General features: G+C 38.9%; 1 pseudogene across 1 annotated transcript; it reads left to right on the top strand.

The window, feature by feature from the left end:
* The first annotated feature begins 25144 nt into the window (after positions 1–25144).
* On the top strand, positions 25145–29004 carry LOC149138766 (pentatricopeptide repeat-containing protein At3g12770 pseudogene; annotated as a pseudogene). The gene is made up of 2 exons (XR_016264759.1): positions 25145–28345; positions 28627–29004. The product of XR_016264759.1 is annotated as a pentatricopeptide repeat-containing protein At3g12770 pseudogene (transcript).
* Positions 29005–72089: the final 43085 nt, after the last annotated feature.

Genomic DNA, 72089 nt, shown 5'->3' on the forward strand with positions numbered 1-72089 from the left:
TCTTAGCTCCAATACCATGTTGAAGAATCTAGGGCAATGAGGAATAGTAGGATTCTTCTAGACTTAATAACAATTTGTGAAGCTCTTTTACAATTTATCTTGTTAGCTTAATCTTCTTCTCTTCTTATTAATTCATGTGTGTTTACTTCATCAAACTACTACCAAAAAACATAAGAACAAGAACACAAGATTTTGGCTCTCTACCAGGGTAAAACCTCTCTCTCTTAAAGAGGAAAACCCTTTCATAAATTTCTCTTATTGAAGCATCTTATTGATCAATGCCAAACCCTAGACCCTTGACAAGAATTTCCTCCAAACACAAGTCAAGACCTTCCTTCTTCCTGCAATTTGTTTCCCGTCACTTCGTCCTCCTTCTTCCTGCACTTTGTTTCCCGACACTTCGTCCTCCTTCTTTTGGCACTTTTTCCTCCTTCCTCCTTCTTCCACTGGAGATAGACCTTGTTTATGTGATCTCTAGAAGAGATACTTATCTTTTATGCTTATTGAGATCCTTCATTTATGGATACACCTTCCTTCTCATAACCAACCGAGTTTCTTCTTGATGTGTAGTTGTAGGCTTGATGTGACAACACATCAGCCCTAGTTTCTCGCATGTGTGGTTGGTTTCCTTGAATATTAGGCTCCTTTGACCTTTGATTTGGATAGCCTCTCCTTCTCTTGAGTAGGAGGCCTTATAGGCCTAAATTTATAGCCCAAATGATAAGATATATATGATTATGATCTTGTTGTTGATGTAACCATACTCTGTCCTCTATTTCTCGCATGTGTGAATGTTTTTCATCCTAAAAATAGTCCCTTCAACTTCAGTTTAGAATTCTCGCTGTACTAGAGGCTCCTTACACTTGACTTTTATTCACCTTTTCTTGGCTATCTTTCTTCGATAATTTCAGAGGTGTGTTGGATTGTCGTTGGAGGTGTGGAAAACCTCTATATATAGAGGTTTGTCCCTCCTTTAGGCCAACTTCATTTTTCTTCTTCGTTTTTTCTCCTTTGAAGATGTTGTTGCATGGAGAGGACTTGTCTTTACTTGGAGGGATATTCTTTGACTCTTATACAAATATATACATGGTGTAACATGCCCTTAAGGGTCTTCAATAATTTCTTTTGAGTCTTTGACTTACCTATAGCACTTTGACACATGCTAGACCTATTTCAATGTGCAAGAAACTCATTGATAAATATAGAAAAAATAATATTTATTTTCTTGTATAAATACAAATATCAAAAGTACATTTATGAAGACCTAACCTAGTTACGCTTTCTTCAACACATGTAATGTGTGACCTTTCACCTTCTTTTTCTCCTAATTTCCATTATTTTCATAAATAAAATGCCAATAAATGTCTCGTGCCTTTCCAAAGCCTTAACCATTGACTATGTCAATTTCCATAGCCATTAATTAATCACAATTGATCCCCATCACTATGTTTTTGCCCAACATTCAACTTGGAATATGTGTCCCATGACCAAGGTCTTATTTTTCCTTTATTAGCTTTATTACATGGATTTTTTACTAGGGTTGTTACAATTGCTTTCCAAGTAAAATTGGTAGGAAGGCATTCATCACGAAAGGTATATATCCAACTCCATGAAGACTTAACAAAAACATTGAATCAAAACAATTGTTTAAGATTTTGTGTTACCACAAAATATATTTCCTTTTAAGAATACCAACATGAGTAATTGCACTTCCAATAAATAAACCCCCAAGGAAGACTCCAAGACAAAAAATGTTTTGTTGGGCTACGCTAGATGCTGTCATCACAAACTAGTGGCCCCACCTTTACATAGGCACAAGGTAAATTGCAATGTTTGGTGATTAATAGGTGAGCACAAGAAATTGGTGTATAATGTCATGCTTGCCAAAAGCGTCCACCTCCTACATCGATCTCCTCCAACCAAGCTACCTTTGATGGGTAATTCCTTTTGCAAAGTTAAGGGGTAAAGTCATTGACAACTTCACCTTACCACTAACACAAGAGATTGATATGAAATGCTCTCATAGGGTTTATTGTAGTGACTTGAAACTTCAACAACGAGATAACACTACACACACTAAATTACAACATCCACATTCATTCTCATTATTACATGAAAACACTCAATATTTGTGTGCGCACTTAATGTTTTGGGCACCTGTGACTAAGAATGGGCGTTATTTCCCAAAACATTTGATCCAATAAGAATTCATGGTGTGTTAAAAAAAAACAATGCCCCATGAACAATTAGAAGATGCAACCACCTTCAACGATTTGATAGAAACTCTTATCACTAAACGTTCCTCTTATGTATAGTGTGGATGTATATCATTTTATTACAAATACATGAAACATACAATTTATGAGAAATTGTATAGAATATGGGGTACTCAAACCACTCCCTTTTTTGGGGAGCTTTCAATTCAAATCAAGCTACAAATTTTATGGATGTCATAATTCCACCATAGTCAAAGTTTTGATCACGATGGAAATATGCCCCTAGGGGTTTTGACCCAATGACTGGTCCATCCACTACTCAACTTCCTCCAACATTCTTCAACCCCTAACTCTCATGGTTGCAATCAAACCTCCTTTTCTTTTATTATCAATTGATGGGGAGTTATTCCCAACTTCAATACCGCTCAATGTTAAATTCCAACCCAACCATATAACCCACATTATATCATTAAGTTGTGTAAACATAGCACCAAGCGCTAAACTCACTATATTGCTTGTTTTATTTGCTCCCCACTTTATCACTACAACCCCTTGCTAGTCCCAAGTTTTGCGTAGGACCACCTACCAAAAGCAACGCCTATTAGGATACTAACATATCAACCTCCTAGATGTTTTTAACATATGGAATTTTTATATCCGACCAATATGACAATGGCAATTGGCGGCAAACCCTTCTTTCATTTAATGTTACTGGGGACTCAATGTAGTGCCATATCAGTGGTCAAACTATATTAGAGTATTGTATTTTTGAACAACTGCAACAAAACTCCAATATGGAGTCCTTTTGATAGATGATAACCAATTGATTACCATGTCTTTGTTTCGGTAGCAATGTCATCCTCTTGATCTTTTGGATTGTCTACACCCCTTGATCTCAATCTCTCATACACTCTCCCCTTATTACAAAACTTACACTAAGTTATATACAATATGATGATTTGTTGAGATAAACTAAAGATTAATCGAAATCTCCCTAATGGGGGTGCATTTACAGTTAGGAAGGGCACCAATTCACATGATTGACATGCAGAAGATTATAGTGGCTAAGATGGAGGTAAGCTTGGGGAAATGAGACAATGTCACCAACTGTCCGGAATGGGTTTACACGTGGCCTCCCTACCGCATATACAATCAACCTTTGATATTTTTATCAAATCACTTTAAAAATAGGCAAGTGGAGGGAGAGGAGTTCTTGTCCGACATTTCTTTGGTTCATAGCTTCCAGCAGATGAATTTGAAAATGGAGGCATTCCAGGGAAGTACACACATGTTTGAAGTGATTCGTGTAGGTGTTACTATGTGTGCTATAACACCCACTAGTCACTCCTTCGCGGTTATTCCTTCCAACAATTGTTTTGGTCTGTTAAATTTGCAAGTTATGGGGATTCTTTATAACTGTAGGGATATTAACTCAGGTTGGTGGATTTTCAAGACTGTATCCACGACCGCATACTAGCTTCTCGTCGCTCTCGACTATAGTCTATATCCACTGGAGCTTTGAGAATTTGAGACAAGTTCGTTAGTCTATTTATACCCGTCCTGGTTACCCTTCTCTTGTGACTACATTTGCTATCTTGGTTGGTTTGGGTTTGGCATTCTGGTTGGTTACTATAGGTACCCATGTTTTTCATTCTCTTTATCCATAATACAATGATGTGTCTTTCCTTTGAACTAGTCGTTGTGTTGCCTTCTGCATCCTCTCAAATCCATGACTCCACAAGCATATCATTTAGATTTCCCGTCCTTGTATGTTGTGTCTGGTACTTGGGAACGTTTTCACTTTGGTTTTGATAGCTGACTGGTAACACCACTCCAAAGGTTATTCTACCATATTCTTACATGTTGCCTCTTTGTAGTGTTATCTTCCGGAGTCATCGCATTCATGTTTGTTGGAATCGATGTTTTAAGCCAACCTCTGTGGTTCATCATCAAGATTAGATCCATGAGTGAATAATTCATAACTCAATAAGGTTAATAAATAAGGTTGGGGTTGGGATGGGAATGAATATTAGCCAACAGGTTAGATGATGATGTGATTTAGTTTAGTTATAATTTATTTATTTTAATTTTATTATTAATTTGTTAATAATTATTTTATTTTAGTTTTGGTTTTTAATTCCTAATTTAATATCTAGTTTTCTTTCTTTAATTTTTTTTTTGAGGAATGTAATTTTTTTTTTTGGTTTTTATTGAAGGATTAGAATTATTAATTCATAATTAATATTAATTAGTGATTATTAACTAATTAATAATCATATGTATAATTAATTAATTTTTATTAATTATATGATTGAAATAAATATTAATGATTTGAATTTTTAATTGAATAATCTTTATTTTATCTTTGGTAATAAGTGATATGAATTATCTTAATTTTAAGTTATAATTGAATTATTAAAAATAAAATAATAATTAACACTTACTGACTAATATTAAAAACCAATTTATTATTATGCACACTAAATTAATTTTTATTATTAATTCCAAAAATGAATTTAATATTTTGAATTAAATTAAATAAAAATTTTATCCTTTAATATTTTTGTAAATGATGTTGCAAAGATTAAATGTTTGTAAACTTTGATTATATTTCTATAGGCTATTGATAATTAATTTATAAAGATTTCTTTAATTTTAGAATTGAATATGATGATTGAGATTGCATTAAATTAAACTAAAGTTATTAGATTGATTTTTTTGAAATGAATTAAAATAGTAATTATAAAAAGTATTTATTCTTGATGATTTTAAGAAAATGGTTTAATGAATTTAGGGCTAGTGTAATAAAAAGGAAGACCACGGAGGCCAAGTGGAGGGATAAGAGGGCACGAGACATTTAGGAGAAGGAGGGATTAGAGGTAAGAATAGGTATCCAATTATCACTAATTTTCCAACCATCATCGTGGTTAAGGTTGTGTTGTGCTCTACAACAACCCCCCCATTTCATATCATTTTTATTTATAAATATTAACATATGAAATGGGTCCCTTTAAAGATTAATTGGTATCAATACTTTTATTGTTCAAAAAGGTCCGATAATCAAATGAACTCATTTTATAAAACCCTTTTGAAAAACCCATTTAAAGAAATAAGGCAAATCTTTGTCATTGCGATAAAGCGATCGCAAGATCGCATATCGCAATGACATAAGAAATATAAATAAACGACACATTGATTTCTGCCGATGCGATATCGCAATCGGCGATCGGCAATACTTCATGCACATTTTAAAGCGCCCCATGCCATTAGCCCCGATGCGATGCGAAATCGACGATCAGATATCGGTGGTAATCTTTACTTAAGTCTTAATGTGCTCAAAGCTTTTCCCCCCGATGCGATGCAATCGGCAGCCGGCAATCGGCAATATCCAATGCACATCATTAAGGCGCACAGGTCATACCCCCGATGCGATCCGATATCGCTATCGGCGATCGGCGATACACTATATGTGCACTTTATAATCCTCATCCTCCCGACACGATGCGATAAAGCGCAGTTTTCAATAAAAAGCCGTTAAGTGATGGGATATCACAATTCATTCATATTTAAAGCTTGATCGGTTAAGCAGTCATTTACCTGCACTCAACCGCCAAAACGCCCACTGCACGCTTAAGTGAATCATTCAGCCAAATAACGATATAATGGGCATTTAAGGGATGACAGGTTTTAAACGGCCAATTAATGAGATCATAAGTCTTAAAATCTTTCCATGGATTGTGTCCGCGCCCATTTTTAAAGGCTAATCCCTTATTACGCACCTATGCATATGTTTTCATCACTTGCAAGTTTTCATTGCTATCTCTGTATTACGCACATTTGCCTCTCTGTGCAGAATCCATCCGAAAGAGAAAACTCAAACAAAATGGGGAAGAAATCCAAGAAGACCGCGGGCGCTTCCGCTACACCAGTTGCAGGACAAGCTACCGTAGACAAGAAGAAGGGCTTAATTTCTGATACTACGTGTACGGGTCTCACCAGAGTCACTTGGCAAGGCACTTACAATTTGATTGAAGCCGAACAACCAGTAAAGACAGTAACAGAAGCTAGTGTGGATTTACTTCGGAAGTCTGAAAGCACCCTCAAAGATTTGGCCGACTCTTTCCTTCACAGGATAGCAGCCAGAGAGCAAATTCTCCCATACACAGACGTCGTGCGATGGGCGATTGAAGAAATTCCAATCTTGGACAGGACTTTTAACACCAGAGATGGGAGGATTTTCGGATCATTCAAGGCAGATGATCTAAGGAAAATGTATCATTTGCCCAAGCCAGAGAAGGTGTATAACAAGGCGTTCCTGGAGAAGTTTGCAAACGATAATGAAAAAGAATCCGAACCCATCTGGGATTGGAGACAGAATCCAGCCAAACACAAGCACGAATCTTCCGGTAAGTACTCGGTCGATTCTCTGGCTTCTCCTTATTGCTATGCGGGGATAATGATGTGTAGATTATGGGGATTGCATGACTCTGCTAATTTTACCATAGAAATGGTTCCTCTAATGGAGGCAGCAGTAAACAGTATAATCATGGATTGGGCCACTATCCTTTCCGACAAACTAGCACAAGCTGTGCTTGAGTTTAGAAGCAAGACCCGGGTTACTGAAAGGATAATTCCCCCATTTTACTACAGCGCTTATATTCTAGACACCCTCTGTTATAATTCTAAATACCCCGTACTCGGCTGGAGGTGGACTGCGCAAGACCCCTCACCCATTCATATATATCACCAGAAAATGTGGAAGTCTTCCTATAAAGATCATTTATACCAAGTTTGTAATGGCTTTATGTTGCCTATTCATTATTCCATTTTTGATAGACCTACTCCCAAGATCTCTTATCAAGCCGGATTTGATTTAGCCGGAATAGCCAGTTGGTTTGGAGAAGAAAGGTTTACCTACATAAGAGTTTTCGGCAGCCAAGCCAGACCCCATGTCCTCCCTCTGTACATACCAGATAAACTTCTAGCTAGGGAAATCTCTTACCAAATCATTTCCGAGAGTGTTACACAAACACTTAAGAAGAATAAAAAGCAAGGCTGGCCCTCTTTTCCTTTGAAGTGTGGTGTGTATACCTTGCATGACCTCAAACATGCAGAAAAGGAAGCCACAAAGATTCAATCTCTGACTCTGGCGACTATCCCCAATAGGCCATATGATCCAAGTAAAGTTGCCTATACTGCACTAGAACAGGCCAAATTGACAAAATTTGAGCATAAAGAGGATATATTTGACGACCTGTTCATTGCAACCGAATCAATAGGTCAGGCTAGAGAACTCGCTAGAATGAAGTATAATGATGAAGGGTTAACTGAGTTTAATAAACTTAGAGAACAGAGGTTGCAAACTCTGCCTCTAGATTTACTGGCAACGACCCCAGCTACATCATCAAGCGAGCCCGGTCGGAAACAGTCGAGCCAACCTCCTGTTATAACAAAAGATCAGAAAAAAGAACAGGCAGAAAAGCAGCAGAGAGCACAAGAGGAAAATGAGGAAAGACAGAAGAAAGAGCATGAGGTAAGGCAACAGAGGGAACAAGAGGAGCAACAGAAGAAAGAGCAGGAAAAAGAGCGGAAGGAGTCCCAAGCCCAAGCCAAAAAGGAAAAACAAACCACCACTGATGTCAATATAGATACTACTATTGACCCTAATTTGCTTCAAGAGTGGAGGCAATTTGACTCTATCATCAGTGGATTGGAATGTTCGAAAGATGGGGACACTTCCAAGACAAATGATACACAGGACATCACTTCTCCTCAGGTTCTAAGTGGAACCAGCAGCCCACCCGTTTCTAAAGATGTTGAGGTAATACCAAAAGACCCCTCCGACCAAATCATTCTACAGGTAGAAGATATTCCTCCCCTGGATGTTTTCTACAGCCCGAGGCATAGAGCAGTCGTAAAACGGCAAAGGAAAAGAAGGAAGATTGATCAACCTCCCCTTTTTCCAGAACAAACTGTTACGGGCAGCGTGGTTTGGAAGGAGGAATTCGACCCCTCCGATGACCTAACGAAACTGTCGCAGTATGCAGGAGCCTATTCGGCAGCGACAATTGACAAAGCATCGGAGGTGAGTCTTCTACTGAAGACTAAAGACAAAGAAATTTTTGCACTACAGGCAGAATTGGCCGAGACAAAGCAGAAGGCAGCGCAAGCAGAGGAGCAGTTGCTAGCACAACAACAAATGAACAATCAATTAACCCAGTAATTGCAAATAGAAAAGCAAAGGATCGACCAAAGCGCGATCCAGAAACAGAAGGAATTGTCGGAAGCATTGGCACAATTGAGAGCAGCAAATGAGCAAATGATGAAAATGAAAGATGAGAAAATCGCTCAATTGTCATCGCAGCTCGAAATAATAAAGGGCGCTCCACAGGTGGATGAGTTCAGATCAGAAGCATTGCAAATAAACAATGCATTAATATCACAAATTAGGCTCCTTTGTCAACAACTCACTGAGGCAGAGCCATTGTGTGAGTTAACTACATCCATTAATCAGTAGGTAGAGAAGGCCAGGAATGAGTTAGACCAAGCCGAAGAAATCATAACTGCATATCTTGACTGGCAAGATTCTGATATAGGAAAAGCAGCGAAATTTCCCAGGATCCAAGAAACATATAAGGATATACTCTTCACAGAATGGCAAACTCAAGTGATGAAAGCAGAGAGGGCGGCTTCAAGATGTAAATCAACCTCCAGCAACCTAGTTGATCTGGTTAACAACACTCTCTACTTAGCGAATATGATTTCCCAATGTACGCCAGGAAAGATGACAACAGCAAACATGTTAGAGCAAACGTGTTATCCTGACTTGGAGGAAAAGGGGAGATTAATCGCTGGAGTTAACAGTTTGACCTTCGATGCATATTGGCTTTTCCTGATTAAGTCGCACACACAGAGAGCCACCCTTAAGTGTTTAACAGATGCAATCGGGTGTATAATTCCCGACATTCAGGATGCCACCTATGTTGCCCAGCTCAGTTCGCGTCTCAACAAACCGCCTGAAGTAGAGCCAATGCTTGCGATAAGTTAGCTCAGGTTTAAAGGCAAGCAGCCTACTTGATGAATCATGCCGCCGATTGCCAAATCGCTCCGGGAAATAGGATCAATATTTATTGATGCCAATTATGTAGGATTTCTGTTTATTAGATATTTAGATTAGTTTAGTATTTATAGACCCTTTCGTTGTTTTGGAAAGGGTCGTAAAGTTTTTTAACAGACTTAAAAGACTGAAGTTTGCACTACTATGCTTCAGTCAATATTCTTTTATGAAACCAGACCAGTTGTTCTTAATTTGACAAGGAAGCTTCTTTATGCAATTGTGCACTATTGTCTTTGTTGAGGATGTTTTTGCGTTGAAGGAAGAACTACAAATAGCGATTGATATTTGGGAGTGTTAAAGCGGCTCATATGGTATTTCTATCTATGTCTGAATTCATTCCTGCTATGTGAATTGTTATTTGATTATTCTTGCTATTGTTGATTATATGCATGCGCGGTAACAACAGATCTTTATTCATTCCACTATTGGATGTTTTATGATGTGCCTTTTCTTTAAATCATATATATGTCAATGATATAAGTGATAAAGTGTGGTAATATCGCCTTAATCGCTTTGCTTAACTATTTAGGCATAGCAATCATGAACAGAATAACGTCCATGTATGTCAAATGGAGTCATCTATATGCCCGTTTATAGATAAGGATCATCAAGCGTTGCACTTTAAAAGCTCAATGAGTCCCCGGGATAGATCATAGTTATTATATTCTTGTCAATAGTTTTAGTTATTCGCTCATCGCTAGCGTAGTTTATAATCATCCATCCATCCCGTTTATCTATTTCTGGGAAACTGGTCCCATTATCCCCAGTCGGAGCCACTATTCCAAACGGAAAAGGAGTTGTACTAAGGTCCGGACTGGGTGGTTATCCCCGATGTTGTTGCAGCGATTTTCGAGGCATCAAAATTTTTGGCGCTAGAAGGAGGGCCATCAACTGTGAATGGCACATAAGTCAAAACCTATAAGCCATTCTAAGAGTAATTCTCCCTCCGAATCCCCTCGATCTTCCCATTTGCATACTGGTTCGCCGGTATCCAAACAAGAAGAAGGGGAATCAACTACCACTGCTCAAACCCATCATACTCCAGAACAATTATGTCTTGAATCACCTGAAGTCCAGTCTCTTATCCACAAACTTCAGAGCTTCTCGATTTCACCACAGAAATCTGAGGTATCACAAAGCAGTGCGACTTCGCAGTTCAATTTAACTCATCCTCTCACCAGACTTCAGAGCGAAAAACTCGGTATTGAACCCACTGAGTTCCCTTTACCCAAAAGGAAAAAGGCGAAGAAAATTACTGAAGGATCTGATAGTGAAGAGCTTTCATCCACATCCTCCATTGCATCTTCCCCTCTGCAAAGTCAACCATCCATTCCCCCATTACATATTGTTGTTCACCAAGGATTAGAAGCCTCAACATCCCAACCTACTCACTCAGCATTATTTTCTTCCCATACATCTGGAATTCCAACAGTAGTATCAACCACTGTTGCTATTATAATGGCAGACCCATGGACCAGGCCAGGTGCAGTCAACATGCCTGCACCATTGCATCCTTTACCAGATGCTCCTGAAAAATGGCTACCTAAATTTAACCTAGATGACGGGACCCAGGCTGAAGAACACATTAATAATTTTATGTTAGCAGTCAACTTGAAAGGAGTAACAGAACAAGATGTTGTTGTTAGACTCTTCCCTTACACCTTGCAAGGATCAGCAGGATCCTGGTATTTTTCTTTACCCTCTGGTTCCATTACCAGTTGGAACACTTGCCAAGAGCAGTTTCTTACCAAATATGGAGATGATAGGTCCTTAGCTACTTTAATAAATGACCTCTCCAATCTGAGAATAGAGCATAGGGAACCAATAAAGGAATTTAATGCTATATTTAATAAACTCCTGAATAAAATCCCTACAGCTTCCAAACCAAGTGAACAAATTCGAAGCAAATGGTATATTACCGCCCTACCTGCCAATATAGCCATTTTTGTAGACAGGGCTGGGAAACCTACCTTAGCTGAAAACATGAGAGAAGCACTTGCTGTGGAAAAGCGCATCAATGCTCTAGAGAAGAAAGCTGCTTTGGAAGACAGAAAAGCCAAAAAAGTCTCATTTAAAGAGGATTCCAAGAAGAAAACCCCAAAAGACCCATATGACATGGAGGGTTTGCAAAAGGTCCTGAAAACTTTGTCTCACGAAATGGTTGAAATAAAGAAGCAGGTGGCCGAAACCTCAAACAAAAGACCATTTAGGACTTATAAGAAAACTGAACCAAAGCCACCGAATGTCATATCTAACGCAGATTCAGAGCAAGAAGAAGAGGAAGAGGAAACAACCTCACAAACTGATGATGAAGAAGAAGTAGCTGAATGCCACGGAATGTGGGATTTTATACTCCCCAACTCTGATACCGATAATGAAGAAGAAGCCTTCCTGGTTACTACTAAAAGTAAAAGTACTTTTGAACCTGCCCAGGCAACTTCGAAGAAAAGGAGTGCAGGTGCTACCACAACAAAGGAAAAAGTTCCTCCAAAGAAATCACCTGTAGTAGTTCCCCAAAACCAGCCTTCAACTTCTAATTCTCCTTCAACATCTAAAACATTAGTGGTATCTGATTCAATGGAATAGAACATTGTTGATGACATGAAGAAAACTAAAGCAAACATAACTATGTTTGAACTTAGTAAATTAAAGCATCAACAAAAATTACTCCTTAAAGAATTGAATGTTGTTCCCTCTACACCCCTTCCCAGTGCAAAAGCTGCTAATGATTCAGGCCAACCTCCTCCAGGTATGGTTGAAGCTACCGATTCAGTTCTAATTGGAGATAGATCGAATTCTCATACTCCACCCTTCCTGCTGACCTATGAGATTTATAACAGAAACCTGCACAACTGTTTAATTGACTCAGGGGCATCATCTAACATAATGCCAGCTTCAGTTTGCTCTAAACTGAACATTGAACCCCAGAAGTATGCTATTCATATTGTACAGTTGGACAGGACCAAAGTGCAGGTTGTGGGAGAAATTAATTCCGTAACTATCAGGTTGTCTGCTGATCCCAGAGTTGTACAAAGGATTGACATCCTAATAGCCGATATACCTGAATTTTACGGTTTAATTCTGAGTAGGGATTGGTCCGAAAAATTGCATGGGTATATTTCCACATATTGGTCACATATGTGGCTTCCCTACAAGGGCAAGCCAAATCAAATAAGGATCGATCGAGAGAAACACATGACCCACACAGTTACTGAATTTGAGCAAGAAAACCAACCTGTAGCGTTCAACAACAACATTTTGGGGAATTATTCGTCAGAGTCATTCTTTGGCAACTTTGTTGCCCAACCATCTCCTTTTTCAGTCAATCATTTTACATCTCAGATTGAAAATTTTTCACAAACTGATAAGTCTAGATGTTTCAATGATGCTGAGAAAAATGTAAATACTTTTGTTAATACCTCTTTATGTTGGTCTTTATATTTTGATGGCTCTAAGTCCAGCGAGGGCTCAGGAGCAGGTTGCATTTTGGTTAGTCCACAAGGAGAAAAGACAATGCTGTCTTGTAGGTTAGAATTTGAATGCACTAACAACACAGCCGAATATGAAGCTTTAGTCCAGGGATTATATAAAGCAATCGGCCTTAAAGTGCAATATCTAAAAGTATTCGGCCATTCTGAAATTATTGTTAAACAGGTGAGGAATGCAATTCATTGTCTTTCAAATCACCTCAAGCATTATCAATCGCTAGTACAAGATCTTACCTCACACTTTTCAGCATTTAACATTTCCTTCATTCCTAGGTCGCAAAACTCGGCAGCCGACCTACTAGCCAATGTAGCTTCCAAGCTTCTACCTTCTGAAGACTACAACCTTGATAGATTTTCCGTAGAATTACTTTTTAGGCCTTCAATTCCCGACAATGTCACTAATTGGAGAGTATTTAACCATGATGAAGATATTTTACAATTTCTAACTTCTGAAAAGTCCTATGACAATCAAATTATTGAGGAAAATGACCATGATCTACAAATGAAAGAAACACCTCAGGAAAATTCAATTCCTAAACCAGTGGTAAAGCTCGAAGATCTTTATGATATCAAAGACAGGTTTAAACCTGTAATTAATGCAAAGCTCCAAAGTTCTACCCTTAGGTTTGAATTGATAAATCTAGGTACTGACCATGCTCCTCAAAACATTAATTTAGGATTAGGACTTTCCATGGAAGAGAAGGAGGCATTCATTAAACTGTTAAGAAAAAACAAACAGGTCTTTGCTTGGAAGTATGATGATTTGAAGACATATGATACATCCATTATCCAGCACACCATTCCTATGCTTCCTGATCAGAAACCGATTCAGCAGAAGTTAAGAAAAATACATCCAAATTTAGAGAGCCAGATAAAGTCGGAACTTAACAAACTCTTGAAAGCCAAGATTATTTTTCCTGTCCGACACTCAAACTAGGTCTCTAATATGGTGCCAGTCAGAAAGAAAAATGGCGACATTCGAATTTGTATTGATTTCAGAAATTTAAACAAAGCGAGCTTGAAAGACAATTTCCCATTACCTACTATGGAGCAAATACTCCAATCAGTAGCAGGCTCTGAATTGATGTCTTTTCTTGATGGATTCTCAGGATATAACCAAGTTCTGGTTCATCCTGATGACCAACTTAAAACCACATTCAGAACAAAATGGGGAACATATGCGTATCAGAAAATGCCTTTCGGACTTATAAATGCAGGAGCGACATTCCAAAGAGCTATGGATATAGCTTTTAGAGGGTTGATTAATAGAACAGTAGTCGTCTATCTAGACGATATTACTGTATTCTCTAAGAAGAGGTATAATCATTTGCATGATCTAAATCAAATCTTTCAGCGCTGCAAAAGATATGGTATTTCTCTTAATCCTAAAAAGTCTTTCTTTGCTCTTGATCAAGGAAAACTCTTGGGTTTTATTGTGTCCGAAGATGGCATTTATATCGACCCTGATCGGGTCAAAGAAATCTCTGAAATCCCTTTCCCACACAATAAAAAGTCGATGTAGTCATTTTTAGGCCAGATCAATTTTGTTAAAAGATTTGTTCCAGATTTTTCTCAAATTATTTTGCCACTTCAAACAATGATCAAGAAGAATTCAGTCTTTAAGTGGGGATCAGCAGAAAAACAAGCTTTCGATATAATCAAGCAATCAATAATCAATGCCCCAGCCTTGAATACTCCAAATTTTTCTAATCATTTTACACTATACACCATCGCATCCGACTTGTCTTATGCTGCAGTTCTCACGCAGCTAAATGCTCACAATTTGGAAGCACCCATTTCATTCTTTAGCTCAAATCTTCAGGGTGCCGAATTGAATTACTCCGATGTAGAAAAACAAGCCTTTGTTGTTTTTAAAGAAGTCAAACATTATAGACCCTTCCTTTTGAAAACCCACACAAAAGTTATAGTTCCTTTCCCAGCAGTTAGGCAACTATTAATCCAAAAAGAACTGGGTGAAAAAAGGGCAAATTGGGTCACAGCGCTTCAAGAATATGACTTAGAAATTAAACCAGCAAAGATTGTTAGGGGTCAAGGTTTTTGCAGGATATTGGCGGGAGCATCAAACATTCCAGAATCAAGTGATACAGGTCAAACTGAAGAAATCAATCAGATAAGTGTTACTGATTCTGAATCCCAATATGCAGATTTAATCTTTTATTTGAAGAATGGTTATGCACCTCCAAAACTATCTTACAAGAACAAAAGGGCCATTAGGTTGAAAGCAAAGAATTTTACAATTATTGATGATTTGCTTTTTAAGCAGAATTATGATTCCATCTTATTAAGATGCCTTGAGAAACCTGAAGCACAAAAGGTTTTGCAGGAGTTACATGATGGACCAGCGGGGGGACATTTCGGAGCTGATACAACAGCTCACAAAATTATTCATGCTGGTTACTATTGGCCCACTTTGTTTAAAGATGCTCACGAGTATGTAAGGAAATGCCTCAATTGTCAAACATCTAGTGGAAGACAATGAAAACCAGCTTTCCCTCTACAACCAGTCAACATTGAACAACCATTTGAGCAATGGGGATTGGATATCATTGGGGAAATCACTCCATCGTCTTCAAAACAGCATAAGTATATCCTTACTGCTACCGATTATTTTACTAAGTGGGTTGAGGCAATCCCTTTAAAGACAGCAAATTCTAAAGCAATCATTGAATTCATAGATCAATTCATTATTACCAGGTTTGGTGTCCCAAATGCTCTTGTTTTTTATAATGCATCTTACTTTTCAGGCAATGCTATGTTTGATTTCGCTATTAAAAGAGGATTTAAGTTAAAATATTCTGCTAATTACTATCCCCAAGGTAATGGTTTAGTGGAGTCTACTAATAAGAAACTGATTAAAATCATTAAGCGAACTATCGAACAAAATCAGAGAAATTGGCACAAATCCTTAGTGTTTGCATTATGGGCTGATAGGATAACACAGAAAGCTTCTATTGGAACTTCTCTGTTTAATCTTGTATATGGAAAAGAAGCAATACTACCCACGAATCTTGTTATTCCTTCTTTAGCCCTAGTGTAGTTTATTGAGGAAAGACCTTCCTCTTCTATTCAGTTTAGACATGACCAAATTCTAAAATTAGAAGAGGAAAGAGAAAAAGCCAAGGTTATCCATGCCAATCATCAGCAAGTCATCAAAGCAGCTTTTGATTCAGTCTCATCCGGTTCAAAACAATTCCAAGTCGGTGATTTAGTTCTAAAATGGGACAAAGCCCATGAGGACAAGGGTAAACACTCCAAGTTCCAGAAGTTGTGGCTTGGACCATTTCAGATCTGTGAAAAGATAGGCCATTCAACCTTTATATTGCAAGATTTATCAGGTTTGAGAGATTCTCTCCCTGTTAATGGCCTTATCTTAAAGAAATTCTTTAACTGAGGAGGTAACCCCTTCTCCTTTCATTTCAGTAGGATTTTATAGTTTGTAGGATTTTTTAGAAAATAAGGTTGTGAGATATCTTCCATTGACCTTTTGCTGTGTTTGAAAAGTTGTCCCACAGAACTAGTATGAACATTTGCTTTTAAATAATAGAACTTTTAACCAAAAAGGATAATTTCTAGGAAATTAGATATCATTGTATTCTGAAACCACAGTTCAAGTTTGTCAACTCCCCTCAAAATATAGAAGTATTGTAAATCATTCTCCGTTTTCAAATTGGTCTTACAAAGGTTATCAATATCAAGATAGAAGCTAATCCAACTTCAGCATCTTCAACTCTTACCCTGTCATCCATTTACTCTTAAGGAGAAGATTGTTCATCCCATTCACTAAAGTTTATGATTATTTAGAGTGTAATTCTAAAATATAAGATATTAAAGATAAGAGGTCTTATTACAAGCCTGCTTACCATGTTCATAGGGAAATAGTTTAACTGACATTACCAATACTACATACCAAAACAGGGTAATGGCTTGAAATTGCAAGACAAGGGGTCTCATCACGAGCCAGCTTGTTCAGTTAGATTATTACCAGTGAATGGATTTGTCAAACAGCTGGCCACCAAACCAGGACAATGGCTTTTTATCTTATCAATAACAGAAAAAGGAAATGAAATACAAAATATGAAAACATGTTTTGAATGCATTCTGTTAATCACACGCTTAATTGAATGGGACAATGGACAATTACATGGTTAAAAGGTATCCCTGTCGAAACTATAAACGTTTGCTGGCAGCAGAGGCTCTACCTATGACAGAGGAGTTCATTTTAAAAGCTGATTTGGAAAGGTTTTCTGTTTTAGCATTATAAACTAATAAAGGCCTATTTTAAAGCTTAGAATGTATTTGTTCTCTTAGAAAGGGGAGGAAGTCAACAAAATAGTATCATTTTATTCAGAATGCATATATATCTGGTTATATTAGAATTTTCCCTTTTTGATTGAAACTCTATTTTTGAAAAAGCTTAAGTATTTCTATCATTTCCAGAGATAACTGGTTCTTCCAGCGAATCGCCAATTGTTGTGCTCTACAACAACCCCCCCATTTCATATCATTTTTATTTATAAATATTAACATATGAAATGGGTCCCTTTAAAGATTAATTGGTATCAATACTTTTATTGTTCAAAGAGGTCCGATAATCAAATGAACTCATTTTATAAAACCCTTTTGAAAAACTCATTTAAAGAAATAAGGCAAATCTTTGTCATTGCGATAAAGCGATCGCAAGATCGCATATCGCAATGACATAAGAAATATAAATAAACGACACATTGATTTCCGCCGATGCGATATCGCAATCGGCGATCGGCAATACTTCATGCACATTTTAAAGTGCCCCATGCCATTAGCCCCGATGCGATGCAAAATCGGCGATCAGATATCGGTGGTAATCTTTACTTAAGTCTTAATGTGCTCAAAGCTTTTCCCCCCATGCGATGCAATCGGCAGTCGGCAATCGGCAATATCCAATGCACATCATTAAGGCGCACAGGTCATACCCCCGATGCGATCCGATATCACTATCGGCGATCGGCGATACACTATATGTGCACTTTATAATCCTCATCCTCCCGACGCGATGCGATAAAGCGCAGTTTTCAATAAAAAGCCGTTAAGTGATGGGATATCACAATTCATTCATATTTAAAGCTTGATCGGTTAAGCAGTCATTTACCTGCACTCAACCGCCAAAACGCCCACTGCACGCTTAAGTGAATCATTCAGCCGAATAACAATATAATGGGCATTTAAGGGATGACAGGTTTTAAACGGCCAATTAATGAGATCATAAGTCTTAAAATCTTTCCATGGATTGTGTCCGCGCCCATTTTTAAAGGCTAATCCCTTATTACGCACCTATGCATATGTTTTCATCACTTGCAAGTTTTCATTGCTATCTCTGTATTACACACATTTGCCTCTCTGTGCAGAATCCATCCGAAAGAGAAAACTCAAACAAAATGGGGAAGAAATCCAAGAAGACCGCGGGCGCTTCCGCTACACCAGTTGCAGGACAAGCTGCCGTAGACAAGAAGAAGGGCTTAATTTCTGATACTACGTGTACGGGTCTCACCAGAGTCACTTGGCAAGGCACTTACAATTTGATTGAAGCCGAACAACCAGTAAAGACAGTAACAGAAGCTAGTGTGGATTTACTTCGGAAGTCTGAAAGCACCCTCAAAGATTTGGCCGACTCTTTCCTTCACAGGATAGCGGCCAGAGAGCAAATTCTCCCATACACAGACGTCGTGCGATGGGCGATTGAAGAAATTCCAATCTTGGACAGGACTTTTAACACCAGAGATGGGAGGATTTTCGGATCATTCAAGGCAGATGATCTAAGGCAAATGTATCATTTGCCCGAGCCAAAGAAGGTGTATAACAAGGCGTTCCTGGAGAAGTTTGCAAACGATAATGAAAAAGAATCCGAACCCATCCGGGATTGGAGACAGAATCCAGCCAAACACAAGCACGAATCTTCTGGTAAGTACTCGGTCGATTCTCTGGCTTCTCCTTATTGCTATGCGGGGATAATGATGTGTAGATTATGGGGATTGCATGACTCTACTAATTTTACCATAGAAATGGTTCCTCTAATGGAGGCAGCAGTAAACAGTATAATCATGGATTGGGCCACTATCCTTTCCGACAAACTAGCACAAGTTGTGCTTGAGTTTAGAAGCAAGACCCGGGTTACTGAAAGGATAATTCCCCCATTTTACTACAGCGCTTATATTCTAGACACCCTCTGTTATAATTCTGAATTCCCCGTACTCGGCTGGAGGTGGACTGTGCAAGACCCCTCACCCATTCATATATATCACCAGAAAATGTGGAAGTCTTCCTATAAAGATCATTTATACCAAGTTTGTAATGGCTTTATGTTGCCTATTCATTATTCCATTTTTGATAGACCTGCTCCCAAGATCTCTTATCAAGCCAGATTTGATTTAGCCGGAATAGCCAGTTGGTTTGGAGAAGAAAGGTTTACCTACATAAGAGTTTTCGGCAGCCAAGCCAGACCCCATGTCCTCCCTCTGTACATACCAGATAAACTTCTAGCAAGGGAAATCTCTTACCAAATCATTTCCGAGAGTGTTACACAAACACTTAAGAAGAATAAAAAGCAAGGCTGACCCTCTTTTCCTTTGAAGTGTGGTGTGTATACCTTGCATGACCTCAAACATGCAGAAAAGGAAGCCACAAAGATTCAATCTCTGACTCTGGCGACTATCCCCAATAGGCCATATGATCCAAGTAAAGTTGCCTATACTGCACTAGAACAGGCCAAATTGACAAAATTTGAGCATAAAGAGGATATATTTGACGACCTGTTCATTGCAACCGAATCAATAGGTCAGGCTAGAGAACTTGCTAGAATGAAGTATAATGATGAAGGGTTAACTGAGTTTAATAAACTTAGAGAACAGAGGTTGCAAACTCTGCCTCTAGATTTACTGGCAACGACCCCAGCTACATCATCAAGCGAGCCCGGTCGGCAACAGTCGAGCCAACCTCCTGTTATAACAAAAGATCAGAAAAAAGAACAGGCAGAAAGGCAGAAAAAAGAACAGGTAGAAAAGCAGCAGAGAGCACAAGAGGAAAATGAGGAAAGACAGAAGAAAGAGCATGAGGTAAGGCAACAGAGGGAACAAGAGGAGCAACAGAAGAAAGAGCAGGAAAAAGAGCGGAAGGAGTCCCAAGCCCAAGCCGAAAAGGAAAAACAAACCACCACTGATGTCAATACAGATACTACTATTGACCCTAATTTGCTTCAAGAGTGGAGGCAATTTGACTCTATCATCAGTGGATTGGAATGTTCGAAAGATGGGGACACTTCCAAGACAAATGATACACAGGACATCACTTCTCCTCAGGTTCTAAGTGGAACCAGCGGCCCACCCATTTCTAAAGATGTTGAGGTAATACCAAAAGACCCCTCCGACCAAATCATTCTACAGGTAGAAGATATTCCTCCCCTGGATGTTTTCTACAGCCCGAGGCATAGAGCAGTCGTAAAACGACAAAGGAAAAGAAGGAAGATTGGTCAACCTCCCCTTTTTCCAGAACAAACTGTTACGGGCAGCGTGGTTTGGAAGGAGGAATTCGACCCCTCCGATGACCTAACGAAACTGTCGCAGTATGCAGGAGCCTATTCGGCAGCGACAATTGACAAAGCATCGGAGGTGAGTCTTCTACTGAAGACTAAAGACCAAGAAATTTTTGCACTACAGGCAGAATTGGCCGAGACAAAGCAGAAGGCAGCGCAAGCAGAGGAGCAGTTGCTGGCACAACAGCAAATGAACAATCAATTAACCCAGCAATTGCAAATAGAAAAGCAAAGGATCGACCAAAGCGCGATCCAGAAACAGAAGGAATTGTCGGAAGCATTGGCACAATTGAGAGCAGCAAATGAGCAAATGATGAAAACGAAAGATGAGCAAATCGCTCAATTGTCATCGCAGCTCGAAATAATAAAGGGCGCTCCACAGGTGGATGAGTTCAGATCAGAAGCATTGCAAATAAACAATGCATTAATATCACAAATTAGGCTCCTTTGTCAACAACTCACTGAGGCAGAGCCATTGTGTGAGTTAACTACATCCATTAATCAGCAGGTAGAGAAGGCCAGGAATGAGTTAGACCAAGCCGAAGAAATCATAACTGCATATCTTGACTGGCAAGATTCTGATCTAGGAAAAGCAGCAAAATTGCCCAGGATCCAAGAAACATATAAGGATATACTCTTCACAGAATGGCAAACTCAAGTGATGAAAGCAGAGAGGGCGGCTTCAAGATGTAAATCAACCTCCAGCAACCTAGTTGATCTGGTTAACAACACTCTCTACTTAGCGAATATGATTTCCCAATGTACGCCAGGAAAGATGACAACAGCAAACATGTTAGAGCAAACGTGTTATCCTGACTTGGAGGAAAAGGGGAGATTAATCGCTGGAGTTAACAATTTGACCTTCGATGCATATTGGCTTTTCCTGATTAAGCCGCACACACAGAGAGCCGCCCTTAAGTGTTTAACAGATGCAATCGGGTGTATAATTCCCGACATTCAGGATGCCACCTATGCTGCCCAGCTCAGTTCGCGTCTCAACAAACCGCCTGAAGTAGAGCCAATGCTTGCGATAAGTCAGCTCAGGTTTAAAGGCAAGCAGCCTACCTGATGAATCATGCCGCCGATTGCCAGATCGCTCCGGGAAATAGGATCAATATTTATTGATGCCAATTATGTAGGATTTCTGTTTATTAGATATTTAGATTAGTTTAGTATTTATAGACCCTTTCGTTGTTTTGGAAAGGGTCGTAAAGTTTTGTAACAGACTTAAAAGACTGAAGTTTGCACTACTGTGCTTCAGTCAATATTCTTTTATGAAACCAGACCAGTTGTTCTTAATTTGACAAGGAAGCTTCTTTATGCAATTGTGCACTATTGTCTTTGTTTAGGATGTTTTTGTGTTGAAGGAAGCACTACAAATAGCGATTGATATTTGGGAGTGTTAAAGCGGCTCATATGGTATTTCTATCTATGTCTGAATTCATTCCTGCTATGTGAATTGTTATTTGATTATTCTTGCTATTGTTGATTATATGCATGCGCTGTAACAGCAGATCTTTATTCATTCCACTATTGGATGTTTTATGATGTGCCTTTTCTTTAAATCATGTATATGTCAATGATATAAGTGATAAAGTGTGGTAATATCGCCTTAATCGCTTTGCTTAACTATTTAGGCATAGCAATCATGAACAGAATAACGTCCATGTCTGTCAAATGGAGTCATCTATATGCCCGTTTATAGATAAGGATCATCAAGCGCTGCACTTTAAAAGCTCAATAAGTCCCCGGGATAGATCATAGTTATTATATTCTTGTCAATAGTTTTAGTTATTCGCTCATCGCTAGCGTAGTTTATAATCATCCATCCATCCCGTTTATCTATTTCTGGGAAACTGGTCCCATTATCCCCAGTCGGAGCCACTATTCCAAACGGAAAAGGAGCTGTACTAAGGTCCGGACCGGGTGGTTATCCCCGATGTTGTTGCAGCGATTTTCGAGGCATCAACAGGTTGTTAGGGTGTTTACCTATTTTGATATCTTCTTTGAATTTCCTATGGTGATAATGATCAATTTTGGCCACAACACAAGAGTTTTCAATACAAATATGATGATTGGTTTTACTGGAGTGCTCGGCCAAAGCTGAGGTTTTGGAACAGTTATGCTTAATGTCAGTTGCATGCTCTTGAATCCTAGTTGAGATTGATCGACCAGTCTCACCAATGTAGGTTTTGCCACAAGAACAAGGAACCAAATAAACCCCTTTGTGGCATTTAGGATCAATGGGATCTTTAACCGATTTTAGGCATCTGCTAATGGTGCTCATAGGTTTGAAGGTGGTTTTTATGTTGTTCTTCTTTAAAATATATGAAATTTTATCAGTGTTTCCCAATATGTTGCCTCTTGTCTAGAAACTGTCAAATAAATGTTGGTTACCTAGGGTATGTTCATTTGTCTGTCCATTCATCCTTGATGATGTCTTTATACAATATTTCTTTCATTACCCCACCAATTACTACACTCCTGAGTTGATATCCTTCCAACATTGTAGCACTCGGGGTCGACTACTGCTCACATTCCATGTGTTTGTCCATCCTCCCAGTTTCACTATGCTTTACCCAACCCAGCCAAGTCTCCAAAAAAATTTCCTTATAGCACCTCGGCTTCACCAACCTGGACCTCGGGGTGGCAATACAGGAGCTTCTATTTCTCGACGTCCACATCTTTTTGGTTGGCATTCTGGGGCTTACCACTTTGATTTTGTCCCTCCCGAAGTGAGGAATGAGATCCTTCACCTAGAAGCCAAGGAATTTGGCAACTGGGAATATTACTCTGACTCTGAAATTAGTGGCACCACCTTTAGATGGAATCCGAACCCAGTAAATTCCGCAAAAGGAGACTACACTTTCTTCACTTAATGACTCTACACCGACAACTAGAGACCTTGCTTCACATGGTCATCCGTGACAAGCAAGTTGATCATTATAAGTTATTTGCATGACAAGAGGAGATCAAAAGGATCATCCGGGACATAAGATACAACCTGGACGACATAGTCTTCAGACTAACTCAGGTTGAATGCTTCGTGGTGTCTGATTCCAACTCTGGTTCTGATTCACACCCTCATACTCCAACTGTCATCAACACACCAACAAATGAATCACCTCAAGGAAACTCTAATGCTATTTCTCCATTCATTATCTTAGACTAGCAATCTTGCATGATGCCTTGTTTTGTTTTGGTCAATGTTATGTTTACTTCTACTATGTTTTCATGGATATCAATATGGCTTACTAGGCTATATGTGCACACAATTTTCTTTTAACAACCTAACAACTCTAATGCATGGAACTCTTAATGGGTGAATTAGTTAGTATGTTATTGAGTGTATCTTAACTTCTTTTTTGGCTAAATCTGGGATCATGGGAACAAGTTATGGTCAATGTATCAATTTATGAGATCCCATAGAGTTTTTTGGGACATAAATGTTATCAATATAAAAACAATGTTCTCGTAATATAAATATTTTCATATAACTTACAAAGAAAAAGATAGATCGAAATCATCTATTTATGGAAAATATCAAATCTAAAGCTAGAATCTCTAACTCCTTTACCAAATCACTTGAAATATCAAATTACATGTCGATGGGAAATAAACTCCTCATTTCTCTGGCAATCACTATTACATTTTTATTTGGAAAAGAAATCCCTTCATTGTAGAACTAATCCTATCTTCATAAATTTAATTAATGGAACCCAATTCCTTTGGTAAATTTGGTAAGACCTTTAAGAGGTTTCATTGACTTTGAAGAGATGTTCCTGCATCATGACCTCAAAAATCTCAAAGAATGAGTGGATCCCTTAGTGTTACGCCAACAATGTTTTAATAGGTTTTGACATAGCTTGCTGAAAATGTAGTGTTTTAAGTGCCCCTTATTAAAGAATAATTTCCCTGTGTCCTTAAGAGTTTAGAGGATCTTTGAATTAACCAAAAACCTCAATATATCCTTAAACATGTGGGAATTATGTTGTCTCTAGAACTTTTGTCTCATCTAATTTAGCAAAGTAGAAGTTGTTTTAAATTGTTTTCGATGATGTTTACACTATGCGCTCATTAAACAATGTAGGATGAAGATTATCCAAAAGGACCCTCTTTTTTTTTGTGAAGTTTTAGAGAGTGGATCTTGACAAAAATTTGCATGCTCAACATAGTTAAATTTATGTCCCTAGGAGTTATAAGGGATCTAAATAAACCTAGAGCCTCCAAATATCATCAAACAATATGTAATTATGCTATCTTTGGATTGTTTGCTTCATCAAATTCCAAGGCCATTTTTTTTGTATCTATAGAAATTGGCAACTAGGCTGGTTTCGTACTTGCCTGACATGTGGTCAGTTCCGATCGCTATACGCCCCTTTCATAGGCACAAGTTAATTGGGGAGAATTGAACTTTAGATCTCAATATTTACGTAATACTTTCATAACATGACAATCACCATTTAAACTGCTCTTTAGAGACAAATTCCAAAACCATTTTAAATAATACTTATACGATACATTTACCTTTATGAAGTAATGTGGGATGACATAGTTTTTCCATGTAAAGGCCATGGTGTCCTCCCATGAGATTTAAAATCAAATAAAAAGAATAACATCTTAATAAGACAACCACCTCGTCATACGAGGAGATATACTTTGTTGGATTTTATTAGAATGGAGGTTTCTAAGTAGTTGATCTGACTTTATCAAACAGTGTAGGGTAAGGATTGTCCAAAACAATTTCTTTTAAGAGCAAATCTACCTTTAAAAAAAATTGGGTACCTAGCATGTTTGCATGGGTTAAATTTCCCATGTCATAGTTTTTCCCAAACCCAAGGTGTTTTTAAGTTTTGTGAACGGATCTCGAACCTCAAAAAATGATTAGCTTAACCTGGAACTGTGCTTTCTCTCGATTTTTTGTTGTTCAGATTTCTGCCAGAATGGAATTTTCCAGGTCCTTTCAGATAATGCTTATACTGTGCCATTATCATCTGGTGGAGCATAACGATTATCCACAACGAGCTTCTTTTCGACCAAGTTTTAGAGAGCCGATCCAACAAAAAATTGAAGTGTCTGTCATAGTTGCATGGGTTAAACTTCCAAGGGCAAACTCTCTCCATATCGCTGTAAAAGACTTTGAATCAACCAAAAACCTCGAAAAATCCTTATCTAGTTAAAAAAAATGTCTTATATCTTATATGACTTTTTAGCTTTGCCCAACCCAATTAAACGCTCTGCGCATCTTCTTCATCATCTGCTATTTCTGCAGGCTGTGTTTAAATTCTCATCCAATTTGCATCATGGAATATGATCACTTAGTTTTTATTGGACGTCTCACGCGAATCCAATGATGCGGTGGATAATTTACTGAAGAAACGCCATACGAGCACACCAACATAACGATGCGTCTGTTCATAAAACTGTTTCACAATGTTACCAATGCAAACCAGTATGCCCACAATAAGACATCCTTCATTCCGCAACTGTGCAGGGAGGGACGATTGCAGGAGGCTCTGCGCATGTTCAACGCCATGGAAAACCCAGACATGTTCGTTCCTCTCTTGCAGGCGTGCGCCAATTCAAAAGCCCAGTCAGAAGGCAGACAGCTCCACTCCAGAGCGCTCATCAGCGGACGAGCAGAAAACTTAAGTGTAGCTTCCAAACTCATCAACATGTATTCTAAATCGGGTGATCTCGTGGCTTCACGCAAAGTGTTTGATAAAATGTTTAAAAGAAATGTGTTGTCATGGAATGCCATTATTGGTGGGTACGCTACATTTGGGCACAGCGAAGAGGCTCTCAGACTTTATTACCAAATGCAAAGGGAAGGGATCCGTCCAGATAATTATACGTTTCCCTGCCTTCTGAGGGCATGTGCTGGTATAGGGGACTTGGACCAGGGCAAAGATATCCATGATTATATTATCAAAGGCGGATTTGTTTTGGATGAATACGTGGGTAATGCGCTTATAGATATGTATGCTAAATGTGGCAGTATGGAGGATGCACGTGATGTGTTTGACAAAATGTCCCAGAGAGTTTTGGTTTCGTGGAATGCAATGATTTCCGGTTACGTACAGATTGGCAATGTGGATCAAGCCTTGAAACTTTTTCGGCAGATGCAAGTGGTGAGTATGGTGCCCGATGCTTTCACAATAGCCAGCGTTCTTCCTGCTTGTGCACACCTAGTAGCTCTGCAACCGGGTAGGGAAATCCATGGTTATGTTATTAAAAGCGGGTTTGGATTTGATGCGCATGTTGCGAGCTCTCTGTTAAATATGTATACAAAATGTGGGATTGTAGAGGATTCTCGTCAAGTGTTTGACGAAATGCCTTCGAGAGATTCAATTATGTGGAATGCGATAATTGCAGGTTATGCACAGAATGGGAGGTCGGAGAAAACATTGGAGCTTTTTGAGCAGATGCAACAGTCAGGCATGAAGCCAAATTCTGTTGCTGTCGCTAGCGCTATATCGGCATGTGCCCAATTGGCATGTTTAGAAAAGGGAAAAGAGATCTATGATAAATTGGTTGAGAGTGGATTTGAGTTGGATGTCACAGTGAAGAGTGCCCTTGTAGCGATGTATGCTAAATATGGGAATATAGAGGATGCACGTAATTTTTTTGATGAAATGTCTGAAAAGGATGTGGTCTCTTGGACATCAATGATTGCAGGGTATGCACAAAATTCTGATGGCAAGGAAGCCCTGCAACTTTGTTGTGAAATGCAGTTGTCAGGGGTGGATCTGGATTCAGTCACCATAGCAACTCTTCTCCCTGCATGTGCTAATTTAGCTGCCCTGCAACAGGGTAAGCAAATCCATGATTATGCAGTCAGGCGGGGATTAGTGTCGGAAGTTGCCGTCGCGAGTGCTCTGGTGGCTATGTATGCAAAATGTGGCTGTATTGAGGATGCACGCTTGATATTTGACAGAATACCCCACAGAGATGTTGTTTCCTGGAATGCGATCATTGCAGGGTATGCGATGCATGGCCGTGGACAAGATGCTTTGATAATGTTTTATCAAATGCAACAGGCAGGAGTGAAGCTAGACCACATCACCTTCACTGCTGTTCTACATGCATGCAGTCATGCAGGCCTGGTAGAGGAAGGATTGCAATATTTTAATAGAATGACACTTGACCATCATATCAAAGCCAAAGTTGAGCACTATGCATGCATAATTGACCTTCTTGGCCGTGCTGGGCATCTAAGTGAAGCAGAGGACATTGTTAACAAAATGCCTCTGGAACCTAATGCTTCAGTGTGGGGGGCTCTGCTTGGTGCCTGCAAAATCCACTGCAATGTACAGCTTGGAGAACGTGCAGCACGACACCTTTTTGTGTTAGAGCCTGAAAATCCTGGAAATTATGTGCTACTGTCAAACATTTATGCTTCAGCTGGCAAGTGGGATGATGTCAAATCAGTGAGAAAGATGATGGAAGATATTGGATTGGAAAAAAGACCGGGATGCAGCTGGATTGAGGTGAAGAACAAGGTTCATGCATTCACAGTAGGAGATCAGTCTCACCCACAAATGGACAAAATTATTGCGATGCTGGAGAGCTTGGTTGGACAAATCAAAGGGGCAGGGTATGTGCCTGAAACTAACTTTGCAATGTATGATGTAGAGGAGGAGGACAAAGAGAACACATTATGCTACCACAGTGAGAAGCTAGCTATTGCTTTTGGGCTTCTAAATACATGCCCTCATACACGACTTCGGATCATAAAAAATCTCCGTGTTTGTGGTGACTGCCACACAGCATTCAAGTTCATTTCCAAGATTGTTGAACGAGAAATTGTTGTGAGGGATGCTAGCCGTTTCCATTGTTTCAAGGATGGTGTGTGTTCCTGTGGAAATTATTGGTGAACAATTGAAGCTGGCAACAAAATCCACTTTCACTGGAAATCCATGCAAATTGTCGCATTTTGGTAGGAGTTGGCTTCTTTGCAGCTCATGTAGTAATACATAGGTCTTGGTTGTAGAATTTGGTAAATGCAAGATTCATAAAGCTTTGATTTATATTGATGGACACTCTGAATCATTGTATATAATTAATTGTAAACCAAATTCTTCAGGTGCTGTTATATGAAAATCTAAATGGTATAAGGAATGTGATACTTTTGGATAAGTTGTTTCCATCAAAGATAATTTCTGATTTGAGGTGATTTTGTTTTATTCTGATGTATTTTATTGCTTGAATGGATTGCAGGGGCTTGATGGATACCAGTGAACATGGACTATGGATTTACAGTTCAATGCTCTATGGTTTAACGATTATGGGCAAATGACAGTTCATGACAGTTGATGGAAGCTCATCCTTAATCTTTTGATCAGAGATATCTTGAACTTTTCTTAGTTCAAGATAGATATGATAGATATGGCTTCAGTTTTCACTCTAAATGACAGGAACACAGAATATGGGAAAAACATTGATGCACATAAAAGTAGAACAAACCTATACTGTATAGGAATAATTTGTTGAAATTTTATGGCAACTGTAGTAGAATACAACTTTTGTAGGAATTTACAAGGTAAGTTCCTCAGATAGAACACCAAAGGACACCACTCACAAACAGATCACAGAGCAATACACCAATATTCTTGACGTGGTTAAAACCTTCAAAGAGGGAAACAGTGCATGGCCTGAGCCAACACGCCCACTTCAAGTAATTTATTAATGTAAAATAAATAAAATTTACATAAGCTTCTCTCATGAACGGTCCCCTTACAAATAACCCTCCATGCTTTTTAAATAGAGATCATGGACCAATTGGGTGTTAAGCCACGATCAAGTATCGTAATACCAAGTAGAAAATAAACCGTCGGATCACTTCATGTCTAGAACATATCGTGACCGTCGGATTGTAAGTTACAAAAGTACATATTAAAGAAACACACTTTACCTAGCTCTACACTAGACCAAGTTATACTTAACTATTTCCTATGTATCGGAATATCCTAACATCCCCCCTTAAGAACAACTTGGGATAAGATTGAAAGATGTACAAATATGATACAATAGGAGAAAGAAGGATGCATTAGAGGCCTATCCCCCCTTAGTGGCAACTTCTTGAACTCCAACCATAAATCGAAGTTTAGTAAACTTCGCCCCTGTGAGAGCCTTTGTAAAGATGTTTGCAACTCGATCATCGGTTGAACAATATTGCACTTCAAGAACATGGTCATGAATGAGCTTTCTGATGAAGTAAATGTGTAGTTTAATGTGTTTGTTATGCTGATGTTGGATTGAATCTTTGCATAGCTTAATGGCACTTTGATTATCACACCAAAGTGTAGTCGGATGCTGCTGCTGAAAACCAAACTCTGACTGGATTTGACGAAGCCACAGGGCTTTCTTACTAGCTTCTACGACGCCATGATATTCTGCTTCTACTGAAGAAAGAGAAATGGCACTTTGTTTCTTGTAAGCCCATGTAATAGGTCTAAAACCAAGAGTGAAGACATAACCTACAATAGACATCATCAGGGTCACCAGCCCAGTCGAAATTAGTGAAACCAACCAATAGAGGAAATGCTTTTGCATTGTAATGAATCCCAAATTGAACTGTACCTCGAACATAACGAAGTATTCTTTTAGCTGCGTTTCAATGACTTTCATGTGGGTTTTGCATAAACCGAGCAATAAGGCAACAACAAAGGAAAAGTCAGGATGGGTATGGGTCAGATACAAAAGTTTTCCTACAAGCTAATGGTATAAGGTAGCATCAACTTCAAGGGAAGTACAAGTGACTGAAAGGGAGAAGGGGTTGGCTTATTGATCCAAAATGGATTCAATTTTGCCTCCATATCAAAGTCTTCAAATTCAGTTGAAAGTTGAATCAAATCAAAGTGCTTGTGGATACGATTCCAACGGTGCGAACGACATGTAAATCCGAGTCCGGATGAAGAAGTTAAAACCAGTCAAAGTTTCAAGGCAAACTAGGGCAAAATGAGGAAAAGTCAAAGTCAACATTCAAAGTCAAAGGTCAACAGTCAACACAGGGTGATGTCAGTAGGACACATGTCGTCCCGGGAATGCGCCATATGTCCAGGGTGATGTCATCAAGGTTGGTGATGTGTCGTGATTTGATTGGTTGATATGGGCCAATCTGGTGCTGACATGTGGTAGCCTGGATTTGCCCAATGTTGGCATGAAATCCCAAAATTTTGGGGTCAAGGAGGATCGAACCTCTGACCTCCCGGAAAGGATAAGATTTCGCCGAATTATGCTCACTAGTTGAGCTATGTTACTGCTTGTTATGGAAGGTGCATATATCACATTTATTGTGAAGATGATTTGACTGTCGAAAAGCGCTGGACAGTCGAGGTCAACCCCACGACCGTCGGACCCTTAACATTTATTGCTAACTGCCGGAATATATTGTTATCACAAGTGTCGAACCAATCCCACATTCACCACATGATTAAACGGTATATGGTATATATACCATATATATGTTACAATATAATCAACGCAGATATGGTGGAAGGGTCGAGCGGAGGTTTCGAACCGTCGACCTTCCAAAATACTATATATACCAATGCCTTAACACAAGTCCCGTAGCCAATAGACCAAGCGGTGGAGCTTGGTATTCAAGCTACCCAAACTGTATTTAATTTTTATGCAGGTGCCGAACCCGCCATACCACAGCGCGCATTTCGAAAGCGGTTTTGTATTGTAGAAAGTGGTTTTCTTGTAGGCAGAGGCGGTTTTGCAGGTACAGAGGTGGTTTTGGACCATTCGAGGGGATTTGGAGGTCACTGTGGCCAAATATGGTCGAGTTTATACTCGTTTGACTCGAAATTTCGAGTTGGACGCAGTGGTGATGTCCATTTTCTTATTTGAGACTCTGTTTTCGAGCTCATACCTGTAACAACATATTGAAGACAAAATAAAGAGGTCAGCACTGGAAGCGAAAGGACAAGGAGACGTAGTCAGAAAGTCTGGTGAACTCCTTTATTAAATTTGGCTGTGTTGATGTGTTTAAATGTGTTTAAATGTGTTTTCAAATTGTTCATGTGTTTATGTTATTCGCAGTCTTTTTGATCCGTTGCACTAAGTAACATAAGCGAATTCACACAGTCTATAATACCTTTTTCATTAATGGATCAAGTGGTACCAGAGCAGCAAGATTTTTAAGGTTTGACAAGTTTGTGTGAAGATTTAGATGCTTACTAGCTTGAGGCTCGGATGAGGTGAAGGTGAACTTGTTGAAGCGAATCCAGAGATTGGAAGGGTCTTTTCACAAAGAAGGATGGCAGATGAAACTCCACTTGGGTCAGAATCTCAATTCTTAGATAGTTTCACGACAATACGTGCAATGGTGGAAGAGATGTATCGCGACTTTAAGAAGAACAAAGATGAAGACACTTCATCACCTAAACCAGACAAAGGAGCAGAGGAACCTTTTCTTTTTATTCCTCCAGATAAAGAAGATAAAGGAAAGGGAGAAAAGCCTCCTCCATCTCCTCCATGATCACCATCATCGTCATCATCCTCTTCTTTTCATAAATCTAGTCCTTCTACGAAGAAGAAACATAAATCCTCTTTGATCAAATTAGATGTAAAATTTGATTTGCTGATTTATGATGGAGAACTTAACGCTAAAAAGCTTGATAATTGGATAAGCCAAATTGAAGTATATTGCAGGGTGCAGAAAGTTGTTTCAGAAAGGAAGAATATTCAGCTTGCTAGCCTTCGACTTGGAGGAACCGCACTTGTATGGTGGGAAAGCAAGACACAAGCATATCTCCAAAAACATGGTAAAATCATTTTAACTTGGAATGAATTTGTTTCTGCTATTAAAAAACAATTTGATTCTTTGGCTTATATGCAACAAGCAATGATGAGTTGGCAAACGCTACGTCAATTAAAAGGTCAAAGTGTTCAAAGTTATACTCAGGAATTCCGTAAGAGAGCTTTAACATTAGGCATATCATTGGACTCACCAAAGACATTGTTGAAATACATAGGTGGTCTTCATAGTTATTTGAGGCATACCATACTTATGTTTAATCCAACTAGCTTAGATGATGTATCAGTTCAAGCAACTCATCTAGAAGCTAGAGGTAAAAATGTAACCCCAGATGTTGGGAAATCATCCAAACCTATTGAAAGCAAGAATAAAGGCAAGAAGAAACTTAAGTGGAAGGAGAAGAAAACAAACACTGTGAAGAAGGATAAACCTTCATGTACTCATTATAAGAAGGAAGGACACGATGAGGCACATTGCTGGTCTTTTCATCCAGAATTGAAGCCTAAGAAGTTTGGGAGTAAAGAGTGAAAGAATGTTGTTGCTATTCAAAAGGACTTGGGATCAGATTCAGGTGACGAGACAACGATTACAGCTACAGGTATAAAAGGTAAAGATTCTAAAGCATCTACAAGTACTTCTTCGCATTATGTTGATAATGATAATGATGAGAGGAAAAGAAATGAGCTATTTCACATAAGAGTCATTTCCAAGCATACTAAAATTGATACTTTATTTGATAGTGGGTCACAAGTTAATTTGATTTCTAAAGCAACTGTAAAGAAATTGAGTCTAGAAACAAAACTTCATAAAAAGCCATATCCATTAAGTTGGGTGTGTGATAAAACTAAGCTACAAGTTACGAAACAATGTAAACTTCGTTTTGCTATTGGGTCAAGGTTTGTAGATGAGGTTGAGTTAGACATAGTCCCATTGGACATATGTGGAATTGTATTAGGAAGTCCATACTTGTACGATAGAAATGTTATCTTCTATCGAACTGAAAATAAGTATCAACTCACTAAGGATGGAATTGAATATATTGTAAGGGCTCATAAACTCAAAGATAACTTCTCTCTCATAAATTCTGGACAGATGAAAAGAATAGTAAATGCCAGTAAACAATTTTTACTTACGATTGTGAAAGCAAAGGATAGTGATAAATCCGATGCTTTCCAAGGCTGTAATCCTAAACAGAAAGCAAATCTAGTTAAAGTTATTTTCGATTATGATGTTCTGTTTCAAGAGCCTAAAGAGCTTCCACCCAAGCGAGAGATAGAACATAAGATTTATTTGCAGCAAGATGCTCCACTACCTAACATTGGAATGTACATGTTATCAATGCTAGAGAATGCAGAGATAAGGAAGCAGGTACAGGAGTTGCTCGATCAAGGGTTTATTCGACCAAGCACATCACCGTGCAGATCACCTATTGTGTTAGTGCGAAAGAAAGACGGTTCGTGGAGAATGTGCATTGATTTTAGAGCATTAAATAAAATCACAATAAAGAATCGTTATCCTCTTCCTCGTATTGATGATTTGTTAGATCAGTTAAAAGATGCAGTTTATTTCTCTAAATTGGACTTGTGAAGCGGCTACCATCATATCAGAGTTGCAGAATAGGATGTATGGAAGACTACTTTCAAAATGAAGCAAGGACTCTATGAATGGATGATGCGAATCATGAATGATGTATTTAGACCATTCATTGATGATTTTGTAATAGTCTATTTAGATGATATTCTTGTTTTTAATAGAACATGGGATGAACATGTAAAACAGATTTTAGATGTTTTGAAAAGAGAAAATCTCTATGTAAAACTGTCAAAATGTGAATTTGGCAGGACTTCTTTAAATTATTTGGGTTATATTGTAGGGGGTGGTGGATTGAAGATAGATCCCTCTAAGGTCGAAGTCATTGTAAATTGGCCTAAGCCCGATACTGCTACAGAAGTTAGAATTTTCTTAGGGGCAACACAATATTGGAGAAAATTTATTGCTAACTTTTCCTTGATTGCAGCTCATTTACATGCTTTGACAAGTGTGAAACAGGTGTTTTAGTGGAGAGGCAAACAGCAGAAAGCCTTCGTCACATTGAAAGAAAAGATTAGTACAGTGCCAGTACTAGCACTTCCAAATCTTCAACATCCATTTGAGATCGAGACAGATGCAAGTGAATATGCCATGGGGGCAGTGTTGATGTAGCACAGAAAGCCTCTATGCTTTCATTCTGAGACATTCACATCAACAATAGTTAACTATCCTACATATGATAAGGAATTATATGCATTAGTTCAGAGTGTTAAAAAATGGAAACATTACATAATGGGTAAAGAAACAATTATACACACAGATCATCAACCACTTTAATATTTACACTCACAAACTAAATTGCAACAATCACGACATTACAGGTGGATGGGTTTTCTACAACAATTTCATCTTGTTATCAGATATAAGAAGGGCATACATGATAAGGTTGCAGACATGTTATCAAGACCAATCATAAATGCATCCACAATACTTAAGCATAATTCAATAATTCATGAAAGTTACATTGAACAATATGCTAAAGACACAGATTTTAAGGATGTATATGCAACTTTAAGTCATGGCAAGCAAGTAGAAGAATTGGATTATTACATAAAGGACAGACTCTTATATCATTTGGGAAAGTTATGCATTCCACAAACTGAAAGTTAATTTAATTCGAGAAGCACATACTTCTCTCATATCAGGTCATTTTGGTGTAAGTAAAACAATTGCACAATTACAAAGATTCTGCTATTGGCCACGAATGAATGAGATAGTTTCTAGATATATTAAATGATGTACTATGTGTGCTACAGCAAGCCAAGTGATAGCAAATTAGGCTTGTATACTCCATTACCAATTCCTTATCATCCTTGGGAAAGTGTTTCTATGGATTTTGTTGGGGGATTGCCAAAGTCTAGAAAGGGTCATGATTATCTGTATGTATTTGTGGTGGATAGGTTTAGTAAGATGTGTATTTTGACACCATGTAATAAACAGGTCACAATTGAACAAGCTGCAAAGTTGTTCTTTCAAAATGTATGGGTCCATTTTGGGTTACTCACTTCTATTGTATCCGATCGACATTTTTGATTTGTCGGGAAATTTTGGTCAAGTCTATGGGAGTTAATGGACACAAAGTTAAAGAAGAGCATGCCATTTCATTCGCAAATAGATGGTCAGACAGAAGTGGTCAACAAGACAGTGATATGGTTTCTTCGAGGATATTGTAGCAAGTATCCCAAACTTTGGGACGAACATTTGTGTTATGTGCAGCATGCTTACAACCATGCAAAACATTCTTCCACTTAGAGATCTCCTTTTGAGACTTGTTTTGGTTTTATACCAAAGTCTCCCTTGGATTTTGTCTTTGGTAAAGACATAGAAGTTGATAGACACAATGATGTGGACAAAGCAACCAAGTTCATTGAACAAATTCAGGAAATTCACCAGGCAGTACAGGAACGGCTGGAAAAAAGTCAAGCAAAGTATAAGGTGCGACATGACAAGGATCGAGTTGAGCATAGTTTTCAAGATGGTGATCAACTCTGGTTGTACATCAGCAAAGAAAGACTACAGGGGAATGTAAAAAGTTGAAACCAATTAGATATGGTCCTTTCAAAATACTTGATAAAATTGGTGAAAATGCTTTTTGCCTAGATCTACCAGCTTATATGCAGATATATTCCATCGTAAATGTTGAAAACTTGCAATTGTATGAGCCTTCGTTGATTGAAGATCCCGAAGAGCAAGGTCAGCTACCTTCCATTGAAGATCTTTTGCTCGAGTATCTCAATGAGCTACAGGAGGACAAAGTTCTTGACAGGAGGATAAGGACTTCGCAACAGGGAAATGTTGAGTATCTTTGAGTTGGACTCAACGGTACAAATCCAAGTAAAGCACGATGGATAGAGATTTGAAAAGTGAAGGAAGTTTATCCTCACTTACTCGACAGCTAAAACCAACTTTTGGTGGTCCAAAAGCTTCTAGTGGGGAGGAGTGATCCAAAATGGATTCAGTTTTGCCTCCGGATCAAAGTCTTCAAATTCAGTTGAAAGTTGAATCAAATCAAAGTGCTTGTCGATATGATTCCAATGGTGCGAACGGTGTGTAAATCCGAGTCCGGATGAAGAAATTAAAGCCAATCAAAGTTTCAAGGCAAACTAGGGCAAAATGAGGAAATGTCAAAGTGTAACAATGAAAGTCAAAGGTCAACGGTCAACACAGGGTGATGTCAGCAAGACACATGTCGTCCCGGGAATGCGCCATATGTCCAGGGTGATGTCATCAAGGTTGGTGATGTGTAGTGATTTGATTGGTTGATACAGGCCAATCCGGTGCTGACACATGGCAGTGCGGATTTGCCCAATGTTGGCATGAAATCGCAAAATTTTGGGGTCAGAGAGGATCGAACCCTTGACCTCTCGGAAAGGCTAAGATTTCGTCGGATTATGCTTACTGGTTGAGCTATGTTACTGCTTGTTATGGAAGGTGCATATATCACATTTATTGTGAATAGGATTTAACTACTGGAAAAGGGCCGGACAGTCAAGGTCAACCCCACGACCGTCGGACCCTTAACATTTATTGCTAACCGCCAGAATATATTGTTATCACAAGTGTCGAACCAATCCGACATTCACCGCAAGATTAAATGGTATATGGTATATATACCATATATATGTAACAATATAATCAACGAAGATATGGCGGAAGGGTCGGGCGGAGGTTTCGAACCGTCGACCTTCCAAAATACTATATATACCAACACCTTAACACAAGTCCGGTAGCCAATAGACCAAGCGGGAATTCACCCTATACATAGCGCACCATTAAGAGAGAGTGAGTCGCCCTATGGTTGCATGTTGCTCCAGTAAGTACCCCAAGCCCTCTGGTGCTCCCAAAGCTCAATGCATGCAACATGCAAGACCCTCATAAGAGGGTCTCTCAACAACTCCAAGTCATTCGGGAAAGTCACAAATTTTACCTTTCCGCTTAGACAGAATATCTGTGACCTGTACATCAGTCTCAATGCGATGGAGGCTCCTTGCTCATCGACATACCATATCCCAGATAAGGTAGTATCTGATGTTTATATGTTGGAGCACTTATAGAATACATGATTCCTCAACAATCGAATCCTCCCTTGGTTGACACAGAGGATTATAGTGGTATCCATCATGTGTACAAACAGCTCGCTGAAGAGCTTCCACAACTAGGCAACTTCACACGAGATCATACTCGTAGCTATGTATCCTGTCTCAGCAGTGCTTGTAGAAATCGACTTCTGCTTCCTGCTCACCCAGGGTATCGAAGCAGAATCCAAAGAGAACCAACACTCAGAAATGCTCTTGTGATCCCCCACATTGCTTGCCCAGTCAACATTTGAATAATCATGCAGTGTCATATTTCCGGCAATGTATCTCAATCCATGAGAGATTGTTCCCTGAAGATATCTCAGAAGATTCTTGGCACCAATCCAATGTGGCTCAACCATATATGAGCTCATCATACTAACTGCAAATCATATGTTCGGATGGAAGTTCACCAAGAACATCAACATGAATGAGTTTATGAAATTCAGAGGCATTTCCCAAATATGGTCTGTGATCACGACCATATAACTTCTGAAAGTTAATATCCTCGAGGTAGTCACGGGCTTGCAGTTTACCATTCCACATCTGGAATCCAACTCCCTCTTACCTCTGCAAATGAGAGGGTCTGCACCTGTCAAAAATAGGTCGTCCTCAGAAGGCGCTGGTATGAGAGGTTTATCATCCACAACCTTCAAGCAATGGTTTGGATCAGCTTCACTCCTAGTGAATCTCAGCTTCATCAGACAACTATCAATCCTCTCATACTAAGCATGGGGTGTTTTTCTTCAAGCCATAGAGGGCTTTCTTCCAACTGTATACATGAGATTCCCAATCATGAATCTCAAACCCTGCAGGTTGTTCCAAACTTGTGGACCTGCTACATGAGGGGAATGGTCCCCTTGTAAGATTTTTATTTGGTACATCTCAGACATGTACCTTCATGCTCTTCTTGAATTTAGGCATCCCTGTCACAATTTGACTCACATAAGGTAGGGCCCCACAATAAGTATACCTCTGGTGCTATAGATGAGATGTGTTAACTGAAATGGTCCCCAATGGACCATCTTGCAACTTGATACAAATTTCCAACCCTGAACCCATGAGTAAAAGCATCTTTTGAAAATTCTATTTTCAAACACGTACCTTTCCATTGATGAATGCCACCCTGAAACCTTTGACTTCCATTGCCGAAATGGACACCAGGTTCTTCTTGCGATCAAGTACACAAAAGAGATTCTTGGAAATGAATCGAGTTACCCTCATTCAATTGAGGGGTAACATTCCCTACACCCTTTCCGAGATAGGTGGCATCGGCTCCAAGTATAATCCCATGATTATTTCCATCTCTACTAAATTAGAGAGATCACCCTTCTATTTGATGAAGTGCCTTGAAGCTCTACAATCAATAAGGAAGATTCCCAAAGAATCTAAAGGAGAGGGCCAATACAAGATAACGCTTCTTTATCTTATCAGAAAAAACATTTGATTCTTCATACCTGGGGTTCCTTGCTTTCTCTGAAGAGTTGGTCGTTTCCTTGATGACCTGCATTACCTATCATTCCTCTGATCATTAAAGATGTCCCTGGAATGATTGTTATCATCATCAACTGATGTGTCCCTACCTTGGACACTCCTTCGCATAATGGTCGAACTTATTACAACCAAGGAATCTTCCTTTCCTTCCACCCTTAGATTTGGAATTCCCATTGAAGTGATCTTTAAGTAGGCCATCAAAAACTTTCGCTGCGCCATTATGATAATATTCTCTTCTTCGACTTTACCCTTGGTGAATTTGAAGAGGGAAGAGGAATCCATTGATCCTTTCGTCCTTACCCAACCGTCTTCGGTGATTTCACTTTCACTCTTGGTTGGGCATTGTCTTCACCTCAGCTCTGATACCATGTTAATTTTAGGTATGTTATATGCTTAGAGCAATTTATTTCAATTTTCATAGTTAGTTCAATATCTTTTCCAGATTAACAATCACATTAGTATTAAAGTAAACTGCAGATAGAACATAAACATAAATCGTAGAAGACAAGCCAAGACAAGAGGACACAAGATGTGGCGCTAGCCAGGGACAAACCCCAATGTGGGGAAATCCTTGATCAATTCTTCTTATATGTTCTTCAATAGTTCAGCAGAGAGAGAGATAGTACATTTACAACAGAAGTCAACACTTTGACTTATCTAGATAAGAGCATAAATCATCTCTAAGAAGATGATACATGAGATCTGTGGAAGACATGCTGCTTCCATTGATTCTCCAAGGTGACTCCTTCACCTATCATTGCGCTGCATCTCATCACCATGTTGCACCTCACTACACCATGTTGCACCCATCATTGCAATGTTGAACCTTATGACCATGTTGTACACATCATACCGCTGCACCTTATGCTGCACTATTGTCCCAGTGTTTAGCATTGTTGTACCTTGTGCCACTATTGAACCATGTTGTCGCCCATGTGCTTGTTGCACCATTGATGCTTCGTGTACTTGTTGCACCAAGTACCATACTACTATCCTAATGTGTTTGCAGCACTATGCTTGTTGCACCTTGTTGTTGTTGTTGTCCCATGTACCATACTATTGCAACACCATGAACTTGTTGCACTAAATACTAGTTGTCCCATGTACCATAGCACTATGTACAACCACTAATTTGGCTCCCACAAACTGCCCAACAATTTAGTCCAAATTGATCCTCAACACCTACAAGCAATGTCAAAGACAACATACCTTAGCTCACTCTTTTGAGGTCCGATTTATTTATTTCAACTTAGGTCTGGTTAAGGCATATCACAGTCTCTTTGCCAGCCTTCTTTTCCACCCAGATTTGCTCCAAGGTGATGTTGCCGCCCTTCCTTGTGAGGATGAGACCCTTCACAATAATCCTAGGCGGTTCTAGCCTTTACAAGGTCCACGGTCTGCCCTCACAACGAGATTCCATAGATTTGTAGCAAACTGGTTAAGAGTTTGCCCATCCTCTAAACAGTTAATGTGGTTGCCCTTCCTTGCAATAATTCGGTCATTTGAGATGGCCTAAGACAGCCCTTCAAACCTTCGCTAGAATTTTGCCTTAGCTGCGGCCTAGTCATCCCTTTACTCGACTTGTTACAAAGAACAGTGCTCAAATACATCCATTGCTCGGCCTCCTTCATCTCCTCCTCATTACGTTGTCCATAATCTCCTCGGCCTTCTTAATAGCCTCCAAAACCCACGTTGTTCTGTCCTCTTTTTGTTGTTGCTAAAACAAAGAATGTCTAGGGTGGTTGAACAACGTTTAGGGCAGCTTCGATCTGGATAGCGTATAGCCTTGTGTCCACCAGAAGAGTTTCCTTCCATGTAAGCTACCACATTAGGACGTAGATCCTTCTCTTCATTTCCTTCATCTAGATCTAGGGCATGCCCTCTCTATGACAATGTTGAGCTAGGGCATCCTCTCCTTAGGGCTGCGTAGATTCTTAGTATCTCTTCCTCCCACCAAAAACCCAAAGATAAGTGGAGAGGAAGAAAACACAAGAAGTGTGCATGAAAAATGACTCTCAAGTCATCTCCTTTTATACTAAAACGTTGAGCACATGTGGGGTTTATTTGGTTGTTGGCCAACCTTGACAAATTGTCTTATAACACAAATAAATTCATAACTCTATGAATACTCATCGAAATCGGATGGTCTTTAGATCAATCCTACACCTCTCGATGAGAAGGATCCAAGAAAAATATCAGCTGCCATAAATAAGATGACCCACATGGAGTTTGGCCCTAGTTAATTTTAACAAGATCACAAGCATACTTTGACTAGGAAAGGGAAATACCTACCTTGGATTGCAAGACTTGAAGACCAAGAAAATAATTCAAGTGTTCTAAGTCTATCATTTCAAACTGCTTTTTAAGGCTGGACTTCACATTGTTTATAAGGTTGGGATCACTACCAGTAAGGATAAGATCATCAACATATAGAACAAGAATGATAAGAGATTTACCCACTTTCTTGGTGTAGACAGTATTGTCAGAATGACACCTAGGAAAGTTAGTATCTAAAATAAAGCTATCCATTTTGGCATACCAAGCCCAAGGGGCTTGCTTGAGACCATAAAGGGATTTCTTAAGTCGACATAGAAGGCTGGAGTCTGTTTGTATAAATCCAGGAGGATGTTCCATATAGATTTCTTCATGCAATCCCCCATGCAAGAAGACAAATTTAACATCCATCTGATGGACTTCCCATTTGAAAGAAACAGCAAGGGAAATAACGAGGCAACTAGATTTCATTTTGGCAACAGGGGAGAAGGTTTCAGTATATTCAATGCTTCCAACTTTTGAAAACCCCTTAGCAACAAGATGAGCTTTATGTTTATCAACTTTTCCATCTGGTCCAAACTTGGTTCTGTAAACCCATTTGCATCTAACAAGTTTTCGTCCCTTTGGAAGAGGAACAAGATCCCATGTATCATTTGCCAATAATGAACGATATTCTTCATTCATAGCTGCGTCCCAATCTGGATGTCCTGAAGCTTATGCAAAGGTGTCAGGAGCATAATTTGTTAAAGCTTGAGCCAATAAAGAAGAGGCTCTATCAAACTAAGAATGTGTGTGACACGAATCTATAGGATCACCTGCTGCATCCTGAGTAGTGCAGACCCATTTTGGAAGCTAAGGAGCTGAAGTAGGATCCCGAGAAGGTGGGGGAGGATTGTCATCCTCGCTATCATCATTTGAAGAAGAAATATTTTTAGAAGTAGAAGGGATAGAGAGAGGTGGCACATTCGTTGAACTAGGCTCGTAGGTCGATATATTTTCAGCAAAATTTACATTTCTTCTAATGATAACATTTTTGGAATTAGGTGGAAGAAGTCTATATGCTTTGACATCTTCAGAATATCCAACAAAAATACATTTTTCATTGTTAGGTTATAAGACTTTATGTTTGTCATCTGGAATATGGGCCCATGCTTCACTTCCAAGAACACAAAAGTGACTTACATCTAGTTTAATTGAGCCCCATGCTTCTTCTGTAGTGATATTCTTTAAAACCTTAGTAGGAGTGTGATTTACTATTTAATTTGCATAGTGTTGTAGTGGCTACAACCACCCTCCAAAATTTTGCTTAAGCCTGTTTTGGAGCCTCCCTACCAACCTTACACAACAGTTTGCCTTGCTCGTCAAGTCTTCAAGCTTCAGTGTATTTCTTGCTCAAAGGGAGCCTGTCGATCACAATTTGATCTTTTCCCTTCACGGGCTGCTCACCCGCACTTGTTCTAGCTGCAGGTTGAGCAGCGTCCTAGTGAAATTTGCACATTTTTGGAGGGAAACCAGCCTTTCCCTCCAGGCATTGTGCAATTCCCTCTGACAATTTGTTGGGCTCCAGGATTGAGAAATCCTGCCAGCCAACCCTCCCAGCAGGAATTGCATAATTTTTCCCATCAACAGGAAATTCAGCCTCGGATTTGCACAAATCTAGGCAACAGTCAGTTGTTGGGTCCAAAAATTGCGCAATCCAAATGCAACAAACGTGGCGAATGCAGTGAACGCATCAAATGCAAGAGGAAGGTTGTTGACAACCTAGAGGCGGAGCAAAGTTGCAAGGTCAAGCAGATCCACTGATAATGAAAGAAACTTTTGAGACTCAGGCTATGAAGTGACAGTGAAACATGAAGATTGCGCGAAGGCAGAAGATGGGACCAAGAAGGAGTTGCATTATTTGAAGCAACAACTCAAGAAAAACATGAAGCTACACAATCAGTCCAATGAGTTGCAACAGGAACAGGAACAAAAGTGGGCACAACATACACTCGCAAATGAAACTGTGCCAGTACAAGTTAAGGATCCATCCCAGCAGCTCACATAGAGCAAACATGGTGAGTAGTGTTGTTGATTGCATGCAAAGGATCCAACAACATGCATGTCGCTGAGCGGACGCAATCCAACCCATTCAATACACTCACCAAGGCGAAAACAAGAAGCAAGTCCAATTGGGGCTGAACATGCACTTTCGCAAGTTGATGTGCATGACCACCAGCATACACTTGAAGATCAACATGGACACTATGCATCACTGTGTTGTCGATTCAACCATACCCAAGAAGACTATGCACATGTTAGCAGACGAGTTGGATGAAGGGGCTGAACCAATGCACCGGTTGCAACACGGAGGTAAGAGTTCACTTCAACAAGATGTCACCATGAGCTACATGCACACCATCACAGACAACCAAGCTTGGCATCAACTCACCAGCTTCACCATCACAAGCATGTTAAAGAGTTGGTCACACCACAGCTGACCGAGTGTCAGTGATGTCTTGCAAGGCTTGCTCAAGCCATGTTGTCTCACATGAGTACATGTGCATTGTAATGTTGAGTCATGTCAAGTGTAAGTCAAGTGTCAACAGTTGGATGTAACAGTCATAGAGTAGGTGAAGAGTCATGAGGGTAATTGAACTGTCACAAAGGGGAATGTCAAGGGTCACCCCACCCTTTGCTATAAATAGTCCCTCATAACTCATTTTATAGGCTTTTGGTGATCGAAGCTTCTACTAAGACTATACTGAAAAAGGCTTGGAAAGTATTGTAACGCGCCTTGAATTCTCCACTGCACGGAGCTAGTACATCTCTTTGGAGGAGCAGGCAGATGTGGTTGTAATGTTCTACTAATAGGGATAGCAAGTTTACATGGTGTATTGTATGATTGTGACTTACATTTCTTTATATAATAAAAGCCAACACATTTTCATGCATATGTTGTTATTGTAGTTGGACTGCTCTGGTTGCCTTAATGATATATGTTGTTTAACTTACGTACTTGTGTATGAACTGATTCACATGCAATTATATGAATCTTGTTGTTAATGTGTTGCATATGTTTTTAATGTTGTCACCGTCTGTGTCGACTGCTTTGTTGGACACCAGACAGACCTTTCTCTGAACCTTGTTATATCAACCGTCACACTCGTCTCAGACTGATCTGTGAGTGATGTTCATGTTATCTTACCTTGTATGTTGGGACTGCCGCATTCGTGTCGACTGCTCTGCCAGAAGTTGTGCATGTCCTTTGTGTTGTGTGTTCCTAGCCAAGTTGGGACTGATCCCTTTCAACTTGGAACTCACCTTCACTTTCCTCCCCTTTTGGAGTGTTGGAACCTCTCATACTCATTCCTTGACTCACTGCATTAGTCACACCCTTGCTACTCACAGAGTTATCTTACTTTTTTATGTGTGACATCGCGGTCAAGGCATTACATTACGACCCACTGTTTGGACTCTTACACCAAACAGTCTGAGGTCTAATTGGGACTTCTTACTGGGAAGATCCCCTTGGTATGTTGGCAGGTCTAGCACCGTCAACATTTATGGCGCTAGAAGGAGGGCTTGATGACAAGCAATGTCCTCTCATCCAGTTTTAAACCTTTGCATATCTTTCATGGAATCTTGCATTCTTCTTCCTCCGAGGTGTTTTTCGAATCGTAAGATGTCTCCATATCGAGGAAGCTTTTCAATCTCTTATCCACTCACACGTACGATGGTGAAAGCGAAGTGGCCTGGCCTGAGCACTTACATAACTTCATTTCCATGATTTATGAGAAAGATGAGTTCACTGACGAACAGGTTGATTTGTTGCTTGCATTCACACTTTGTGAATCCCCATTTCATTGGGTGCTCAACCTACCAGCGGACACCGTGCACTCATGTAAGCACTTATGTGATCTTATTGAAGATAAGTTCCATCATTTTGATCCAGACCATCTTGACCAGAAACTGTTACAACAACAGAGGGCTCCGCATGAACCCGTTATTTATTTTTGGTAGCACTTCCGTGACTTACAGTTTCAAGCTCCGAAGAGCTAGATGAGGTTCACTTATATTTGGGACCAGTTCGAGTATTGCCTTAATAAATCTACCCGTCCCAAAAGGAAGCTTGATGTCAACCGTCGCTCAACCTTCTTCGTTGATGGAACTGTGCAACCCCATGTGGGAACAGGCACTGTCTCAACAGACTATCTGCCTCCCTCTCATTCAACAGTTCCACCATCGCCCAGTGATGCTGAGGATTATGTTCGCACATTTGTTCATCCTTCACACCCTCACAACATCACTCCACGTAATTTTCGTGCAGATTTGGTTGTTAGTCCTTCTAGCTCCCATATGCGTTCTTTTCTTCGACCTCCGTCTTTGCACCCAGGGGTTCCTCCAGATGATGTTGTCCTGTGTTCATCCATTCCAGACTCTTCACTTGTTGTGAACGAGGAACAACCCACTAACGGAGTTGGTGTTGCACAACCAACATGCGTTATCATTCATGAAGAGTATGAGTGGGAGCTTGAACATCAACACTCGGCAAAGGATGACTCCCTTCCGTCTGAGCCCCCTCCATTCCTTCCTAGCTTCTTTGGTGAACCCGCCATCCATGATTTTGTATGTGTCTTCATCTATGGATGCACCCATTGTTGATCACTCGCAGGACTCACCGGATGCTAGTCCATCATTCGACAACGGAGTGAATAAGTTATTCATTGAAGATCCACTTGATCCTTCATCTGTATTTTCTTGAAACACAGAGGATGAGTTCGTTCGTTTTTCATCTACCCCTCTATTTGATTCATCTAATCATGAGGATGTTGAAGAATTCATTGTTTTTTTCTGATCGTGGCAGTGGTGATCCATTTGCTTTCATTTTTTATCACGATCATGAATCTATCGTAGTTGATATTTCGAAGCTACCAGTTTATGATGATCTACATGATGATGAAGTTGAGACATCCAAGACTGTCGAGGCACTTCAGCCCAAGCTGATGGTTATGTCAGGCCCTCGCTCTCTTGGGGTCAGTCTCACTTCCGATCATGAAATTGTTCAATCACCCAAGGCTCCTCATCATTCATCTGTATGCTTTGAAGATCCATATTACACATAGATCACACTTCCTCCACTCGAACTGCACGATCCCATTTCTCATGCATTGGAGGAGCCTTACATTGCAAGAAGTCGTGCACGATGCAAGTTATCTTTGTTTCTTTCGTTTTCTCACTTGTCTCAGTCAAGAGTGTGATTTTGCTTCAAAGTTGCACGTAGTGTCACATAGCACCATGATAAGTCCACGAACTGTTCATCATGCACATGCACTCACTTATGTCCTGTAGGCACTTTGAAACACGAAGTGTGGCTGTATTCACTGTCATATATTTCTTGTATGTTGGTCCGCACAACTGGGTTACCCGCGGACCAAGCCTTCACCCACATGGGTCTACCAATGCACTGGTGGTTGCATTGGAAATATCACTTCACGTGATCAGGGCCGTGCACTGTTAGTGTAGGAGTAGGAGTAGTGTTTTCTTTCAGTTGTTTGCTTGCATGCTTGTTTACTTATATGCTTTGTTTTCTTGTTTGTTTGCTTACTTTCTTTGCTTTCACCTTCGCTTTTGTTTTTTCTTTGATTTGATGTTTGTTAGTTCGCTCGTTTCGTTCGTAGGTTAGTTTTGCATGAAACCATGTGTGACTCATGAAACTAGTTGGGTAAATTACAAGAGGATTTGTACAACTATCGCTACTTGGTTATATGTCATCTTGCCTCTGTATGATGAACTTGTTACTCTTAGTCCATGATACATTGAAGGAAAATACGTACTCTTCGAAGTGAACCTTTGTGTAAGCACAACGCTTGCGCACTAACTAGTGTCACCTTCTCTAGTTGATTGTTTTTTGGTTAACCCTTGTCAGCTCAGTGAAATAGAGTAAGGTGAGGGGGAAAACCTTAACAGGGACATCAAAGATATAATAAACTACTTCTCTACTAGAACAACCTCCTCTGCTCTCAATAAGTCAGGATCCCTCTTCTGCCTCTAAAATGAATAAGTGTTATGCATAGTGAAGATGAAAAATGAAAAGTAAAAAAAAAAAAAAAAAAAAAAACCGAAATGAAAAATGAATAAGGCGAAAGAAGAGAAAGGCTTCTTGTACAGGGAGGTGATGCAAGTAACTCCGCTGGGGTACTGACCAGGCTCGCTGGCAGCGGAGCCATGCTTGTGATCCTATGTGACTCCACTGGGGTAGTGTCTAGGCCCGCTGACAGTGGAGCAACGCCAGAGATGAAACTTAAACTCTAACGACTATACTGATTGTGCACCTATATACCCCTCAACCCCAATCGAAAAAACTATGTTTCCTTGGCTTGGAATGTGTGTCAATCGACCAAGGGCTTGGCAGATGGTACATCTTACAATCAAGTTAGTGTGAAACCAAGATGAGCTAAGAACTGAACAATACTTCTGGAGGTGTTAGACTTGCTTTTCACGAACAAGGTCTATACAGAGAGCTGGAGTTCTACCAGTGTGTTGCCAAGTGTTGTAGCAGCTACAAGCACCCTCTAAAATTTTTCCTTAGTCTGTTTTGGAGCCTCCATACCAACCTTACACATCAGCTTGCCTTGCTCGTCAAGTCCTCAAGCTTTAGTGTCTTTTTTTCTCAAAGGCAGTCTCTTGATCACAGTTTGATCTTTTCCCTTCACAGGCTACTCACCTGGACTTAGTCCAGCTACACGCTGAGCAGCTTCCCAGTGGAATTTGCACATTTCTGGAGGGCAACCATCCTTTCCCTCCAGGAATTGCGCAATTCCCTTTGACAACATGTTGGGCTCCACGATTGCGCAATCCTGCTAGCCAACCCTCCCAACAGGAATTGCATAATTTTTCCCATCAACAAGCAGTTCAGCCCAGAATTTGCGCAAATCTGGGTAGCAGTCAGTTGTTGGGTCCAAAAATTACGCAATCCCCTTGGGCAGGGAGCTATATTTGGCAGCCGGGGTTACATGGGGTTACATGCAAAGTTGTTTTAGAAGTTTCCCTCCAAGTGTTGTTTTTTCTTAGATTTGTGGCATGCGCGTTTTGAGACAAAACTTATTGATTCGACACATTAGAGCTCATTAATTCACATCAATCTTGGAGCTCTGACATCCCACAACACATCCAAGACTCTTCAATACATCCATCTCATCTATTCATGGGTAAGTGGCCTTAGCTTGTCTTTTTCAGCGTTTCTGTCGCTTTTTGTGTATTCGCTTGTGTGAGTGTTGTTTGCTTGATTTATTTGAACGCCTGGTGTCATTTACATATATTCTATCTTGTCCTAGCTCTGTTTCAATTTTCGTTGCTATCTCACTGTGTCGCATGCATGAAATTGTTTTGCATGGACGTTCACCCAACCGGTGAACTACCTCACCCACATGCATGTCGATCTGTTTGATGAATATTTCATTCATGTTTTGCATGCAATGTTAATCACTTATGCTATCACTTAGTGTCGCCATGCATTCATTGACTTACTTGCTTTCAGTTGTCCATCGGCGAGTCGGGCCAACTTTGACCTGGGCTCTGCCTTCACCAAGGCTGCATTGCACAATCTGGAGAAGGAAGGCTCACCTTTCTCTCCAGATTTGTGCATTTTGGCCCAGCACTTTTAGAGGTCAGTGGCTGCTTAGCCCAAAAAATTGCGCAAATTTGGCCCTAGGCCAGCAGTCCTTCCCAGTTGTGATTGCTCATTCCGCAATCCCAACAGCCAACTTCCCGACTGAACTGTGTATTGTGCAGTTCCAACAATCAGTAAATCTCCCAACAACCCATATTGTGCCTTGTGCAGTCTTCGCAGTCGGTCTCCCAACCTCCCGACCGAAATTGCGCAACCTTCGTGATCATTGTACCTGCACTGTTGTACCTCTCAACAATACAGGTACAATGGTTTCCAAGAGAGCAAAGATGAAGACACCATTCAAATAACGCTTGGGGATGCAATCGATCAAGCTACTCACGAAGACATCAAGTTGTTCATGGACAAGGACATCAAGCAGCAACATCATAGCGAGCAGCATCATGAACAGCATCTGAAGGCAGCGTACCGAATGCAACGAACGCATCAAATGCAAGAGGAAGGTTGTTGACAACTTAGAGGCGAAGCAATGTTGCAAGGTCACGCAGATCCACTGATAATGAAAGAAACTTTGGAGACTTGGGCTATGATGTTATGACCCGACATGAAGATTGAGCGAAGGTAGAATATGGGACCAAGAAGGAGTTGCATGTGTTGAAGTAGCAACTCAGGAAGAACATGAAGCTGCACAGACGGTCTAATGAGTTGTATCAAGAACCGGAACAACAATGGGCGCAACATGCACTCGCGGATGAAACTGCTCGGATCCATCCCAACAGTTGACATAGAGCAAACATGGTGAGCAGTGTTGTTGATCGCATGCAAAGGATCCAACAGCATGCATGTCGTTGAGCACATGCGTGCAATCCAACCCATTCAACACACTCACCAAGGCGAAAGTCCAACTGGTGTTGAACATGCACTTCGACAAGTTGATGCGCATGACCACCAGCACACACTTGAAAATCAACACAGACACTATGCATTAGTGTGTTGCAGGTTCAAACATACCTAAGAAGACCATGCGCATGTTAACAGACTAGTTGGATGAAGGGGCCGAACCAATGCACCGGTTGCAACACGGAGGTAAGAGTTCGCTTCAACACGGTGTCACCATGAGGTACATGCACACCATCACGGACGACCAAACTTGGCATCAACTCACCAGCATCACCATCACAAACATGTCAAAGATTTGGTCACACCACAGTGGACTGAGTGTCAGTGATGTCTTGAAAGGCTTGCTCAAGCCATGTTGTCTCACATGAGTACATGTGCATTGTAGTAATGAGTCATATCAAGTGTAAGTCAAGTGTCAACAGTTGGATGTAACAATCATAAAGTAGGTGAAGAGTCATGAGGGGAGTTTAAATATCACAAAGGGGAATGTCAAGGGTCACCCCACCCTTTTCTATAAATAGTCCCTCATAACTCATTTTATAGTCTTTTGGCCAGCCAAGCTTCTACTAAGACTATCTTGAAGAAGGCTTGGACAATATTGTAACGCGCCTTGGATTCTCCACTGCATAGAGCTAGTGCATCTCTTTGGAGGAGCAGGCGAATGTGATTGTAACATTCTACTGATAGAGCTAGCAGGTTTACATGGTGTATTGTATGATTGTGACTTACACTTCTTTATATAATAAAATACATCACATTTTCATGCATATGTTGTTATTGTAGTTGGATTGCTCTGGTTGCCTTAATGATATATGTTGTTTAACTTATGTACTTGTGTATGAATTGATTCACATGCAATTATATGAATCTTGTTGTTAATGTGTTGCATATGTTGGTAATGTTGTCACCTTCTGTATCGATTGCTCTACCGGACACCAGATAGACCTTTCTCTGAACCTTGTTATATCAACTATCACACTCATCTCAGACTAATCTGTGAGTGATGTTTGTGTTATCTTACCTTGTATGTTAGTACTGTCGCATCTGTGTCGACTGCTCTGCCGGAAGATGTGCATGTCTTTTGTGTTGTGTGTTCCTAGCTGAGTTGGGACTGATCCCTTTCAACCTAAAACTCACCTTCACTTTCCTCCCCCTTTGAAGTGTTGGAACCTATCATACTCATTCCTTGACTCACTGCATCAGTCACACCCTTGCTACTGACAGAGTTATCTTACTTGCCTCTGTGCGACATCGCGGTTAAGGCATGACCTTACGACCCATTGTTGGGACTCCTACACCAAACGGTTTGAGGTCTAATTGGAACTTCTTATAAGGGAGATCCCCTTGACATGTTGGCGGGTCCAGCACCGTCAACACACAGTTAATTGCTTCTGCCCAAAAATTAAGACTAAGTCCTTTAGATTGAAGCATACAATTATCCATTTCCTTTAAGGTGTGATTCTTCCTTTCAGCTACACCATTTTCTGCGCAAAAATTAAGACTAAGTCCTTTAGATTGAAGCATACAATTAATTAGCCATTTACTTTAAGGTGTGATTCTTCCTTTCAGCTACACCATTTTGTTGTGGAGTATATGAGACAGTATGTTGCATTTGAATTCCATGCTAAGTGCAAAAGTTGATGAATTTGTTGTTAACATATTCTTCGCCATTATCAGATATTAGCTTAAGAATTTGATGTCCATATTGTTTCTCAACAAAGGCCTTAAAGGCCAAGAACATGTTAAATACTTCACTCTTGAGTTTTAAGAAGTATACCCAAGTGCATTTGAAGAAATCATCAATGAAAGTTAAGAAATACTTGTAGCCATAGAATGAAACAGCTGGAAGTGGTCCACATAAATCACTATGCACAAGTTGTAAAGGGGATGAGGCGTGCCAAGAGGCATATTTTTCAAAACTAGCCTGATGATGTTTTCCGAGTACACATCCGGAACAAACACCATTTCTATAAGATACCATAGGAAAACCTGTCACCATATTTTCTTTACATGGATTTTGAAGGAAGCAATATTTTAAGTGACCAAACCATTCATGCCAAAGTTTGCTCACTTCATCATTATGAGCAACAAATACTGAGGGAAGAGTTGATGACCCAAAGCTGTTAAACTTATACAACCTTGTAGAATCATCAGCAATTCCAGTAGCTAAAATCTCTCTAGTATCTCTTAGGTCCTTAATTACAACATTATGAGGTGAAAATTCAACAGTTTTACCTTCACATGAATGATTTATCTGATATACAAATAGAAGGTTGCAGGATAAGGTTGGAACACACAATACATCAATAAATTGACCATTTTCTAGATGAATAGTTCCAGTCCCTACAACACTAAGAGATCTATCATCACCAACATATGTATTTTTGGTGTTACAATCATTTAGAGAAGAAAATATGGCTTTGTTTTTTGCCATGTAATAAGAAGCTCCAAAATCAATGAGCCACTCATGAGAATGAGAAGAAGAAGATACATTTAGTGCATAACCAGACTGAGATGCTTGACAAACACATGCAGAAAGTGTTATTCCTGAAGATAAGTTGAAGTTGAAGAGTGCTCCAAATGGATGTTATGTTTCTTCACTGCTACTTCCGAGGCTTCCATCTTCTTAAAGCATTTGGATTCTAAGTGACCATCTCAATTACAAAAGTTGCAATGTCTATCAGTCTTCTTCCCTTTGTTTTTATTTGCCTTATCATTTTGTTGAATTGATTTTTCATTTTGAGACTGAAAGTGCATAGGACCCTTGGTTCGTTTAGGACTGTTCTTTTTAGGATGTTTCTTCTTAGGATTCTTTGAACTTGGTTGTTGTTGTGTGGCTAATGCTTTCTTAGAAGAGTTTCCAAGATTAAGAAGACCAATATGTAAGAGTTTTTATTGTTCTCTTATTAAAGAATCACAAAAAGCATCAAAAGAGGGGGACTTGTGGTCTTGTCCTTGAGAAATAAAGGCTTCTCTAGTAGAATGGAAGGTGGAAACAAACACAGAGTAGGTTGGTCCCAAATTAGTAAGAATGGAATAAATAAGGCTACCATCTTCTTTCTTAACCTTAACACCTTCCAAGAGAAGTCTAAGGGTCTTGAACTGGACAAAAATCTTCAATGGAAGAAAAATTATTGGGGTCCAACTAAGCAACTCATTTTCGAGTTGATGGGCTCTATTTTCAGTTTTAATTCCAAAAACTTTATTGAGGTGTTTCATTGCTTCATCAGGGGTATCAATTTCTACGATATGGAATCTAAGCTCTGGAGAAATACACATCCTTATCAACCCACGTGCTTGATCTTGCCTATTTTCCCATTTGGTTTTCTTATCTTCATCTTTAGGTTTAGACTTTTGGCCTGAGGTTATTTTATAAATACCTTTACTTCTAAGTAAATCCTCCATGTAGGACACCCATTGGAAGTAGTTGGTGTTGTAAAGAATAACTCGGCATGGACTTTCCATTTTAATAGAAACTAAAGTTGTAGATACTGAAATTAAGTGTTCTAATGGAAAGATCTCGAAAAATTAGGCTGATTAAAAAAAACGGCTCCAAAAACGACTTCCGGATGAAGAATTTATGGCTTTTTGAAAAAAAGTTGTTGAAAATGCCAACGAAGTACGTGAATGTGCAAAAGTGAATGATAATGTTATTTTAAAAAAAATCCCCCATCTTTCCATACTTAATTTAATTAGCTCACTTTTAAAAAAAAAATATGTGACCCACTTTTATAAATAAGTAAAAGTCACTTTTACAATGGTACTTTATGAGCTACCCACTAAACTGTAACTTAAATAAAAAATAAAGAGACTTTAGAATTATAAGTGACTCTCTTTTTATAATGGGTGAGAAAGAGAAAGGGTTTTTTTTTTTTTTTTTTAAAGTCACTGAAGCTTTGGAGTGCGTGTTTACTTGAGAGAACCCTTTTTTCCTACAAAACAAAAAAATGCACAACCCAAAACAAACATGCAAAAAAAACCATACATAATGTCTTGAAGTTAGATTATGTCAAAAACTAAATATTTTCCTCAATGTTTCTGATTTTCCAAGATCACGCTAAGGTGCAACGGAAAAGAGCATACGCATGAGAAAAATCCATCATATATGTTTCTGGTTTTCCTAGATCGCACAGAGTCGCGGAGCAAAGAACATACGCAGAAATGAAATGTATGGATCCGGTAATTAAAAACAGAGAGATAAATAAACCAAAATAAACAGAGAGATAAATAATTAAAACTGAAAATAAAGATTGTATACCTCTAGATCTTAAAAATGACGTAGCTAGGGCTACCAGAAACCTTTTCGCATGAAACGAAAGGGGTTCCTCACTGGAACAGATGCTCCTAACACAATAGAGTGGTCATCTCAGCCCGAAAGCATTAAGAAATGGTAGATCTAAGAAACAACAGTCGTATGCAATTGTACCGGCTTTGGTTTTGGATCACCAACGGATGTGGCCCTCAAATAGCTCTGAGATCTTGTAGGAATTTACAGGGTAAGTTCCTCAGATAGAACACCAAAGGACACCACTCCCAAACAAATCACAGATCAATACACTAATATTCTTAACGTGGTTAAAACCCTCAAAGAGGGAAGTAGTCCACGACCTGAGCCAACACGGCCACTTTAGGCAATTTATTAATGTAAAAGAAATAAAATTTACATAAGCTTATCTCATGAACGGTCACCTTACAAATAACCCTCCATTCTCTTTAAATAGAGGTCGTGGACCAATCGGGTGTTAAGCCACAGATCAAGTGTCAGTGATATTGAGGAGAGAATGAACCGTCGGATCACTTCATGTCTAGAACATATTGTGACCGTCAGATTGTAAGTTACAAAAGTACATATTAAAGAAACAAACTTTACCTAACTCTACACTAAACCAAGTTATACTTAACTATTTCCTATGTGTCAGAATATCCTAACAATTTTATTCTCTGATAATTACTTCCTGATGATTTTCAACCAGTATTTCTAATGCCACTGACATCATTGAATAGTTACAAAAAAAAAATCTCAATTGTAAAAGCAGCAGAAAGAGTAAAGATCATAAAAATACAACCATGCACAATAGACATGATATTTTTACCTTGGGAAGGTTGGGAGAAAACCCAACAATATTTTCTTGAGGAGAAATTATCTTTCAACAAGGTTTACAAATTAGAAATTTGTGTAGAAATATGAGCCAACTTTACAAGTCAAAATACCAGTCAAACCTAGTCAAACAATTGTTGGTCAATGCTTGTCAAACTAGTCAAAAAATCAAAAGTCAATGCTGGCCAAACTTTCAGCATACAGTCAAATTCAACCTTGCCGTAAAATTTTGCAATCAAGTTTGGCCCTGCGGTTGGCCCTGTGATCAACTCTCAATCTTGCGGTAAACTCTCTACCCTGTGGTCAACTCTCGGTCAAACAACCATGGTCAAACTTGGCCTGGTCAACACTCTAGTCAAACTTGGCTTGGTCAATGATATAATCAAACTCAATCTGGTGAATAGTTTGGTCAAACTTTTCCTTCTTCCTCACATGTGCGGTCTCCAAAAAGAATGATAAAATGGTGAAGAAAGATGAAAGATGATCTCCAACAAGAGATCTCTCCTTGGCCAAATTTATCCTCCACTAGAAAAGATTCAATGAGCTTGCTATGTTGATGATTTGCCTCTCACATGCTCTTCTATTTATATAGAGCCTTAGCGTTGAGTGGAGACCCATAAACAGGCACCTCATCACAAGAAACCCCCTCACTTATGGAGCCTACATCACAACTCAACATTAGACTAGAATTGTTTACCACATTGTTGGGTGAAATTCCCCAATTAATAAACAATTCAAACCCGCTCTATAAAAATTAGACCTCTCCATCCTAGAGAAAGAAATGTGAGGATCGTGGGCCAATCTCCTGTAGCCAAATCAACATGGCCCCATGGGAAAAAGACTACCCTTGGGCCATTCACCCTTAGCCAAATTAGCACGGCCCCATGGGATAAAGACTACCCCTGGGCTATTCACCCCTAGCCAAATTAGCATGGCCCCATGGGTGAATGTATCATCCCCCCATAGTCAAATCATTTTGACCTCATGAGAGAATCTTTGCCCGATGCTGCAAAAACATCAACATAATCTTCAATTGTAAAAGCGAGAGTTGGATGAAATCCATGATGAATCTAGACATTGATTTTATCTACAAATTTTGATGGAAGGTTTGAGCAAAACCAAAGGTAGAAAATCATAAAATTTGGATCGACCTTGTTCAAGAAGAAAGACAACAAATGTACATTGTAGAGAAGAATATGGTGTAAAACTCATAAGGTGGCGACTTGGCAGGGTTGTAGTTATCCACATATGATTTGATCTCAATGCAAATGGTTTTCTGTCACTTCTTGTGGTGCTAGTTTAACCAAAGCAACCTACTTCTACACATATATAACTCCTAAAAAACAAAACTAAAAATTTCAAAGAAAGATAAATTGTTCTAATTGAGAGCTTTATTTTTTAACTTGAACTGTAAATAATGGACCTATGGCTTGTCTGTTTCACCAACACAAATGCTTATTATGAAAATTTCAATGTATGTGCAATTCCGATTTCAAGCTTCTTCACATGCTTTCTTAGCAATAGCTACCATAGCCTCTTTAACAGTTTATGTAGCATCCTTAATATATTTTGTGGCCTCTTTAACAACTTCCGTAGCCCCTTTAACAACTTCCATAGCAATAGCTTTTGTAGTCCCTTTAATAGTTTCTGTAGTAATAGCTTTTGTAGTTCCTTTAATAGTTTATGTAGCAATAGCTTTTGTAGTCCCTTTAATAGTTTCTGTAGCAATAGCTTTTGTAGTTCCTTTAATAGTTTATGTAGCAATAGCTCACATAGAATATATCTATATTCTGCTACAACTGTTGATTTTTGGGTAGCCGCAAGAGGTATTCCCTAGCTACAAGTTGGCTCAATTAAAAGAGGGAAAAATTAAATTTTAAATTAAATCTACTCAAGTTGGCTCCAAAGTAGAGGTTGGCCCAACACAAGGATATGTGCCCCTTTGGAACCTTGTTAGAAAATCGGAAAGTCATAAATATTTTCTTATTTTGATAATTACTTGTGATATTGTTATGTTCTTATTTACTTCTTTATGTTCTTCTTTTATCTTCTTGCCAGCAAGTGTTTGTCAAAGCAAAAACACGAAGATCATGGACACCAAATGTAGGCACTCAGCCAGAGCTAAAACCCCTTCATATGGGGAAACCCATTAAGAACTCTTCCTTTAGTAAATTCAAATTGAGACAGATCAAGACCTTAGACTAACAAACCTTCCTCCTCCACCAAGCCAACCTTCCAAGATGATTTAGTAGTCCCGATCTAGCAACTTCAACCCAACAACAATCCAAAAATTTAGCTTCCCAGCTATAGAATTTTGACCCCCAGCTACAAAATTTTGGCCCAGCTTCAGCTTTGCAGTTTTCGAGCCCTCCAGCAGCTTCATAGCTTCACACGTGTGAGAGAGAGAGAATTTCAACTTCTTATGCTTGAGAGAGACCTCATTCTTCTTCGGTAGTCCTTTCCTCTTCTTTCCTAGAAATTCACACTTTTTCTAGCCCCAGAAGTTACAGATCGAACTTGATGAGTTGATGCTCCAAATGAAATCGAGTTGTTTCCTTTATATAGGTGATTATGCACCCCAGTTAGGCCGACTTGTCAAGTTTGAGGCCGAATTGGTCAAGGAGGCCTAATAAATTTCTCTCTTGACAAATAAATTCCAAGAAGGGTTTTTTACAATATGACATGGACAAGGGCACTTGACATAAACCCTAGAAGCCTTCAATGGAGGCTTTGACCTAAAAACAATTGACCCAAGCATGAAATCCATGCTTTAATAAGTCAATTTCGTTAATAACATTTTTTTTATTTCTTTCTTTTGAAAAATGCATTACATCATGACTCAAATACAATTATGAAGACTGACACCAGTTACATTCTTCCATGCTCCCTCTTAACTAGGGAGGTATTCATAATTACAAATATATAGAGGTACATGGAAGATCTCCAAAATGAACTACGAAGAGTTCTAGCACACTCAGTGCTACGGACTAGAAACTTGACCAGTGTATTCTATCTAGGTGGGACTAAGATGGACTTGTTGACCACTAGAGTGGCACCTGATGATTATATGAAGACTCTGTTGGAGAAAGTGTAACTAGGTTTGGTATTCATGATGACACATTCCAATGTAAATGATGTAAATTGTATCTAGCAAAATATTTTGTGAATTTGAGTCATGGGTTTCATGCTCAAAAAATGTATTTGTTTTAGTAGCTCTCATTATGAGCTCTAGGCTAGGTGATAGGTTTGTGTCATTGATGTAAATGGTTACATTTGAATATGTACAATGTATGACTCCAAGATCAGGGCCAGAATCATGGTGCAAGACTCCTTTAAGGTCAAGAACAAAAGGCTAGTAATTGACCCCTCCAAATGAATTTAGAAGAAGCAATGTATTTTCGGCATAAATATATATTTATATTTATGTGTTCATGTCTACTTCATATCACATTCACGTCGGCTTAGAGGCATGTTATGTCGGCATAACAGACAACCCTCAAACATTATAAATAAAGGCCTCTCCTCATCTATTCAGACACAAAATCATCCTCACTCATTACATGAAGGATAGCGAAGTGAAAGGGTTGAAGAAGAAGGGTAGATGCGGTCAATGAGGAAGTATGTTCCCTCATACGATTTCATCACCAAACTTGCTCTCACGTGCGGCATTCTGATCTGATCTAGGGCATCATGTCATATGGGTATATTGTTGGGTTATAAATCCAATCTGGCCATAGTTTGCATGAGGAAGTCAATGTAAAAGAGATCGAAGTCATCAAAGGGCTTGAAGAGCCCTATCTCTTCTATCACGAGAGCCTGCATCCTAAAGCAGAGGGTTCTTTCCTCGTTACCATATAACTGTCATACCTTTGGCATCACGAAATCTCAGATCAAGAGGCTATCATGTGTGTGATGGGTCTACACGAAGTGCGAAGATATAAGGAGGCTAGAAGATCCTATCGAAGACCATCATTGTTGACTGTCATACTCTTGCTACAGACCTAATATATTGTTCAAAATTGTAGAAGGATACATTATGTTTGGGTACATGTTTGGAGTCCATTCAAGGAAGCAGATCACGTTGTCTCAAGGCAAGAATTGAGGAGATCCACTACGCTAGTGGACCATCTTGAGTGAGGGAAGCTTGAAGGAAGAAGAAGAAGGAAGGAGGAAGCCAGTACATCCATTCATGGTAGCAGATCTGATCAATGGGATATCAGGTCAGAGAATTGCAGTAGCAGAATGATCTAGCCTTGATGTTGGAGTCACATTGGTCAAAAGGGTCTTATATTGGTCTTGGAAATTTTGTCAAGAGAAGATACTATAAGAAGAATTACGTGGTTTTTCCTCTTAGGTTTGGAGAGGTTTTTTCCTTGGCTAATGCCTATATCTTTTTTTATTGTTCTTTCGTTTATCATGCATGGTAGTCCATTGATGAACTTAATAATCACTAACAAATAAAAGATCTTGCTTGAATAAATCTAAAGGATAAATTTACTTCACAAGCAGTTATCAAGATAGAGAAATCGTTAACTTCTCAAGCCCTCAGATTTCTCAACATGGTATCAGAGGGTTGGTAGCAGATCAAGGAAGGGTTGATATAGAACATTAAGGAAGAAGCAAGGCAGTCGAAGTTGAAGGAAAAACGAGATTCATAATTCAGATCCATATTATGAAATTCCAAGATCTATTAAAGTGAAGGATCTATAAGAGGAAGTCATAAAGAATCCTCTTACTTCAGTTGAAAAGAAGATCCTCAAGGATAACGCAAGCATATCTCGGTTTCCCTAGCATTTAAGGGTAGTCAAGCTTCCTCAAGCTCCTTCAAGGTAGCCATCTAAATTCAAGCTTCAAGGATCATTACATCAAGTAAGTATCTTATTGATTTGAGAAAACTTAATCTTGAAAAGCATGTCTTCTTGCAAGGAAAGAAATAAGTTAGTTGGAGTTTCCAACTTCCTTACTTGGAAGAAGAGGATTGGTCTCACTTTGAAAGAACAAGAAGTTATTGATCATGTACAAAAGAAAATTGTTGCTCCTTCTGATAGTAAAGAACTAGCTAAGCGTAATAAGAACAAAGTGAGAGCTCAAAATATTCTCGTAGAATCTATCAAGGACTCTCTGAATCCTTATGTATCCAAGCTTGAAACAACCAAAGAGATCTATGACAAACTGATAGATTTATTCTCCGTCAACACCGAAGGAGAAGGGATCTCTCTAAGGAATGAGTTTTACAAAATGAAGATCATCAAAGAAGAAGGTATAACTTCATATTTCATGAGGGTCTCTGAAATAAGAGATCAGTTTTAGGAATGAGGAGAAATCATGTCTGATAGAGAAATGACTACAATAGTGATGAATGCACCACGTGAGGATTGGGGAAAATTTACAGCAAGCATATGGGCCAAGAAGGAGGCATTCTCACTCAATGATCTATGGGCAATAAGCAAAGTGGAAGAAGCCCGATTAAAGGCCAAGGAAGATATTGCAGTTGGATACAAGGAGCAAGCATTTGCTTCCAAGTTCAAAAGAAAAGGGAAGTTCGGAAAGTTCAAGAGATCTGGTCACAAGCAACATCCCAATAAAGACATGTCAAAGATTCAATTATTTGAATGTCACAAATATGGACATTATCGAATAGATTGTCCCAAGCGAAATAAGAATGGCAAGAGGAAACATGAAGCAGCTTATGTCGCTCAGGAAACTAAAGACAATGAAAAGAAGTCGAAGAAGGAGGAGCATGAGGATCTTTACTATGATTAAAAGATTACCTCCTATTTTCTTTTATAGATCTTAGTTTGAATAGCATGTTGTGATTCATGAACATTCTCATGTGTTGTTTAAATGAACTGACTATGGATTCGGTAACATCCATGGATGAACAATTGATGAATTGATGAACATTTGATGAGGATATGTAGAATCCTATGGAAACATTGTTAATGGTTATTATTAATGTATATTGTATTTCTTTATGTAAGGGTTCTTGGTAGAAATGAAATTTTTATGTGTACGAAATTCTAAGATGAGAGCATCTTGATTCTCCGAATCTTTGAAGAATTTATACAGGAAAATATCCTCTGTAAAGAATCTAGGTCAGAATGATGGTACCAAGAAAACCTGTAAGGATCCAGTCAACTCCGTTGCAAGTCAAAGATTCCTCAAGAAGTCCACTACAAGAATCATGGTATGATTCAAGACGAATGAGGTATGTATATTTGTGTTTAATACTATAATATCATGTCACATGGTTGCAGGTAGCTTGGATCAAGCATGATCTAGAGAAACAAGATCTCATCCTCTGAAAGGTTTAAATATGAAATCAACATAATATGTACTCATATGAAGTATGAGGTAGTTGACTACAATTAAGGAACTCTGATTGGAAGTTCCTAGAAATAAAAGGCGTAAGGATGATATAGATTGTGAGATATGCAACCATGATGGAAGCAGTGAACATCGAGAGAATATTTGACGAGGGAATCTCCCAGAAAGATATGGAGACTTGGATAGAGGTATTAAAAGTTGAATACCCTTGACTACAAATATCTACGGAGATGTGTCAACATGTATGCAGGGTGTTGATTCCTACAAGAATATGTCACTAGAAAAGGCCATCACCAAAAAGGTAATATGTGATTTGTTTTTTTTAGTTTCTAACTTTTTGGATAAATCTGTGTAGGTGTGTAGGGCCATAGTAAGAAGAGTTGTGCCATAACTATGTACCTCAAGAAATCACCACTGAAGGAAAGGTGGAGCTAGTTGGCCCTATGAAGAAAGCCCCAGAAGCAGATCCAAGTAGGATACTTTCTAGGAAATGACATGATGAAGGAAAGTGACAGATGGCTGAGCCCTACATATGAAGAAATTGATGACATCAAGATGTTGGATAATCAGTCAACTAGAAACCCCTATAAAGGATTGATGATAGAGTCCATGTTTAAGAGGGAGCTCTGGAAGATTATTATGAGCAAAGGAACATAAGTAAGTTTCTGAGTAAAGAGAAACTTGGAACTCATCATTGGTTAAGAAGGAGAGTTAGACATGACATTATTGTCTTTAGTTTGGAAGAAAGAATGGAGGATTGTGGAATCATCTTGCATCCAACACTCTTTGAGGATGTGGTAGGGAATCCAATATAAGAGTGGGAAAGAGGACTGATATTCTTGAGGGCTGGGAACCCAAGATGAGAATAGTCCTAGTAGGCAATACTCGAAGAACACTCAGGTAGGTATGACCCTAAGAGAGACAATGATGATGTGTGTCTATCATTCATTGGTCTCGCCAACATTGTTCTCTGATCTAAATGAGAGATAGATCTATTAGTCAAGGCCTTGCTATGTGAAAACAATGTTGGTTGAAATGATGCTATAACATATGGATTGCAAATCCGATCTTCTTATGAGAATTCTTTTGTGATCTTGAAAAATTGCCCAATGATCATGTATGTATGAATACCTCCCTAGTTAAGAGGGAGTGTTGAAGAAAGTGTAACTAGGTTCGGTATTCATGATTTCACATTCCAATGTAAATGATGTAAATTGTATCTAGAAAAATATTTTGTGAATTTGAGTCAAGGGTTTCATGCTTTAAAAATGTATTTGTTTTAGTCGCTCTCATTATGAGCTCTAAGCTCGGTGATAGGTTTGTGTCATTGATGTAAATGGTTACACTTGAAGATGTACAATGTATGACTCAAGGATCAAGGGCAGAATCATGGTGCAAGACTCCTTCATGGTCAAGAACAAAAGGCTAGTAATTGACCCCTCCAAACGAATTTAGAAGAAGCAATGTACTTTCGGCATAAATATATATTTATATTTATGTCTTCATGTCAACTTCATATCACATTCACGTTTCCTTAGAGGCATGTTATGTCGGCCTAACGGATAGCCCTCAAACACTATAAATAAAGGCATTTCCTCATCTATTCGAACACACAATCATCCTCACTCATTACATGAAGGATAACTAAGTGAAAGGGTCGAAGAAGAAGGGTAGCCCTATTCAATGAGGAAGTATGTTCCCTCATCCGAGTTCATCACCAAACCTGCTCTCACATGTGGCATTTTGATCTGATCTAGGGCATCATGTTATATGGGTATATTGTTGGGTTATAGATCCAATCTAGCTACAGTTTGCATGAGGAAGTCAGTGCAAAAGAGATCAAAGTCATTAAAGGACTAGAATAGCAATATCTCTCCTATCACGAGAGTCTACATCCTGAAGCAGAAGGTTCTGTCCTTGCTGCCCTATAACTGTCATACCTTTGGCATCATGAAATCTCAGATCAAGAGGCTATCATGTGTGTGATGGGTCTACACGAAGTGCGAAGATAGAAGGATGCTAGAAGAGCCTATCCGAGACCATCGTTGTTGACTGACATACTCTTGCTACAGACCTGATATACTATTCAGAATTGCAGAAGGATACATTATCTTTGGGTACATATTTGGAGTCCATTCAAGGAAGCAGATCACGTTGTCTCAAGGCGAGCGTTGAGGAGATCCACTAGGCTAGTGGACCATCTTGAGCTAGGAAAGCTTGAAGGAAGAAGAAGAAGGAAGGAGGAAGCCAATTCATCCATTCATGGTATCACATCTGATCCATGGGACAACAGGTCACAGAATTGTAGTAGTAGGACGATCTAGCCTTGATCTTGGAGTCAAATTGGTCAGAATGGTCTTATATTTGTCTTACAAATTTTGTCAAGAGAAGATACTATAAGAAGAATTACGATGGGTTTTCCTCTCAGGTTTGGAGTGGTTTTTGCCCTGGATGCTACCTATATCTAGTGTTCTTGTTATTTTGTTAATCATGCATGGTAGTTGGTTGATGAAGTTAATAATCACTAACAAATAAAATATCTTGTTTGAATAAATCTAAAGGATAAATTTACTTCACAAGCAGTTGTCAAGATATAGAAATCATTAACTTCTCAAGCCCTCAGATTTCTCAACATGGTATCAGAGGGTTGGTAGCATATCAAGGAAGGGCTGATATAGAACATTAAGGAAGAAGCAAGGTAGTTGAAGTTGAAGGCAAAACGAGATTTAGAATTCAAATCCACATTTTGAAATTCCAAGATCTATTAAAGTGAAGGATCTATGAGAGGAAGTCATCAAGAATCCTCTTACTTCAGTTGAAAAGCAGATCCTCAAGGATAAGGCAAGCATATCTCAGGTTCCCTGGCATTCAAGGGTATTCAAGCTTCCTCAAGCTCCTTCAAGGCAGCCATCTAAAGTCAAGCTTCAAGGATCATTACATCAAGTAAGTATCTTATTGATTTGAGAAAACCTAATCTTGAAAACGATGTATTCTTGCAATGAAAGCAATAAGTTAGTTGGAGTTGCCAACTTCCTTGTTTGGAAGAAGAGGACTCACCTCACTTTGAAAGAACAAGAAGTTATTGATTATGTACAAAAGAAAATTGTTGCTCCTTCTGATAGTCAAGAACTAGCTAAGATAATAAGAACGAAGTGATAGCTCAAAAGATTCTCATAGAATCTATCAAGGACTCTCTGATTCCTTATGTAGACAAGCTTGAAAAGGCCAAAGAGATCTATGACAAACTGAAAGATTTAATCTCTCTCAACACCGCAGGAGAAGGGATCTCTCTAAGGAATGAGTTATACAAAATGAATATTATCAAAGAAGAAGGTATAACTTCATATTTCATGAGGGTCTCTGGAATGAGAGATTAGTTGCATGAACGAGGAGAAATCATGTCTGATCAAGAAATGACTACGATAGTGCTAAATGCACTACTTGAGGAGTGGGGAAACTTTACAGCAAGTGGGAAATATGCAAACTGGAAGAAGCCTGATTAAAGGCCAAGGAAGATATTGCAGTTGGATACAAGGAGCAAGCATTTGCTACCAGGTTCAAAAGAAAAGGGAAGTTCGGAAAGTTCAAGAGATTTGGTCACAAGCAACATCCCAAGAAAGACATGTCAAAGATTCAATTCTTTGAATGTCATGAATATGGACATTACCAAAGAGATTGTCCCAAGGGAAAGAAGAATGGCAAGAGGAAACATGAAGCAACTCATGTAGCTTAGGAAACTAAAGACAATGAAAGGAAGCCAAAGAATGAGGAGCTTGAGGATCTTTACTATGATTAAAAGATCACCTCCTTTTTTCTTTTATAGGTCTTAGTTAGCATAGCATGTTGTGATTCATGAACATTCTTATGTGTTGTTTAAATGAATTGACTATGGATTTGGTAACATCCATGGATGAACAATTGATGAAAAATTGATGAACATTTGATGAGGATATGTTGAACCCTTTGGAAATACTGTTAATGGTTATGATTAATGTATATTGTATTTCTTTATGTAAGGATTCTAGGCAGAAATGAAATTGTTATGTGTAGGAAATTATAAGATGAGAACATCTTGATTCTCTGAATCTTTGAAGAATTTCTACAGGCATATATCCTCTGTAAAGAATCCAAGTTAGAATGATAGTACCAAGACAACTTGTAAGGATCCAGTCAACTCTGTTGCAGGTCAAAGATCCCTCAAGAAGTCCGCTACAAGAATCATGGTATGATTCAAGACGAATGAGGTATGTATATTTCTATTTAATACTATAATATCATGTCACATGGTTGCAGGTAGCTTGGATCAAGCATGATATAGAGAAACACGATCTCATCCTCTAAAAGGTGTAAAGATGAAATCAACATAATATTTCCTCATATAAAGTATGAGGTAGTTGACTACAATTAAGGAACTCTGATTGGAAGTTCCTGGAAATAAAAGGTGTAAGGATGATAGAGATTATGAGATATGCAACCATGATGGAAGCAGTCAACATCCAGAGAAGATTTGATGAGGGAATCTCCCATAAAGATATGGAGACTTGGATAGAAGTCTGAAAAGTTGAAGACCCTTGACTACAGATATCTACAGAGATGTTTCAACATGTATGCAGGGTGTTGATTCCTACAAGAATATGTCACTAGAAAAGTCCTTCACCAAAAAGGTAATATGTGATTTGTTTTTTTTGGTTTCTAACTTTTTGGATAAATCTGGGTATGTTTGCAGGGCCATGGTAATAAGAGTCGTGCCATAACTATGTACCTCGAGAAATCACTGATGAAGGAAAGGTGGAGCTAGTTGGCCTTATGAAGAAAGCCCTAGATGCAAATCCAAGTAGGATACTTTCTAGGAAATGACATGATGAAGGAAAGTGATGGATGGTTGAGCCCTACATATTAAGAAATTGATGACATCAAGATGTTGGGTCATCAGTCAACTAGAAGACCCTATAAATTATTGATGATAGAGTCCTTGTTTAAGAGGGAGCTCTAGAAGATTCCTATGAGCAAAGGAACATAAGTAATTTTTTGAGTAAAGAGAAACTTGGAACTCATCCCTGGTTAAGAGGGAGAGTTAGACACGACATTCTTGTCTTTAGTTTGGAAGAAAGAATGGAGGATTGTGGAATCATCTGGCATCTGACACTCTTTGAGGATGTTGTAGGGAATCCAAGATAAGAGTGGGAAAGAGGACCGATATTCTTGAGTGTTGGGAACCCAAGATGAGAATAGTCCTAGTAGGGAATACTCGGAGAGCACCCAGGTGGGTATGACCCTAAGAGAGACAATGATGATGTGTGTCTATCAGTCATTGGTATCATCAACATTGTGCACTGATATAAATGAGAGATAGAGCTATTAGTTAAGGCCTTGCTATGTGAAGACAATGTTGGTTTAAATGATGCTATAACAGATGGATTGCAAATCCGATCTTCTTATGAGAATTCTTCTGTGAACTTGAAAATTTGTCTAATGATCATGTATGTATGAATACCTCCCTAGTTAAGAGGGAGTGTTGAAGAAAGTGTAACTAGGTTCGGTCTTCATGATGACACATTCCAATGTAAATGATGTAAATTGTATCTAGCAAAATATTTTGTGAATTTGATTCATGGGTTTCATGCTCAAAAAGTGTAATTGTTCTAGTAGCTCTCATTATGATCTCTAGGCTAGATGATAGGTTTGTGTCATTGATGTAAATGGTTACACTTGAAGATGTACAATGTGTGACTCTAAGATCAAGGGCAGAATCAGGCTGCAAGACTCCTTCAAGGTCAAGAACAAAAGGCTAGTTATTGACCCCTCCAAACAAATTTAGAAGAAGCAATGTATTTTCGGCATAAATATATATTTATATTTATGTGTTCATGTCAGCTTCATATCACATTCACTTCACCTTAGAGGCATGTTATGTCGGCCTAACGGACAACCCTAAAACACTAGAAATAAAGGCCTCTCCTCATCCATTCGGACACACAATCTTCCTCACTGATTACATGAAGGATAGAAAAGTGAAAGGGTCGAAGAAGAAGGGTAGACACAGTCAATGAGGAAGTTTGTTCCCTCATCCGAGTTCATCACCAAACCTGCTCTCACATGCGACATTCTGATCTGATCTAGGGCATCATGTCATATGGGTATATTGTTGGGTTATAGATCCAATCTTGCCACAGTTTTCATGAGGAAGTCAGTGCAAAAGATATCAAAGTCATCAAAGGGATAGAAGAGCCCTATATCTACTATCACGAGAGTCTACATCTTGAAGCGGAAGGTTTTGTCCTCACTACTCTATAATTGTCATACCTTTGGCATCACGAAATCTTAGATCAAGAGGCTATCATGTGTGTGATGGGTCTACACACAGTGTGAAGATAGAAGGATGCTAGAAGAGCCTATCTGAGACCATCGTTGTTGATTGACATACTCTTGTTACAGACCTGATATATTGTTCAGAATTGCAAAAGGATACATTTAAATGTTTGGGTACATGTTTGGAGTCCATTCATGAAGCATATCATGTTGTCTCAAGGCAATCATTGAGGAGATCCACTAGGCGAGTGGACCATCTTGAGCAAGGGAAGCTTGAAGGAAGAAGAAGAAGGAAGGAGGAAGCTAATTCATCCATTCATTGTAGCAGATCTGATCCATGGGACAACAGGTCATAGAATTGCATTAGCAGAATGATCTAGCCTTGATCTTGTAGTCACATTGGTTAGAATGGTCTTATATTGGTCTTGGAAAAATTTTCAAGAGAAGATACTATAAGAAGCATTACCGTGGGTTTTCCTCTCAGGTTTGGAGAGGTTTTACCTTGGTTGCTGCATATATCTTGTGTTGTTGTTCTTTTGTTTATCATGCATGGTATCTGGTTGAGAAGTTAATAATCACTAACAAATAAAAGATCTTGTTTGAATAAATATAAAGGATAAATTTACTTCATAAGTAGTTATCAAGATAGAGAAATCATTAACTTCTCAGGCCCTCAAATTTCTCAATATTGTATCAGAGGGTTGGTAGCAGATCAAGGAAGGGTTGATATAGAACATTAAGGAAGAAGCAAGGAAGTTGAAGTTGAATGCAAAATGAGATTCAAAATTCAGATCCACATTTTGAAATTCCAAGATCTATTAAAGTGAAAGATCTATGAGAGGAAGTTATCAAGAATCCTCTTACTTAAGTTGAAAAGTAGATCCTTAAGGATAAGGCAAGCAGATCTCAAGTTCCCTAGCATTCAAGGGTAGTCAAGCTTCCTCAAGCTCCTTCAAGGCAGCGATCTAAAGTCAAGCTTCAAGGATCATTATATCAAGTAAGTATCTTATTGATTTGAGCAAACCTAATCTTGAAAAGGATGTCTTCTTGCAAGGAAAGCAATAAGTTAGGTGGGGTTGCCAACTTCCTTGTTTGGAAGAAGAGGATTGATCTCACTTTGAAAGAACAAGAAGTTATTGATTATGTACAAAAGAAAATTGGTGCTCCTTCTGATAGTCGAGAACTAGTTAAGCATAATAGGAACGAAGTGAGAGCTAAAAATATTCTCATAGAATCTATCAATGACTCTCTGATTCCTTATGTAGCCAAGTTTGAAACAGCCAAAGAGATCTATGACAAATTGATAGATTTATTCTATGTTTGTACCACAAGAGAAGGGATCTCTCTAAGGAATGAGTTATAAAAAATGAAGATCAGAAAATAAGAAGGTATAACTTCATATTTCAGGAGGGTCTCTGAAATAAGAGATCAGTTGTAGGAACAAGGAGAAATCATGTATAATCAAGAAATGACTATGATAGTGCTAAATGCACTACTTGAGGAGTGGGTAAACTTTACATCATGCGTATGGGCCAAGAATGAGGCATCCTCACTCAATGACCTATGGGCAATATGCAAAGTGGAAGAAGCCCGAATAAAGGCCAAGGAAGATATTGTAGTTGGATCCAAGGAGCAAGCATTTGCTACCAGGTTCAAAAAAAGGGGAAGTTCAGAATGTTCAAGAGATTTGGTCACAAGCAACATCCCAAGAAAGACATGTCAAAGATTCAATGCTTTGAATCTCACGAATATGGACATTATCAAAGAGATTGTCCCAAGCGAAAGAAAAATGGCAAGAGGAAACATGAAGCAGCTCATGTCACTTAGGAAACTAAAGACAATGAAAAGAATCTGAAGAAGGAGGAGCCTGAGGACCTTTACTATGATTAAAAGTTCACCTCTTGTTTTCTTTTATAGGTCTTAGTTAGCATATCATGTTGTGATTCATGAACATTCTTATGTGTTGTTTAAATGAATTGACTATGGATTGGTAACATCCATGGATGAAAAATTGATGAACGGATGAAAAACTGATGAATTGATGAACATTTGATGAGGATATGTTGAATCCCTTGGAATAATTTTAATGGTTATGATTAATGTGAAAAAAATGTTGGTTGAAATGATGCTATAACAGATGGATTGCAAATCTGATCTTCTTATGAGAATTCTTCTGTGAACTTGAAAAATTGTCTAATTATCATGTATGTATGTATGTATACCTCCCTAGTTAGGAGGGATTGTTGAAGAAAGTTTCACTAGGTTCAGTCTTCAGGATGACACATTCCAATGTAAATGATGTAAATTGTATCTAGAAAACAAATTTGTGAATTTGAGTCATGGGTTTCATGATCAAAAAATGTATTTGTTTTAGTAGCTCTTATTATGAGCTCTAGGATAGTGATAGGTTTGTGTCATTAATGTAAATGGTTACACTTGAATATGTATAATGTATGACTCCAAGATTAAGGGAAGAATAATGGTTCAGGACTCCTTCAAGGTCAAGAACAAAAGGCTAGTAATTGACCCCTCCAAACGAATTTAGAAGAAGCAATGTATTTTCAGCATAAATATATATTTATATTTATGTGTTCATGTTGGCTTCATATCACATTCATGTCAACTTAGAGGCATGTTATGTTGGCCTAATGGACAACCCTAAAACACTATAAATAAAAGCATCTCCTCATCTATTCAGAAACACAATCATCCTCACTCATTACATGAAGGATAATGAAGTGAAAGGGTCGAAGAAGAAGGATAGCCACAGTCAATGAGGAAGTTTGTTCCCTCATATGAGTTCATCACCAAACCTTCTCTCACATGTGGCATTCTAATATGATATATGGCATCATGTCATATGGGTATATTGTTGGGTTATAGATCCAATATGGTCGCAATTTGCATGAGGAATTCAATACAAAAGAGATCGAAGTCATCAAAGGGCTAGAAGAGCCCTATCTCTCCTATCAAGAGAGTCAACATCCTGAAGCAGAAGGTTTTGTCCTCACTGGCCTATAATTGTCATACCTTTGGCATCACGAAATCTCAGATCAAGAAGCTATCATGTGTGATGGGTCTACATGAATTGTGAAGATAGAAGGAGGCTAGAAGAGCCTATCCGAGACCATCATTGTTGATTGTCATACTCTTGCTATAGACCTGATATACTGTTCAGAATTGCAAAAGGTTACATTATGTTTGGGTACATGTTTGGAGTCCATTCAAGGAAGCAGATCACGTTGTCTCAAGGCAAGCGTTGAGGAGATCCACTAGGCTAGTGGACCATCTTAAGCAAGGTAGGCTTGAAGTAAGAAAAAGAAGGAAGGAGGAAGCCAATTCATCCATTCATGGTAGCAGATCTGATCCATGGGACAACAAGTCAGAGAATTGCAGCAGCAGAATGATCTAGCCTTGATCTTGGAGTCACATTGGTTAGAAGGGTCTTGTATTGGTATTGGAAATTTTGTCAAGAGAAGATACTATAAGAAGAATTACCGTAGGTTTTCCTCTCAGGTTTGGAGAGGTTTTTTCCCTGGTTGTTGCCTATATCTTGTGTTGTTGTTCTTTTGTTTATCATGCATGGTAGCTAGTTGATGAATTTAATAATCATTAACAAATAAAAGATCTTGTTTGAATAAATCTAAAGGATAAATTTACTTCACAAGCAGTTATCAAGATAGAGAAATCATTAACTTCTCAAGCCCTCAAATTTCTCAATGGACTCCATACCCAAGGATGTACCAAAGTACACTTGTACCATCAGATATCGTCATACTACTAGAGTTTTTTAAACTCTACTTCTACTTCTCATTATTTTCTCTCGTACCCAGATTCCACACCCTACGGGGAATTGTAATAAATGATGATAATAATGATGAGTTTTGAGTTTGTAGCAGGCCTAGGTAGCTTGGGACCTTGTCAACAAGTGAGTATTACTCTGGGAGGTTTTTTCACTTGGTTAATTATCATCTCCCTATCAGGACTTAATAATTAATTGAGTTTTTTCCACCATATTTACCCCAAAGCCGGAGTACGGCTTGATAATGAGGCCTTGGGGTGAGTCCTAGTGTCTAGAGTCGATCCATATTACCATACCAGATCACACAAGAAATTTCATGGAATTTAGTTAGGTCTAGGTAGTAATTTTTTAGATTTTTCGCAAGATGGAAATTGCAATAAAAATTGTAATTGAAATATATTAAGTGTTGTCTAGAGAAGTTGTATGGGGCATGAGTAATAAAAATTACACCTCTCATCCTCAAATTTCTACTATGACACACTTTGAAGGGTTAATAATGGGTTCTAGACCCTCAAAACCCACTTTTCCTATGTTTAGTGGAAAATGTGGAAATTAATTAATCTAGAATTAAATAAAATAGAGATAAATAAATTATTCCATGTGACAAAATGACATGGAAATGACTTGAAAATTATCCGAATTCAAAGATTTGAGCCCAAGGAAATATGGAGGATGATTGAGCACATCACGTCATAAATACACCATTATCTCATTAAATCAAATTTTCTGGAGTTAATGCAGCACATGCACATGTGGAAAATTGAATTATTTGGAGGAGTTAATTCACAAAGGAATATTTGATGCGATATTTTGTATAGGATTTCATGGGATTTTGTCTCACTTACATTCCACTCCATCTACACTCAACACTTCAATTTGAGAATTCGATTTCTCTTGGAGGGACCACACATTCTTTTGGAGGATCTATGTTATTCCTC

This window comes from Pinus tabuliformis, chromosome X (assembly GCF_031772625.1).
Source record: "Pinus tabuliformis cultivar Carrire ecotype Pingquan chromosome X, CPIR1, whole genome shotgun sequence".
NCBI lineage: Eukaryota > Viridiplantae > Streptophyta > Pinopsida > Pinales > Pinaceae > Pinus > Pinus tabuliformis.